At 41.4% G+C, this 65079-nt stretch overlaps 1 protein-coding gene and 1 pseudogene across 1 annotated transcript; one reads left to right on the forward strand and one right to left on the reverse strand.

Annotated features, from left to right (window-relative positions):
- Positions 1-18872: 18872 nt before the first annotated feature.
- LOC148773670 (cytochrome c oxidase subunit 7A2, mitochondrial pseudogene) lies at positions 18873-19257 on the forward strand (annotated as a pseudogene).
- A 14208-nt stretch (positions 19258-33465) lies between these two features.
- Positions 33466-59680, reverse strand: LOC148773671 (transport and Golgi organization protein 1 homolog). Its single transcript, XM_088833186.1, has 17 exons — positions 59615-59680; positions 56803-56934; positions 51933-51954; positions 50046-50134; positions 49707-49784; positions 49505-49615; positions 48749-48820; positions 48501-48599; positions 40556-40628; positions 40269-40407; positions 38837-38938; positions 38141-38201; positions 37999-38034; positions 37854-37921; positions 37637-37731; positions 36523-36593; positions 33466-33642 (listed from the first exon to the last, which is right to left on the reverse strand). Exons 1-17 carry the CDS (start codon positions 59678-59680, stop codon positions 33466-33468), a joined length of 1491 nt encoding a protein of 496 aa, XP_088689312.1.
- Positions 59681-65079: the final 5399 nt, after the last annotated feature.

Consider the following 65079-nt stretch of genomic DNA (forward strand, 5'->3'; position numbering starts at 1 on the left):
TTCTAGAGGTGCTGTTCTCTTCACCCAGGTTTGGTGAATCCACGGGGTGACACTTGTGACATTTATAGCCATAGGGGTCACCAGGATGACCATATGAAGGCCTGTCCAGACTGGCTAAAGTGATTCCTTTTTCCAGTCTTTAACCCATACCTCATCTCCTGATGGATAGGGATGAAGCCAATTGCCCAAAGGAATGGAAATCCTTCCTAAGGTGTCTCAAGTGATATGGTGGAAGACTTTTCCCAGGTTCTGGAGGTGTCGGGCCATCTCCAGGTCAGCTAGTTGTTGGGGTCTCCCTTGAGCTTCCCTATCACTTGGCGTGGTCTCCCATATAAGATCTCAAAGGGAGAATAGCCTGAGGACCTCAAGGTGCGCTGGGCTCAGAACAGAGCTAGGGGTAGCATGTTGACCCAAGGTAACTGGGTGGCAGAGCTCAGCTAACATAGTCTTGAGGGTCCAGTTCATGCACTCAACTCTCCCTGAGCTTTGTGGCCTGTAAGCGGTGAGGAGTTTTCATTTGCCTCTCTGTGTCTTGGACAAAGTGTGGATTATCTCAGACAGAAAGGCTGGCCCGTTGTCAGACCCTATGGAGAGGATAAGCCTGGCCTGTTGTTGGATCCTATGGAGAGGGGTAAGCCTGGCCTGTTGTTAGACCCCATGGAGAAGGGTAGCCCATATCTCAGGATTATGTCTCTTAGCAGGGCCTGGCCACCTCTTGTGCCCCTTCATGGTGTGTTGGTTGGCCTCAGCCCATCTTGAGTAGGTGAAGACACCAGAAGTAAACATTTATAGCCCCTGCAGGGCTTGACTTCAGTAGAGTCCACTTCTGATGTTGGCTGTGACGGTGCCCAGGAAAGATGAATGGCTCCTCTATTCTTTGTTTAAATCCAACCAGCCTGCTAAAAGAGTTCCTTGCTGTCTGGGCAGAGAAGGGGCCCCCAGGTTTGGCCAAAAACCATGCACCGATCATGGTGGACCTGAGGCCAGGGGCCACTCCTGTCAGATGGAGGCAATATCCAGTACCACGGAAAGCACCCCTGGGAATTTGCGACCACATCCAAGCCTATGCAATGCTGAAATTCTGATTGAGTGTCAGGTTCCCTGGATCACTCTGCTGCTACCAGTCAAGAAGCCTGGAGGGAGTGACTATCGCCCCATCCAGGACCTCCGAACCATCAATGCTGTAATCACTATCCATCCAGTGGTCCCGAATTGAACCCAAGGAGGGAGCTAATGGGCAGTTTGCAACCAGAAATCTATGTGTGGAAACTGGTCTGGGTGCCCGGTGGTCCCTGTCACCACTCAGTATACAGCTCTAACTATAGGAAGGTCTAGAGTACCCTTTGCAGGCCACCTCACCCCCAAGGTGGGCCATTCTGACTGACACAGGTTGCGGAGCTTTCTCAAGGTCACCTTAACCCCATCTTGACCCCGAGGTCATCTTAACCCGATGGGGTTAAGGAAAAACCTTTCTTAAAATTTTTATCGTACAGTATAAAACAGCTGGCTTAGTGGAGCTTCCCCGCATATTGAAAATGTAATCCACCTCTTTGACTAGGAAGGAAAGGGGGACACACAGGAAGGGCCTCATCTTAGGGAGATCTAGGTGGCATTGATGTCACCAGTCCTGGAAGGCCCAGTATTCCCAGATAGCACAATTATATGCCTCTTTCATAATGGCCCTAATCACTAAATGCCTCAGGGGGACAGGCCCGAAAGGAGGTGATGGGATTCACAGAGGAATAATTTCAGGTGGCTTCCAGAGGGGATCTGGGGTGACTGACCCTCTTGAGGGTGCTGAGCTGGCAGAGAGAGCAGTGTGTGTACTCCTTGCCTAAGTGAAGGGCCTGAAATCCTTGGGGAATCAGGGGATTATGAAGGAAAAGGTGACAGGGGGAGGCAGCCTTGTAATGAAAATCCAAAAGTATTCAGGAGCATGTCAGAGTGTGGCACTCCACATGGGCTTGGCTCAGGGGACCAAGAGAGAGGCAGGTACAGATCAGTTTGGCAAAAGTGACAAGTTTTTTGAGAAAAACCCAATTTCTCAATAAGTCAGCTCAAAGAGTCAACTGATGGAAGGGTAGAGCGAGCCTTAAAAATTTTAAGAAAGTAATTTGGCAGAGGATCCTAGGGCAAAACGGCCATTTGGACATACGCGAGTTCTAAATCAAATCAGTAACCAATTGTTCCCCTCCCTGTGTACCCCGCCCTGTGTTGGTAGCACGATGACAAACAAGGGTGGGTGCCCCCTCAAAAGGGGATACCATTCCGGTGCCCACCTGGCCACTTTCCCATGGGGAACTTAGATATCTCTTAGCCTTGGTGGTTCAGTATAAGCCCCTGACCAGGATCTGACTTGCAGGAAGGGACTGGGTCCTCCAGAGACAGACACCACCCTGAGCCATGTGATGTCACCATGGAACTTCAGGTTAGGGCAACTCAGACTCTGTAGCCATGATCACCCTGCAACGAGGACGAACCAGAGTGTTCACTCTCACAGACATTCAGATCAGAGTTTATCACAGTGCCTCCCCACTCTGGGAAGGTCCCTAACTGGTGGTCTTCTTACTGAAGACTGTAGGAGGTGAGCAAGTTCCTCTTCCATCCAGAGACAGGACTTGACTTGGTTCTGTGCCCCAGGACCTTACCTTATCCTGTGGCCATACCTGACTAGTTGGTCCGCCCCTCCAATGAGTTTGGTCGGGCTTCAGCTGTCTGGAAAGTCAGAACATCAGTCTGGAAGAGAACCCAGAAAACGGTCAGGTGGCGTGCCGCCTAGTTTGTCTCAGAGTTCCTCTGTTCTGGCCTGGCTGAGCCACCAGTCTGGCAGCTCAAGGGGCCAGTGTGGTTGGAATCTCCTGAGGCCTCCAGAAATACTGCAGGAGTTGGACGGTTGAGAACCCAACCACCACACTTGGAGGGTTGGAGAATTCAGGTTTATTGAGCTGGCGGTCCCAGATGAGCTAACGCTCTGAGGTTCTGGGGCTCTGAGCTCAGGGTGAGCTTTACTCTTATAGGGTCAGTATACACAAGTACAGCTGGTTGATTGGTTACCTGGTTATTATGGGCTATGAGCAGGTACAGAGCACAGGAATTGGTATGGCTTACATGCAGGGAATTTCCAACAGAAACTCATAGAATCAGGAATAGAACATTCTATGCTTATCGGAGTATGTTATGTGTACATATGGGCTTCCCTGGTGGTTAGAGGGTAAAGCGTCTGCCTGCAAAGCCGGTGAGCTGGGTTTGATCCTCGGGTCAAGATCCCCTGGAGACAGAAATGGCAACCCACTCTACTACTCTTGCCTGGAAAATCCCATGGACAGAGAAGCCTGGTAGACTATAGTCCACGGGATCACAAAGAGTTGGACATGACTGAGTGACTTCACTTTCTTTCTTTTTATGCTTACATACAGTTGATTGCTAGGTCATCTTGCTCCTAGCTCAGCGTAGCAAGCGTCTTACAGAAGCAGAACGAGCGTGAAGTCATTTCTGGCTGAGTGTAAGTTTTCAATTTTCCTCTTCAGTGTCACATCCCTGGAACCTGAGCAGACTTGGGTGCCAGGGCTGGAGTGTCTTGGATCTGAGGGGCTAGTGAGATGTGCCTGGCAATGAGCCCTCTACCAAACGACCTGGAGGCTCTCCAGCTCCAGGGGTTGGGTGAAGTCCTGCAGCCAACCCAAGCCTACTGCTCCCAAAGAATGCTGGAATTTTGGGATGGAAGAGCTTTGAGAAGTCCTCGGGGCTCCAAGGCTCTTGGTGGTGGGGATCCCAACTCCAACCTGGTTCCTTGGGGTCACCCCACCTGCGGATGCCAGCACCCTCTGCACAGTGGACTTTCAGGAATTAGCACGTGTCTGGGAAATAAAGGTTAAGGGACAAGAAATTAAGAGACACAATTCACTCTGGTTGTCTGTTACTTCTGCCACATTCTGCTCTAATTGACAATCCAGGAGCAAGGATTGCCCTTAGGCTCTGATTGCCTAAGTAACAAGAGTTGGGCAGGAAGAAATGCTGCTGCTTTGTCGCCATTTCCCATAATAACAACTTTAAAACTGGTGCTAGTGATCTCTGAATATTCACAAGGCATGCAGGACTGGAAAGCACACCTACCCTCAATAAAATCCTGGGGGTAAATCACCAAAAATAGAATTCAAAACTGGGTTGATGTTCAAGAAGCCAATTTCAACAGTAAACTATACTCACACTGTATTAGATCAAAAAGCACATGGAAACATACTCCACATGACCTATTATCAAATCAATGCAAATCAAAACAACACTGAGGAATCACCTCACCATGGTCATAATGGCTATCATAAAAGATCCACAAAGATTAAATGCTGCAGATCTTGGAAACAAAAGGGAATCTTCCTACACTCTTGGTGGGGGTGTAAATGGATTCAGTCATATGGAAAACAGCATGGAGGTTCCTTAAAAATCTCAACACACAGGCACCATATGATCCAGCAATCCCACTTGTGGGCTCAGATATGGAAAACATCATAATTTGAAATGACTTGTGCACCCCTATATTCAGACCAGCACTATTTACTAGAGCCGAGATAGAGAATCAACCAAGGCCAGAGACTGAAAAATGAAGATTAAGTGAGACAAATAGATGCTGGAATACTCCTCACTCATAAAACAGAATGAAATAATGCCACTGGCAGTAACAAAGATGGACCAAGATATTACCGTGTGCAGTGAAGTAAATCAGAGAGAGAGAGAAATATCATCAGTTATCACCTGCGGGTGGGATCTGTCAATTTATACCAATGAACTGCTGCACAAAGCAGAAACAGACATACAAACTTCGCAAGGCAACTTATGATTACCAAAAAAAAAGAAAGAAGGATAAATTAAGACTTTTGCACTATCACATACACACTAATATGTATCCATTAGCTAATCAGAAAGGACATACTGAGTTGCACAGAGAATGCCGCTGAACACATTTTTCAGAGCAAGACTAGATATACGTCTACACACATCTGAATCAAGCTCTCGGACACCTAAAAAGCACACTGGAAATTCGATCTTTTCCAGTCCTGTGTCCACTGCTGAGTTTCCCAATTTGCTGACATATTGAGTGCAGCACTTGCACAGCACCATCTTTTAGGATTTGAAACAGCTCAGTTGGAATTCCATCACCTCCACTAGCTTTGTTCGCAGTGATGCTTCCTAACACCCCCTTGACTTCACACTCCAGGATGTCTGGCTCTAGGAGAATGATCACACAATCATGGTTATCTGGGCCATTAAGATCTCCTTTCTATAGTTCTTCCATGAATTCTTGCCACCTCTTCTTAACATCATCTGCTTCTGTTAGGTCCATACTGTTACTGTCCTTTATTGTGCCCATATTTGCATGGAAAGTTCCCTTGGTATCAAATGGCCTGTGCAGCTGTAAATGACACCGGCCCTCAAGTAATGTCCTTCGGAATATCATCCCAAAAGATTTCAGAGTGGAATCCAATTTCAAGAGGTCAACAGTATTCACACTGTCTAAGGTCCAGAAGCACCTGGAAATATACTCTATATCACGCGCTCCTAAAACAACGGCAATCAAAACCACCATGAGGAATCACCTCATATGGCTCAGAAACACCCTCATCAAAAAGGTCTATTAAAAGGAAGTCCTGCAGAGGGTTCCGGAAAAAGGAATCCTCCTTCTCTCCTTGTTGGGATGTAAATGGGTACAAGAAGTATGGGAAGAGGCATGAGATTCCTTGGAAAAAAAAAACAAAAACTAAGCATAGGGTAACCATGTGATTGGCAAATTTCACTCTCCCACACCTGGGCTCAGATCCAGAGAAAATGTGAATTTGAGATGACACGTGCACCCCTGTTTTCAGGGCAGCGCCATTTACAAGATCCAAGACGTTCGAATGAAATCGAATGTGTCAGGACAGAAAAATGAGGTCTAAGTAGCACATCTCTTCACTGCAATCCTGCTATTATATAAAACAGAACAGAAGAGTGAAAGTGGCCACAGCATGGATGGACAGAGATTGGGATATTAAGGGAAGTGAGTCAGAGACAGAAACATAAATATCACAAGATGTCCCTAACTGGTGGAATCTAAAATTTCATACAAAGAAGCTACTTTACACAAAGAAACAGACTCAGAAACTTAAACAGCTTCTGATTCTCAGAAAGGAAATATTAGGGCACAGGGACCAATTAAGAGGTTGGAATAAACATCTACAGATGAATATGTTTCAAATAGATAAGCTACACAAACATACTGAAAACCGCAGGAAAAGTTAAGGAACACCTTGTAATCATCGTAAAGAAAAAAAATTCCCCCAAGACTAATGAAATTCTGGGTGGAACCCAATCAAGTTCTTGTACACCAGAAACACACACAACACAAAAGAATCCTACACCCATACACAATAACAGTGAAATTACAGCAGTAACCAGTCAGAATAGGGCTGAAGACACGCTGTCACCTTCTGTTTTTTTTGCCATAAAACCACTTGCAAAGCTATGCTGATGGGCACTCAATACTCACAAAGGCCAACGGGCAGTCAATAAAAAAAACCTCCCCTCAGGCAATGTCCTAGGGCTAATCAGCCAAAGCGATTTTAAACCTGGGCAGACACTAAAAAAACTGATTGCAAAAGGCTAGTTTCAATCATATCGTTATAAATAAGTCTCATGAAAAGCTGTCAACACCATTAAGTATTAGATAGATGGAAATCAAAACTACCACCAGGTATCACCTTGCACACATCAAAATGGTCATTGTCAAAACCTCCACAGACAGTAAGTTGTGGAGGGGGTGTGGACCAAATGGAACCCTCCTCCCTCGCAGTTGATGTTGTAAATGGTAAGGGCCATGATGGAGGGCAGTATGCAGGTTCCTTAAACAATGTAACTGAGAATGATTTGGGAAGATTTCCTAAACCATATACCAAAAGCAACACAAATAATTAAAAGTGTCAAGTGTAGGCAGGGATCCTAGGAAACCTTGGAGGAATATATCACAAAGGACTGGAGTATCTCAGGTGGCATTCTATGTAAAGAACCTGTCTGACGATGCAGGAGACGTTAGAGGCACGGGTTCGATTCCTGGGTGGGGAAAATGCACTGGAGGAGGCCATGGCAACCCACTTCAGTATTCCTCCTGGAATACTATGGACAGAGGAGCCTGGCAGGCTACAGTCCATAGGGTCTAGGATTGAACAGAACTGAATGACTAGCACGCATGCATGCATATTGGAAGAATATGCTTTGTCTTAAATCTCATGAAGTAACTTTCATGCACCTCTAAGAATAACAAAAATAAATCAGAAATAAGAAAACATGACCTAATTACCCTTAAACATATTTGCACAGAAAAGGCAACCCTAAAAGTAAAAGACAACCCTCAGAATAGGAAAAATATTGGCAAAGACACACTCAAGGAATTTGTCTTCAAAATACACAAACAGCATGGGAAGCACCATATCAGAAATACAAACAACCTCCCCTTGTTCAAAAAAATATGTGGCCAGAATAGAAAATGACATCTCTTTGAGGAACAAATACAGGTTGCATTAGACATGTGGAAAATACTCAACATCCTTATGAATGGATACAAATGAACTTCTTTAGCGAAGAGAAACAGCCTCAGAGAATGCGAAGAAAAACCTATGCTTACCAAAAAAAGAAAGGTGGGTTGGAAGGCAAAATGAACTGGATCAGACTAACATGTGCTCACTAATATAAAAAAAAATCCCCAAAGACCACTATAAACACAAGAAACCCTTCTCAATCTTCCATAGCAACCATCTGGAAAAAGACGCTGCAGAAGAACGTATGTTTCTATATGTAAGTGAACCAAGTTGCTGGAGATGAAATATAAGAAAAAAGGCAAAAAACCACCCAAAAAACAACCCACACATAACAGCCCCCAAGCTTGTGATTAACCTGTACATCCCAGTTCCCATTATAGAACAAAAAAGGAAAAAAATGCAGAATTTCTTTCCCTCAGGCCACTCTGATGTGAGGGGTATCATATCCCTGGAGCCTGAGAGGAGGGGGCCCCAAGGCTGGAGTGTGGAATGCTGAGGGAGCCTGCAGCATGTGGATGGCAGTGTGACCCCAGATGGACCTGGAGTGGCTCGTGCTGTCTCCTTGAGCCCACCAAAGTCTGGATATTGGCTGGTCTTCCTTGAGGAAATCCAAGCGAACTGCACCCAAATGCAGAACCTCTGGTCTGCAAGAGATTTCAAAACACCCTGGGCTCCATGTGTCCCTTGGACTGAGGATTTCAACTCAGCTATGGATTATCGCACCTTTGGCAGTGTGGTTTTGCAGGAGTTAGGATGAGTCCCGGGACTCAAGGCTAAGGGGGAAGAAGTAATGAGACACAAGCCTTGGGTGTTTCTCCTGGTTCATTGACTCTAATTGGCAGTACTCGCAAAAGGCTCTGCTTGCCCAAGGACCCAGAGTCAGGCATGAAGACATGCTGGTGCCTTGTGGTCACGTCCTGTAACAAATGCTTTAAGATTCCTGCTCAAGGGCTCTTACCGGTCAAAAGGCCTCAGTTCAGTGCAGTTCAGTGGCTCAGTTGTGCCCGACTCTTTGCAACACCATGGACTGCAGCACACCAGGCTTCCCTGAGGTAGTCCATCACCAACTCCCAGAGCTTGCTCAAATTCATGTCCACTGAGTTGGTGATGCCATCCAACCATCTCATCTTCTGTCATCCACTTTTCCTCCTTCCTTCAATCTTTCCCAGCATCAGAGTCTTTTCCAAAGAGTCAGTTCTCTGCATTGGGTGGCCAGAGTATTGGAGGTTCAGCTTCAGCATCAGTCATGAATATTCTTTGGAAGGAATATTCAGGACTGATGTCCTACAGGATGGAAGGTTGGATCACCTTGCTGTCCAAGGCAAGAGTCTTCGCCAATACTACATTCAAAAGCATCAGTTCTTTGGCACTCAGCTTTCTTTATGGTCCAACTCTTAAATCCATACACAACTCCTGAAAAACCTTCCTGAAAATCTTTGATTAGATGGATCTTTGTCGGCAGAGATCTCGGCTTTTTAATATGCTGTCTAGGTTGGTCATAGCTTTTCTTCCAAGGAGCAAGCATCTTTTAATTTCATGGCTGCAATCACCGTATGCAGTGATTTTGGAGCCCAAGAAAATAAAGTCTGTCACTGTTCCCATTGTTTCCCCATTTCTTTTCCAAGAAGTGATGGGACTGGATGCTATGATCTTCATTTTTTAATACTGAACCTTAAGCCAGCTTTTTCTCTCTCCTCCTTCACTTCAACAAGAGGTTTTTTAGTTCCTCTTCACTGTCTGTCATAAGGGTGATGTTATCTGCATATATGAGGTATTGATATAATTTCTCACGGCAGTCTTAATTCCAGATGTGCTTCATCCACCCTGGCATTTCGCATGATGTATTCTGCATATAAATTAAATAGCCAAGGTGAGAATACACCACCTTGACATACTTCTTTCCCAGTTTGCAACCAGTCTGCTGTTCCATGTCCGGTTCTAACTGTTGCTTCGTGATCTGTATCCACATTTTTCAGGAGGCAGGTAAGGTGGCCAGGTATGCCCAAATCTTTAAGAATTTTATCTAGTCTTTTTGTGATCCAAACAAAGGCTTTAGCGTAGTTCGTGAGGCAGAAGCAAAGGTTTTTCAGGAGTTTCTCTTGGTTTTTCTCTGATCCAAGGGATGATGACAATTTGATCTCTGGTTCCTCTGCCTTTTCTAAGTCCACCTTGAACATCTGGGAGTTCTCAGTTCATGTACTGTTGAAGCCTAACTTGGAGAAATTTGAACATTACTTTGCTAGCCCGTGATATCAATGCAATTATTTTGGTGTTTGAATATTCTCTGGCCTTGCCCTTCTTTGGGAGTGGAATGAAACCTGATATTTTCCAGTCCTGTGGCCCCTGCTGAGTTTTCCAAATTTGCTGGCATATTGAGTGCAGCACTTTCACAGCATCATCTTTTAGGATTTCCAATAGCTCAATTGGAATTCCATCAATTACACTAACGTTCGTAGTGGTGCTTCCTAACTCCCCCTTGACTTCTTACTCCAGGATGTCTGGCTCTAGGTGAATGATCACACCAGTGTGGTTATCTGGGTCATTAAGATCTTTGTATAGTTCTGTGAATTCTTGCCACCTCTTCTTAACATCTTCTGCTTCTGTTAGGTCCATACTGTTTCTGTCCTTTATTGTACCCATCTTTGCATGGAAAGTTCCCTTGGTATCAAATGGCCTGTGTAGCTGTAAATGACACCTGCTCTCAAGTAATGTCCCTAGGACAATCATCCTAAAAGATTTCAAAGTGGGGCTCAATTTCAAGAAGTCAGTAATACTCACACTGTTTAAGGTCCAGAAGCACCTGAAAGATACTCCACATCACAAACTCCTAAAACAATGGCAATCAAAACCACCATGAGGAATCACCTCACATGGCTCAGAAAGACCCGCATCAAAAAGGTCTATTAAAAGGAAGTCCTGCAGAGGGCTTCAGGAAAAAGGAATCCTCCTTCTCTCCTTGTTGGGATATAGACAGGTATAGGAAGTACGGGAAGAGGCATGAGTTTCCTTAAAAAGACAAAAAAAAAAAAAACAAACTAAGCATATTGGAACCATGTGTTTGGCGATCCCACTCTCCCACTCCTGGGCTCAGATCCAGAGAAAATGTGAATTGAAATGACACATGCACCCCTGTTTTCAGGGCAGTGGCATTTACAAGAGCCAATACATTGGAATGAAATCAAATGTGTCAGGACAGAGAAATGAGGTCTAAGTAGCATACCTCTCCACTGCAGTCCTGCTATTATATAAAACAGAACAGAAGAGTGAAAGTGGCCACAGCATGGATGGACAGAGATTGGGATACTAAGGGAAGCGAGTCAGAGACAGAAACACAAGTATCACAAGTGGAATCTAAAATTTCATACAAAGAAGCTACTTTACACAAAGAAACAGACTCAGAAACTTAAACAGCTTCTGATTCTCAGAAAGGAAATATTAGGGTACAGGGAGCAATTAAGAGGTTGGAATAAACATCTACAGATGAATACATTTCAAATAGATAAGCTACAGAAACATACTGAAAACCACAGGAAAGTTAACTACATCTCGTAATCACTGTAAAGGAAAAAACCACCCCAAAACTAATGAAAGTCTGGGTGGAACTGAATCAAGTTCTTGTACACCAGACAAAAACACAACACAAAAGAATCCTACACCCATACAAAATAACAGTGAAATTACAGCAGTAACCAGTCAGAGTGGGGCTGAAGACATGCTGTCACCTTCTGGATTTCTTTTGTAAAACCACTTGAAAGCTGTGCTGATATGCATTCAATACTCACAAAGGCCAAGGGGCATCAGTGAGAAAAACCTACCGCCAGGCAATGTCCTAGGGCTGGTCAGCCAAATGATTTTAAACCCGTGCAGACCTTAAAGAAGCTGATTTCAAAAGGCTAGTTAAAATTACATATTTTAAATAAGTCTCATGAAAAGTTGTCAACACCACTAAGTATTAGACAAATGGCAATCAAGACTCCCACCAGTTAGCACCTCACACGTGTCAGAATGGTCACAGTGAACACCCGCACAGACAGTAAGTTGTGGAAGGGGTGTGGACAAAAGGGAACCCTCCTCCACCGCAGCTGAGGATGTAAATGGTAAGAGCCATGATGGAGGGCAGTGCAGAGGTTCCTTAAAAAATGTAAATGAGAATGATTTGTGAAGATTTGCTAACACCATATACCAAAAGCAGTTACAAATAATTAAAAGCGTCAAGTGTAGGCAGGGATCCTAGGAAACCTTGGAGGAAGATATTACAAAGGATGAAAGTTTCCCAGGTCTCATTCTGTGTAAAGAACCTGTCTGCTGATGATTCAGGAGCTGTAAGAGGCATGGGTTTGATTCCTGGGTGGGGAAGATGCACTGGAGGAGGGCATGGCAACCCACTTCAGTATTTTTCCCTGGAATACTATAGACAGCGAAGCCTGGCAAGTTACAACCCATAGGGTCCCATAGGATCGAACAGAACTGAATGACTAGCACTCATGCATGCATATTGGAAGAACATGCTTTGTCTCAAATCGCATTAAGCAACTTTTTCATGCACCTCTAAGAATAATGAAAATAAATCAGAAACAAGAAAACGTGACCTTATTACCCTTAAAGGCATTTGCACAGAAAAGGACACCCTAAAAGAAAGACAAAGACAACCCTCAGAATAGGAAAAATATAAGCAGGTGAAGACTCCCACAAGGGATTTGTCTCCAAAACACACAAACAGCACATGCAGCTACATTTTGGAAATACAAACAACCTCTCTTGGATCAAAACAAAGCAAAACAAAAAACAATGGGCCAGAGTAGAAAACAAGATTTCTTTGAGGAACAAATATAGATTGCATTAGACACATGGAATATATTCAGCATCCCTATGAACAGGTACAAATGAACTTGTTTAGCAAAGAGAAACAGCCTCAGAGAATGAGAAGAAAAACTTATGTTTACCAAAAAAAGAAAGGTGGGTGGCAGGGTGAAATGAACTGGTTCAGACTAACATATGCTCACTAGTATAAAAACAAAACAAAACAAAAAAACAGCAAAGAAACCCAGTATGTAACACAAGAAACCCTACTCAATACTCCATAGCAACCCATCTGGAAAAAGAAGACAAGAAGAATGTATGTTTCTATCTATATGTAAATCTTGTTGCTGTAGATGAAAAACAAGAAAAAAGGCAAAAAATCAACCAGTCATCATCAAAAAAAAAAAAAAAAAAACAAAAGAACACAATAAACCCAAGCTCACACGCTTGTGACTAACATGTAAAGCCCAGTTCCAATTATAGGACAAACAAGGAAAAAATTACAGAATTTCCTTCCCTCAGGCCACTCTGACGTGAGCGGTATCACATCCCTGGAGCCTGAGAGGCAGGGGCTCCAAGGCTGGAGTGTGGAATGCTGAGGGAGCCTGCAGCATGTAGATGGCAGTGTGACCCCAGATGGACCTGGAGTGGCTCGTGCTGTCTCCTTGAGCCCACCTAAGTCTGGATGTTGGCTGGCCTTCCTCGAGGAAATCCAAGTGAACTGCACCCAAATGCAGTGGAACCTCTGGTCTGCAAGAGATTTCAAAACACCCTGGGCTCCATGTGTCCCTTGGACTGAGGATTTCAACATGGCACCTTTCTTAGTATGTCCTCAGCTATGGATTATCGCACCTTTGGCAGTGTGGTTTTGCAGGAGTTAGGATGAGTCCCGGGACTCAAGGCTAAGGGGGAAGAGACACAAGGCTAAGGGGGAATGAGACACAAGCCTTGGGTGTTTCTCCTAGGTCATTGACTCTAATTGGCAGTACTCACAAAAGGCTCTGCTTGCCTAAGGACCCAGAGTCAGGCATGAAGACGTGCTGGTGCCTTGTAGTCACGTCCTGTAACAACAACTTTAAGATTCCTGCTCAAGGGGCAAAAGGCTTCAGTTCAGATCAGTTCAGTTGCTCAGTCTGTGCAACCCCATGGACTGCAACACACAAGTTTCCCTGAGTTGGTCCACCACTAACTCCCAGGGGTTGCTCAAACTCATGTCCATGTAGTCAGTGATACCATCCAACCATCTCATCCTCAGTTGTCCTCTTCCTCTTTCCTTCCATCTTTCCCAGCATCAAGGTCTTTTACAAGGAGTTAGTTCTCTGCATCAGGTGACCGGAGTATTGGAGCTTTAGCTTCAGCATCAGTCCTTCCAATAAATATTCAGGATTGATTTCATTTACGATTGACTGGTTGGATCTCTTTACTGTCCAAGGGACTCTCAAGAGTCTTCTCCAGCACTACAGCTCAAAAGCATCGATTCTTTCATGCTCAGCTTTCTTTATGGTCCAAATCTCACATCCATATAAGACTAATGGAAATACAATAGCTTTGATGAGATGGACCTTTGTTGTCAGGGTAACATCTCTGCTTTTTAATATTCTGTCTAGGGTCGATCATAGCTTTTCTTCCAAGGAGCAATCTTTTTTTAATTTCATGGTTACAATCACCATCTGCAGTGATTTTGGAGCCCAGAAAAATAAAGTCAGCCACTGTTTCCACCGTTTTCCCATCTATGTGCCATGAAGTGATGGGACCGGATGCCATGATCTTCATTTTTTGAATGTTGAGCTTTAAGCCAGCTTTTCCACTCTCCTCTTTCACTTTCAGCAAGAGGCTCTTTAGTTTCTCTTCTCTTTCTGCAGTAAGGGAGGTGTCATCTGCATATTTGAGGTTATTGATATTTTTCCCAGCAATCTTGATTCCAACTTGTGCTTCATCCACCCTGGCATTTTGCATGATGTATTCTGCACATAAGTTAAATAAGCAAGGTGAGAATACACAGCCTTGACATACTCCCTTCCCAGTTTACAACCAGTCCATTGTTCCATGTCCAGTTTTAACTGTTGCTTCTTTATCTGCATACATTTTACTCAGGAGGCAGGTAAGATGGTCTGGTATTCCCATTTCTTTAACAGTTTTCCACAGTTTGTTGTGATTCACACAGTCAAAGGCTTTCGTGTAGCCAACGAAGCAGTAGATGTTATCTGAAATTCTCTTGCTTTTTTGATGATCCAGCAGATGTTGGCAATTTGATCTGTGGTTCCTCTGCATTTTCTAAATGCAACTTGAACATCTGAAAGTTCTTGGTTCACATATTATTGAAGTCTAGCTTGGAGAATTTTGAGCATTTCTTTGCTAGCATGTGAAATGAGAGCAATTTTGTGGCAGTTTGAGCATTCTTTGGGATTGAAATGAAACCTGACCTTTTCTAGCCCTGTGGCCACTCCTGGGTTTTCTAAATTTTCTGGAATACTGAGTGCAGCACTTTTGCAGCCTCATCTTTTAGGATTTGAAATAGCTCAGCTGGAATTCCATTACCTCCCCTAGCTTTTTTCATGGTGATGCTTCCTAAGGCCCACTTGACTTTGCACTCCAAAATATCTGGCTCTAGGTGAGTGATTGGAGAAGGAAATGGCAACCCACTCCAGTGTTCTTGCCTGGAGAATCCCAGGGATAAGGGAGCCTGGTGGGCTTCCGTCTATGGGGTCACACAGAGTCAGACATGACTGAAGTGACTTAGCAGCAGCAGTAGCAGCAGCAGCAGGTGAGTGATTACACCATCATGGTTTTCTGAGTCATTAAGATCTTTTTTGTATAATTCTTCTGAGTGGACATCATTAGATGATCAATACTGAAATCAGGTTGATTATATTCTTTTGCAGAAGAAGATGAAGAAACTCTATATATTCAGTAAAACAAGACTGGGAGCTTACTATGGCTCAGATCATGAACTCTTTATTGCAAAATTAGAAGAAATTAGGGAAAACCACTAGGCCATTCAGATATGACCTAAGTCAAATCCTTTATGATTTTACAGTGGAATTGGCAAATAGATTTAAGGGATTAGATCTGATAGAGTGCCTGAAGTACTATGTTGAAGGTTCTAAATATTGTACAGAAGGTGGCGACCAAAACCATCCCCAAGAAAAAGAAATGCAAGAAGGCAAAATGGTTGTCTGAGGAGGTCTTACAAATAGCTGAGAAAGAAGAAATGTGAAAGGCAAAGGAGAAAGGGAAAATTATACCCAACTGAACGCAGAGCTCCAAAGTATAGCAGAGAGAGATAAGAAAGCTTTCTTAAGTGAAACCTCTATTTCCTGAAAGAAATAGAGGAAAACAGTAGAATGGGAAAGACTAAAGATCTCTTTAAGAAAATTAGAGATACCAAGGGAACACTTCATGAAAAAATGGGCACATTAATGACAGAAACGGTATGGACCTAACAAGCAGAAGAGATTAAGAAGAGGTGCCAACAATACACAGAAAAACAAACAAACAAAAAAATCTTAATTACTCAGATAGCCTTGATAGTGTGGTCACTCACCTAGATCCAGACATTCTGGAAGTCAAGTGGGCCTTAGGAAGGATTAGAAGGAACAAAGCTTGGGGAGGTGATGGAATTCCACCTGGAATACTTAAAATCCTAAAAGATGATGCTGTGAAACTGCTGCCCTCACTCTTTCAGCAAATTTGGAAAACTCACCAGTGGCCACAGGACTGGAAAAGGTCAGTTTTCATTCCAATCCCAAAGAAGGGCAATACTAAAGAACATTCAAACTATCACACAAGTACTCTCATTTCATATGCTAGCAAGGTAATGCTCAGAATCCTTCAAGCTAGGCTTCAAGAGTATGTGAACTGAGAACTTCCAGATGTACAAGCTGGAATTAGTTGTACCACTTCCAGATGTACAAGGTAGAAGAACCAGAGATCTAATTGCCAACATCTGTTGGACATAGAAAAAGCAAGAGAATTCCAGAAAAACATCTACTTCTGCTTCATTGACTATGCTAAAGACTTTGACTGTGTGGATCACAACAAACTTTGGAAAATTCTTAAAGAGATGTGAATACCGGACCACATACCTGCCTCCTGAGAAACCTATATGCAGATCAAGAAACAAAAGTTAGAAACAGACACAGAAAAATGGACTGGTTCAAAATTGGGAAAGGAGTATGACAAGGCTGTATATTGTCACCTTGCTTATTTAATTTATATGTAGTGTACATGATGTGAAATGCCAGGCTGGATGAATCACAAGCTGGAATCAAGATTGCTGGGAGAAATATCAATAACCTCAGATATGTAAATGATACCACCCTAATGGCAGAAAATGAAGGGGAACTAAAGAGTCTCTTGATGAAGGTGAAAGAAGAGAGGGTAAAAGCTGGCTTAAAATGAAACATTCAAAAAACTAATATCATAGCATCTGGTCCCAACACTTAATGGGAAATAAATGAGGAAAAAAATGGAGAGTGACAGACTTTTTGTTTCTTGGGCTCCATAATCACTGCATATAGTGACTGCAGCCATGAAATGAATAAACACTTTCTTTGTCACATTTGCTCTTTGAAAGCTATGACAAACCTAGACAGCAAATTAAAAAGCAGAGACATAACTTTGCCAACAAAGATCCAAATAGTCAAAGTTGTGGTTTTTCCAGGAGTCATGTATGGATGTGAGAGTTGGACCATAAAGAAGGCTGAGTGCTGAAGAATTGTTGCTTTCAAACTGTGGAGCTAGAGAAGAATCTTGAGAGTCCCTAGGACTACAGGAGATCAAACCAGTCAATGCTAAAGGAAATCAACCCTAAATATTCATTGGAAGGAATAATGCTGAAGCTGAAGCTCTAATACTTTGGCCACCTGATGTGAAGAGCCACCTCATGGAAAAGACCCTCATGCTGGGAAAGACTGAGGGCTGGAGGAGAAGAAGGCAGCAGAGGATAAGATGGTTGGATGGCATACTGACTAAATGGACATGAGTTGGAGTAGACTCTGGGAGATAGGCAAGGACAAAGAAGCCTGGCATGCTGCAGTCCATGGGATTGCAGAGAGTCAGATATAACTATCGACTGAACAACAACAACACACCTAAGAATACAGCTAATTATGGATGAGTTACAGCCCTTATTGTGTAATAAAACTCAAAAGGAATTTAAAATGCTCCTAGGTAATTATGCTAGACATGTAACGACTGAGAATGTAACAAGAAAAATACTTCCTCACTTTTAAATTCAGTGACCTGATGGAATAGTCTCATGTCTAATATCAGTTCAGTTCAGTCGCTCAGTTGTGTCCGACTCTCTGCGACCCCATGAATCATAGCACGCCAGGGCTTCCTGTCCATCACCAACTCCCGGAGTTCACTCAAACTCATGTCCATTGAGTCGGTGATGCCATCCAGCCATCTCATTCTCTGTCATCCCTGTCTCCTCCCACCCCCAATCCCTTCCAGCATCAGACTCTTTTCCAGTGAGTCAACTCGTCGCATGAGGTGGCCAAAGTATTGCAGTTTCAGCTTCAGCATCAGTCCTTCCAATGAACACCCAGGATTGATCTCCTTTAGAATGGACTGGTTGGATCTCCTTGTAGTCCAAGGGACTCTCAAGAGTCTTCTCCAGCACCACAGTTCAAAAGCATCAATTCTTTGGTGATCAGCTTTCTTCACAGTCCAACTCTCACATCCATACATGACCACGGGAAAAACCATAGCCTTGACTAGACAGACCTTGGTTGGCAAAGTAATGTCTCTGCTTTTTAATATGCTATCTAGGTTGGTCATAACTTTCCTTCCAAGGAGTAAGTGTCTTTTAATTTCCTGGCTGCAATCAGCATCTGCAGTGATTTTGGAGCCAAAGAAAATAAAGTCTGACACTGTTTCCCCATCTATTTCCCATGAAGTGATGGGGCCAGATGCCATGATCTTCGTTTTCTGAATGTTGAGCTTCAAGCCAACCTTTTCACTCTCCTCTTTCACTTTCACCAAGAGGCCTTTGAGTTCCTCTTCACTTTCTGCCATGTCTAATATACATATAGCCAATAAATACATAGACACAAAATATCAAATGAAGAAATACACTATGAGGAAATAAAATCATTGTGGTGCAGTGAGATGTGATTATATATGTAACTTGTCATTACTGGATGACATTTTCAATATAGTGGTGTTAATAAAGATATACAAAAAACAATTCTGATATTATATAAAGCCACATGCTCAGTACAAGGCCTATCTCCTTTCTTACAGCAAATGAAATGAGCCTTGAAAGTATAGGTGGTGAATGTAAAACATAGAAAAACATTTGAATATATCTGAATTAGAAAGTACACAAAAAAGAAAAATAAATTGTAAATGTATGAAAGCAAGCATCAATATTCATATATTAAAAAAACACCATTGTAAAAGTTTTTTTAATTAAAAGAGAACACCATCGTGCTGTTGCTTCTAAATCTGATGCATGGGTTCCTGGTGGTCAGGTGGTTGGTAAGCAGTAACTGGGCCAAGATGCTACAGAATTTTCTTGCTCTCCATCAGATTACTAATAGGACCATAAATACTGCTTCAAGCAGGCAGTTTGAAAATAAGGTTCCAAAGAAACGAAAACTGTTTCAGGAAGATAATGGAATTCCAGTGCATCTGAAGAGCGGGATAGCTGATGCCCTCCTATATAGAGCCACCATGATTCTTATAGTTGGTGGAATGGCATATGCCATATATGAGCTGGCTGTGGCTTCATTTCCCAAGAAGCAGGAGTGACTTCAGTTAATCCTCCCAGCAATTAGTTGGTTCAATTCCATTCATCTCTCTGTGGACCAGTAATCTGATACGTAACTGATTTCTTTGGAGATCAGTGTTTACTGACTTGTACTAACTGCCACCAATAAAGCAGTCTTTACCATAAAAAAAAAAACCCAACAAAGACAACTGATGCGTGAACTATGCTTACTGCAATCTTAACTGATTCTAATGTGGTCTTAACCTTTTATTTAACTATAATAACTGCAGTGAGGTCCTTTGAATGAGTCTTTAGTAAACTGAATCACTCAAAATTACTTAAAATCATCATAGATCATGACAAATTGTAAAACACAGGAAGTCTTTCAGCTGAAAAGGAGACAAGCTAACAAGTAAATTTTTAAAACATTTTTAATGACTTTACTTTTATTAAAGACTGTAAAGTAAAATTTATACTGCTTTGGGTATAAATCCTGGAGAAGGGAATGGCTACCCACTCCAGTATTCTGGCTGGAGAATTCCATGGACTGTACAGTCCATGGGGTTGCAAAGAGTCGGACATGACTGAGAAACTTTCACTTGGGTGTAAATGAAATATTTAAGCTTAAAATAATGTAAGTTTTATTATACTTACTTGTCAAGTTCTCCAGAATTTTCAGCTACTTCAACGCTGTTGGAAAACAGCCATTAAAAATTAGTGAACGAATATATGCACTGGCGTGCATTTTCACTTGTTACCTGGGGTTCTTTTCCCAACATAATTTGGAAAGTGGATAACCAGTTTATTTTCTTTGAAGATCTCTATATTGATTATTCAGTGTATCTGTTACTGAGTCTAAGCTCACTCTGCTCACCACACGACAGGCCAGTGAATCTGAGAGACGAGGGGTTGACTATAATTGGGAAGCCAGCTGACCGAGAAGATGGCAGGCTAGCACTCCAAAATAGCCTTTTTATCTGGTCTGGATGCCGGGTTTTTTATAGATCAGAGATATGGCGGGAGGTGAGGAATCAAAAAGGCCATTAATCTTGCAAACATCTCCTAGAATGGCAAGCCTCAGGCAGGGGATGTATTAGTTTCTTCCTGCCATCTACAGGTGAACAGAGTTCTGAACAAGGGCACTTTAGTTTAGCAGTCAGACAGAGTGGCAGGGTTCTCTGAGGCAGGCGGTTCTGTATGATTATAATAGCAAAAGCAATGAAAAGCAAGTCAAAGAAACAATTTCCAAAATGTAGGAAGAATTGGCTTCTTCTGTGCAACAATTCCCCACTGTCAAAATCCCTTCCACAATCTTGTGGGAAAAGGGGGTGATGATATTTCTGCTTAGTCAGATGGATCTTTCAGGGAGTATCTGCCCTCACTGCCAGTGTTTCAAATGTTAAGATTTGTCTTTTATTTATTTTTTTTTGGAAAGTGTTTATTTTACACTGGTTGACTTAGAAAAACTGAAATTCAGATACATGAGACAGCACCTCAGATTATGAAATTTAGCCCATTTCTATGTATGAAGTCGGAGAAGGCAATGGCAAGCCACTCCAGTACTATTGCCTAGAAAATCCCATGGATGGAGGAGCCTGGTGGGCTGCAGTCCGTGGGGTCGCTAAGGGTCGGACACGACTGAGCGACTTCACTTTCACTTTTCACTTTCACACATTGGAGAAGGAAATGGCAACCCACTCCAGTGTTCTTGCCTGGAGAATCCCAGGGACGGGGGAGCCTGGTGGGCTTCCGTCTATGGGGTCACACAGAGTCGGACACGACTGAAGTGACTTAGCAGCAGCAGCAGCAGCATGTATGAAGTGAAATTGAAAGTCACTCAGTTGTGTCTGACTCTTTGCGACCCCATGGACTATACAGTACATGGAATTTTCCAGCCCAGAATACTGGAGTGGATAGCTGTTCCCTTCTGCAGGGGATCTTCCCAATCCAGGGATTGAACCTAGGTCTCCCACATTGCAGCTGAGCCACCAGGGAATACATACATTCTATGTATTCAGTTCAGTTCAGTCGCTCAGTCGTGTCCGACTCTTTGCAACCCCATGAACCACAGCACGCCAACCTCCCCGTCCATCACCAACTCCCGGAGTTCACTCAAACTCAGGTCTATCGAGTCGGTGATGCCATCCAGCCATCTCATTCTCTGTCGTCCCCGTCTCCTCCTACCCCTAATCCCTCCTAGCATCAGACTCTTTTCCAGTGAGTCAACTTGTCGCTTGAGGTGGCCAAAGTATTGCAGTTTCAGCTTTAGCATCAGTCCTTCCAATGAACACCCAGGATTGATCTCTTTTAGAATGGACTAGTTGGATCTCCTTGCAGTCCAAGGGACTCTCAAGAGTCTTCTCCAGCACCACAGTTCAAAAGCATCAATTCTTCGGCGATCAGCTTTCTTCACAGTCCAACTCTCACATCCATACACGACCACGGGAAATACCACAGCCTTGACTAGACGGACCTTGGTTGGCAAAGTAATGTCTCTGCTTTTTAATATGATATCTAGGCTGGTCATAACTTTCCTTCCAAGGAGTAAGCGTCTTTTAATTTCATGGCTGCAATCAGCATCCACAGTGATTTTGGAGCCCCCCAAAATAAAGTCTGACACTGTTTCCACTGTTTCCCCATCTATTTCCCATGAAGTGATGGGACCAGATGCCATGATGTTCGTTTTCTGAATGTTGAGCTTCAAGCTAACCTTTTCACTCTCCTCTTTCACTTTCATCAAGAGGCCTTTGAGTTCCTCTTCACTTTCTGCCATAAGGGTGGTGTCATCTGCATATCCCAAAGAAAGGGAATGCCAAAGAATGCTCAAACTACTGCACAATTGCACACATCTCACACGCTAGTAAAGTCATGCTCAAAATTTTCCAAGCCAGGCTTCAGCAATATGTGAATCGTGAAATTCCAGATATTCAAGCAGGTTTTAGAAAAGGCAGAGGCACCAGAGGTTAAACTGCCAACATCCGCTGGATCATGGAGAAAGCAAGAGAGTTCCAGAAAAACATCTATTTCTGCTTCATTCTATGTATAGGGAGATGCAAAAGTCAGGGCTCATTAAAATTATTTCCTTGGCTTGTAACCCATCTGGGGCCTGCAATCCTGCCCTCTCAGAGTTTCCTCGGGGTTCACCATAGGGAGTGGCTGGAATGGTTGTAGTCTAATGATTGATAAGTGGCATGTATTCACCGTCCTTGGGGTTCACTGGCTCACATTGAAGGGCTGCAATTGCTGCTTCCATTCTTTAAGTTTCCCCTCTTGGTCATGAATGAGCATTATCTGGGAAACATTTCATGATCAACTTTTGTCCCACATTACTCATGTTCAGTCACAATTTCTTGATATGCCATTCCAGGTGTTAAGTTTTATATCAGACCCCATCAATAATTAAAAATTCTCTATATTCTAACTATAATCCAGGAGACATTCTCCCTTGTTGCTTCTTCTCATACCTAGAATCATAGTATTTTATACTATAAAATACAAACATTTTATATTACAAATGTGATTTTCTCAAAATGTTTAGCCATAGAAGTTTTGTTGGAGGCCTGATTACACATTGGTTACTGCAAGAGACAACAATCTTATAAAGTAAACTGGATATAAATAATGTAGACAAAGACACAGTGCAGTAGGGAGACACAAACCACAATTTGAAAAAAAAGAACAAATTTAAATGATGATTAGATGATTAGTATAACTAGTTGTAATCCAGTTGCAATAATCGAGTGACCAAAGGAGCCATAGCTGATTTAATGAGCTATCTGCAGTTTCATTGCACTGGCCATGCATACTTATGCATAGCCTAATCTTTGAGATGAGTGTGTGTTACTGGCAGAATTGACCAGGTAGAGAGAAAAAAGATGTATGTTCCAAAAGGTATAATATACCAAACCATTGGAAGTCATAATTAATTAGAGAAGCTTTTCTTTCACCTGGAAAACATAAATTTAAACCAGCAATCCTTGAAATCCATAAAAATTATAGTCATATTTACCAGTTTACTAAGGTTTTATAAAATAATCTTTTTTATAACAGCTTTATGAAATCATCAGGTTTCCCATTAGAATACTTCAGGTTTTTACTCAGTTCAGTGCTATATTTTGAAAGTCAGAAACTTGTAGAGTCTTTTTTATAAATATTGAAGATGAGACATTTTGCAAAGGCATTAGAGTAAAACCATAACTGACTATATTAACAAAAGGCTTAAAAGAAGGCAAATTTTAATCTGATTACTGCTGTGACATGTAACATTTTCAGATAACTAAAATTATGACTGATAATATTTTACCAAGACATATTAGCTGTGAAGAGATACCCCACATCCAAGGTAAGAGAAACCCAAGTAAGGCAGTAGGTGTTGCAAGAGGGCATCAGAGGGCAGACACACTGACCATAATCACAGAAAACTAGGCAATCTGATCACATGGACCACAGCCTTGTCTAACTCAATGAAACTAAGCCATGCCATGTGGGGCCACCCAAGACAGATGGGTCATGGTGGAGAGGTCTGACAGAATGTGGTCCACTGGAGAAGGGAATGGCAAACCACTTCAGTATACTTGCCTTGAGAACCCCATGAACAGTATAAAAAGGCAACATGATAGGATACTGAAAGAGGAACTCCCCAGGTTGGTAAGTGCCCAACATGCTACTGGAGATCACTGGAGAAATAACTCCAGAAAGAATGAAGGGATGGAGCCAAAGCAAAACCAATACCCAGTTGTGGATGGGACTGGTGACAGAAGCAAGGTCCGATGCTGTAAACAGCAATATTTCACAGGAACCTGGAAAGTTAGGTCCATGAATCAAGGCAAATTGGAAGTGGTCAAACAGGAAATGGCAAGAGTGAAAGTTAACATTCTAGGAATCAGCGAACTATAATGGACTGGAATGGGTGAATTTAACTCGGATGACCATTATATCTACTACTGTGGGCAGGAATCCCTTAGAAGAAATGGAGTAGCCATCATGGTCAACAAAAGAGTCTGAAATGCAGTACTTGGATGCAATCTCAAAAACAACAGAATGATCGCTCTCATTTCCAAGGCAAACCATTCAATATCACGGTAATCCAAGCCTATGCCCCACCAGTAATGCTGAAGAAACTGAAATTGAATGGTTCTATGAAGACCCACAAGACCTTTTAGAACTAACACCCAAAAAAGATGTCCTTTTCATTATAAGGGACTGGAATGAAAAAGTAGAAAGTCAAGAAACACCTGGGGTAACAGGCAAATTTGACCTTGAAGTACAGAATGAAGCAGGGCAAAGGCTAATAGAGTGTTGCCAAGAGAACGCACTGTTCATAGCAAACACCCTCTTCCAACAACACAAGAGAAGACTCTACACATGGACATCACCAGATGGTCAACACCAAAATTAGACTGATTATATTCTTTGAGGCCAAAGATGGAGAAGCTCTATACAGTCAGCAAAAACAAGACTGGGAGCTGACTGTGGCTCAGATCATGAACTCCTTATTGCCAAATTCAGACTTAAATTGAAGAAAGTAGGGAAAAACCACTAGACCATTCAGATATGACCTAAATCAAATCCCTTATGATTATACAGTGGAAGTGTGAAATAGATTTAAGGGACTAGATCTGATAGACAGAGTGCCTGATGAACTATGGACGGAGGTTCGTGACATTGTACAGGAGGCAGGGACCAAGACCATCCCTGTGGAAAAGAAATGCAAAAAAGCAGAATGGCTGTCTGAGGAGGCCTTACAAATAGCTGTGAAAAGAAGAGAAGTGAAAAGCAAAGGATAAGCATCTGAATGCAGAGTTCCAAAGAATAGCAAGGAGAGATAAGAAAGCCTTCCTAAGTGATCAATACAAAGAAATAGAGGAAAACAACAGAATAGGAAAAACAAGAGATCTCTTCAAGAAAATCAGAGATATCAAGGGAATATTTCATGCAAAGATGGGCTCGATAAAGGACAGAAATGGTATGGATCTAAGCGAAGCAGAAGATATTAAGAAGAGGTAGCAAGAATACACAGAAGAAGTGTACAAAAAAGATCTTCATGACCCAGATAATCATGATGGTTTGATCACTCCCCTAGAGCCAGACATTCTGGAATGTGAAGTCGAGTGGGCCTTAGAGAGCATCACTATGAACAAAGCTAGTGGAGGTGATGGAATTTCAGTTGAGCTATTTCAAATTCTGAAAGATGATGCTGTGAAAGTGCTGCCCTCAATATGCCAGCAAATTTGGAAAACTCAGCAGTGGCCACCAGACTGGAAAAGGTCAGTTTTCATTCCAATCCCAAAGAAGGGCAATGCCAAAGAATGCTCCAACTACTGCACAATTGCACTCATCTCACACACATGTAAAGTAATGTTCAAAATTCTCCAAGCCAGACTTCAGCAATACATGAACCATGAACTTCCAGACATTCAAGCTGGTTTTAGAAAAGGCAGAAGAACCAGAGATCAAATTGCCAACATCCGCTGGATCATGGAGAAAGCAAGAGAGTTCCAGAAAAACATATATTTCTGCTTTAATGACTATGCCAAAGCCTTTGACTGTGTGGATCACAATAAACTGTGGAAAATTCTAAAAGAGATGGGAATACCAGACCACCTGACCTGCCTCTTGAGAAACCTATATACGGGTCAGGAAGCACCAGTTAGAACTGGACATGGAACAATAGACTGGTTCCACATAGGAAAAGGAGTACGTCAAGGCTGTATATTGTCACCCTGCTTATTTAACTTACATGCAGAGTACATCATGAGAAATGCTGGGCTGGAAGAAGCACAAGCTGGAATTAAGATTGCCATGAGAAATACGAATAACCTCAGATATGCAGATGACACCACACTTATGGCAGAAAGTGAAGAGGAACTCAAAAGCCTCTTGATGAAAGTGAAAGAGGAGCGTGTAAAAGTTGGCTTGAAGCTCAACATTCAGAAAACTAAGATCATGGCATCTGGTCCCATCACATCATGAGAAATAGATGGGGAACCAGTGGAAACAATGTCAGACTTTATTTTTTTGGGCTCCAAAAAAATTATTATACTTAATATTGTTAGGGGAAGCACACTGATTAAAACTGCCCACCCTGTCCAGGCACTATAGTAACCAAGAGCATGAGTTGTTTTATGACAGGAGGTCCTGGTAAGGAACAGGGAACTAATAAGCCACCCTCAACCTGGAGAGTTCAGGAAAGGTCAAAAAGTGACACCATGTGTCCAACCACCTCCTAGAATCCTTTTTGCTGGCCTCCATCTTGGCTGAACAAGGCGTGCACCACCAGGAAGGACTCTGAGTCAGAAAGATTGGCTAAACATGACCCAGAAACTAATCCCATCACCATAAAACCAGAGACTGTGAGCCACATGGCAAAGCAATTCTCCTGGGTTCCCTTACCCTATGTCTCTCTGCTCTGGTGCCCTTTCCCAATAAAATCTCTTGCTTTGTCAGCATATGAGTCTCCTTGGACAATTCATTTCCGAGTGTTAGACAAGAGCCCACTTTCGGGCCCTGGAAGGGGTCCCCCTTCCTGCAGCAATATTATATTTAATATGTTGATAACTCAAGGTGTTTACATTATTATGTCAACAATCTTAAACATGAATGAGTGAGTGAGTGAAGTTGCTCAGTCGTGTCTGACCCTTTGAGACCCCATGGACTGTAGCCTACCAGGGTCTTCTGTCCATGGGATTTTCCAGGCAAGGGTACTGGAGTGGGTTGCCATTTCCTTCTCCAGAGGGTCTTTCTGACCCAGGGATTGAACCTGGGTCTCCCGTATTGCAGGCAGACTCTTTACCATCTGAGCCACGAGGGAAGCCTTGAGTGTATGTGGATAGGACATAATTCCTTACCGAGATTTTGACTACAGTAAGAACCACTGTGATCTAGGCAGAGCAAAACTGGAGATTACAGTCATGGACAAGAAGTCATGGTTTGGGCAAGAAGATTTAGGCCCGGGAGATGGAAAAGAGGCAGAAAACTCTACATCTTCCAGGAATTAAGTACTCATTTCAGTGCAAGGGAAGTGAAAAGTGAAAGTCACTTGATCATGTTTGACTCCTTGCAACTCTGTGGACTATACAATCCACGGAATTCTCCAGGCCAGAATACTGGCATATGTAGCCTTTCCCTTCTCCAGGGGATCTTCCCAACCCAGGGATCGAACCCAGGTCTCCCTCATTGCAGGCAGATTCTTTACCAGCTGAGCCACAAGGGAAGCTCAAGAATACTGGAATGGGTAGCCTATCCCTTCTCCAGCGGGCCTTCAAGACCCAGGAATCGAACCAACCGGTGTCTCCTACATTGCAGGCGGATTCTTTACCAACTGATTTATCAGGGAAAAGGGGAAATCCCTATCATATGTGGTTGCATTGCTAAAGGCCACATCACCACATTTGTTCCTCAGGTCTCTTCTTGGGACTGGCAGAGCACTAAGCAGGCAAAGCTCAGGGAGGGAGAAGAGAGTCATGAGGCTACAGATTCTCCAAAATACCTGAGACATTTGCATCGTTCAAAATCCTGAACCAAGCAATCAAGAGGGTCCCAGTTCAGACCACACGCTCATGCAGAGCACTTTGAACAGATCCAGGGTAGCCTCTCCTCCCCAGGGAAAACCACAGAAGAAGCAATGCATATATGTGTTGTACAGATAAGGAAATGGAGATTTGTAGCTGCATATAAAAAAAAAGTTCATGATTTCCCAATTATTTTGATAGCTTCTTCTTTTTTTCCCCAATATTTTTCTGGATTTTTGTTTGGGATACTTTCTACTAACTGTATTAAAGGTTACAAATTAAACCTTCTAGGAGTCCAACCTACTAAAGTTCTCTTTTGAGTTCTTCAGCTCAAATATAATTTAGGATATCTGCTCTCAAATGTTCAATTGATTTTTAATAAATTGATGCACTGTGGATGCTGATTGCAGCCATGAAATTAAAAGACACTTACTCCTTGGAAGGAAAGTTATGACCAGCCTAGATAGCATATTAAAAAGCAGAAACATTACTTTGCCAACCAAGGTCTGTCAAGTCAAGGCTATGGTTTTTCCCCTGGTCATGTATGGATGTGAGAGTTGGACTGTGAAGAAAGCTGATCACCGAAGAATTGATGCTTTTGAACTGTGGTGCTGGAGAAGACTCTTGAGAGTCCCTTGGACTGCAAGGAAATCCAACCAGTCCATTCTAAAGGAGATCAATCCTGGGTGTTCATTGGAAGGACTGATGCTGAAGCTGAAACTGCAATACTTTGGCCACCTCATGCGACGAGTTGACTCACTGGAAAAGAGTCTGATGCTAGGAGGGATTGGGGGTAGGAGGAGACAGGGATGACAGAGAATGAGCTGGTTGGATGGCATCACCGACTCAATGGACATGAGTTTGAGTGAACTCCGGGAGTTGGTGATGGACAGGGAGGCCTGGCATGCTGTGGTTCATGGGGTCGCAAAGAGTCGGACATGACTGAGTGACTGAACTGAACTGAACTGATATGAAAATTATTTTTTATTTCTAATAATTTCATTTTAAAAGTCTTTACATAGTTTGTTTTGAATTCCTTTTAATCTAACTCCGTGCTAATCTATGTGAGTCTTCCTTTTAAAAAATTTTCTTTTATTGATCATAGTTCCTGCACTTTGCACAGGATTGTATTTTTGATTGTGCATCAAACATTCTGTTATGCTAGTCACTAAAGGAAAAAGATCAAAGATACACAGGGTGGTTTGTGGCTGGGCAATTGACATGCATGTATACGACTAACTGTACCTCGTCTCCATTTTATCACTCTACCGCATCTCCCTCTCTCAACTTGATGTTCTGTGTAGATGCTGAAGTGTCAGATCATAATCAACACCCACACCTGCACTGTTAGGTGTCTCTTAAGGTGACTATATTGACAGTGTCTGTGTGTATCTTGTGATCTGTGTATTTGATATATTGCTTGGTAATGTGTGCACAGGTTTTTAGCTTTTTTATGATCAGAAGTAGATGATCATTTCAGGATGGGTGTATGTGCTGAGGGACTGGTGATGCAGAAAAGCACTGTAAACTTACTCAGCTTGTTCTAGAGAGTCGCAGTACCTGCATCCCTGCAAAAATGACACTGCTGTTTTCACCACTTTCCCATTCGAAACAGCAATTCTTAGTGTTATGTCTTCTTTGTCATGGAATAAAGCAATGCAATGCTTTATATTTTATAAAGTTACTTATATTTTAAATATTAGTCATATGCATATTGGATTGAGGCATTTTACTTTTATTTATGATGATACATGACTTAACACTAGCAGGGAGTCAATTTCCTGAGACAATGGTGCCTTACCAAGTCTTCCTTGAAACTTCACAGGAATGTTTATGTTCCAAAGGGACATTAAACTATTAACCTAAATTTCACCAAGATGATGGTGGGGAACAGAAACACAGTTGGCCTTCTGTGAATACGCAGTTTGTGAGAGAACTAAACCTTCCTGTGGGAAGCCACTGAAAATCTGAATCACAAGTGAACACACTATAATCTTGTCTGTCCTGAGTGATGCATGACTTAATGTCTTTGGAAGGGAAATTTCCCAATATAGAGTCAACCATCTTCCTCAAAAACTCGGGGAGCAGATCACAGGAGGGGGATTGTAAAAGGTGGACTCCTTCTCCAAGGTGGACCTTGGCTCAAGGCAAAGTTATAGTACCCACCTCCCATGAGACCTTGGGAAATTCACATCCCCTCTGGGTCTCCTAATCCACAAAATGGGTTATTGAGAGTGTTATGTAAATGCAACACTGTACTTAAATAATTTGGTCAATTTGCACATTATACTGCTGATTGTGAATCCACAATACATTTTATCTGATACTACTCAGTAATTTATTGGTGGTCCCAGCTCCTTAGGGTTGGAAGGAATTCTGGTTGACAGTAAAGTGAAAGTGAAGTCGCTCAGTCGTGTCCAACTCTTTGTGACCCCATGAACTGTGTAGCCCACCAGGCTGCTCTGTCCATGGAATTTTCCAGGCAAGAATACTGGATTGGGTTGCCATTTCCTTCTCCAGGGGATCTTCCCAACCCAGGGATTGAACCTGTGTCTGCCGCATTGCGGGCAGACGCTTTACCATCTGAGTCACCAGGGAAGCCCAGTTGACAGTAAGAGACAAGTATCTTTGAAGCCTGATAACCTCAGAAGGGATTCAATTCCATCTTTGCTAGTTCCAGGCTATGGATAGTGGGGCCAGAACATTGCCTGAAGTCAGGTTTTGAACAACGAAAGCCCAGTTGGTGCGGTGGAAAATGCAGCATAGGTATATGAGGGGTCAGGGTCAGCTCCCCACAAGCTAGACTCTAGGCTTTATTGCCAAAGGGAAGCTCTACTCCTGGAAGCTATTCCTTTGGAACCAGCAATCCCAAACAGAATGGAAGGTACAAATCTTTCCAAGTGTGATGATCCCTAGGAAGCTCGACTTCAGGAAAGATGCAGCATCAGAACTCCAGGAGCTGTGACGCCTAGGAATCTTGCCTTTTCTGCCGCCTCCACTCTGGATCTTTTCACAGAGTGGCTTCCACTCTGGCCCATCATTCCCCACCACATACACTGGACCGGCCCACTCCTTCCTTTCTGCTTCCTCTTGTCTCTGCTTCTTCACAGTTGCCCCCGCTGTCACTTTCTGTCCCTCCCTGGGACTTGACTCTTACCTCTCTCGGTCACTCTGTTTCTCTCCCTGCTTATCCCTTCCTCTGTCTCTCTCCGCAGGCCCTCAGGCACGCTGCTCCAGTCCATCCCTATCGAGGCCCAGAGGGCACCAATTCTCCCAGGCCTCCTGCCTTCATTGGCAAGATTTAGCCCAGGCTCTGCTCATTGTGGGCGAGACTCTGTTTTAGAGACTGCTTACACTGATATTATCTGCTGCCCTGGAGCTCCCAGCTATTCCTGGGCAGCCCAGTCATACCTTGGACCTGTTGGTGGCTCAGCCTTGACCCCAGAGCTGCTGGAGGACTGGACGCCTTTGCCACCTGGAAGGAGGGGGGACCCTGCAGGTTCCAAGGGTTACTGGGGCAGGACGGGTTGGATTGGGGGACTTGAGGGGAGATAAGATATTTCTACCCAAAACCTTCTTTTTGACATTGATGGGGGTCTCAACCATCACTGCACATTTCTCAATAAAGAGATTGTGGGAGGATTAAGGGAGCTCATGGGACTTACTAAGGAAACTTTTGCCATTACCCACCCCACTCAGAGCCACCTGGACTTGTGTTATTGGGGACAGCTGGCAGGGTGGGGGAAGAAGAGTACAAAGCCTGGATTAGTGCAGGACCCCAGCACTGGACTCCTTCAGCTACTCCTGGCACCTCCTCCACTCCTCACAATAAGAAATGGCCACTTCGTGGGGACAGATCCCTCTCTGATGACCAGACACCCCTGTGACTGACAGGATCCGTGTACTCAGGGAGTATGTAGACTGAATAAACACAGCCATCCTTAGGTCTAGACAGAGGATGTGTCCAGCACCCGGGAAGGATCTATTGGGCCCCCTTGCACTCAACACTACCTCACAGGATGACCCTGCTTCTGCCCCATCACTGTAGGTCCTGCCTGCTTGTGACCTGGGTGTAAATGAATCACACCCTGTGTACACAATGGGTGTGACTATTGTTCCTCCAGGAAGCGGACACTGACACAGAGAACTGAGGAAAGTTTATTAGGGCTGACAATGGAGAGACGGTAGTGGAAGGGGCAGGGAAACATGCGGGCCAGAATGTAGATCTGACACCTTCTCTAAATATACTATAGTCTGCTTGTCATGGCTCAAGATCCTCTTCAAATTTAAACTGGTTCTCCTGTAAGGGAAAGGCATTCTGATTTATTTCAATGTAATCTGATTTTTCCCTGTACGCATTTGTCTTCTCTAATACATCTATGATCTCGGATGAAAACTTTACTGTGTGGCTGCATCTATGACTCTATATGTAATGAAAACAATTCGTCAGATCTCTGAATGTACACACTCTTCTATTTTCTTTTTTTAACTAGTAGGACATGAATTTTTACAGGGGAAAGAGTGTCTTTGCCTTGTCTTTTAAAGCACAGATTGCTAAGCTCTAGGCCTCAGGGCTTATATCCTTAGGTTAATTTAATGTATTTTCCAGAGAATCTTTGATGATTCTGTGTGCAGACATTTTCTTTTAAACTACAAGAGCAGTGAGTGACAAACATGTCTCAGCCGGTCTGCAAAATTCTATATGTACTTGACCTCATCTTTTTCACGATGACATCAGAAATCAATATTATCCCTGTTTTAATGATAAAAAGCTCACACTCTGTCTAGGTCCCACAGAGTATTAGGGACTGAACAACAGGTATACAAGCAAAGAATCATGTATAATATACTGTGAGGAAAAATGTGGGAGATGCAAAGCTGACAGCCAGGGGTGGGGACTAGGGGAGGCAGGGATGTGGTGACAGGGGTCCTGCAGGAGTGGCCCTGGATCAACCTTGAATTTCCTGGGAAGAGCCTGCCTTATGCTGAAGGCCAAGGCAGCTATTCAGCTCATCTAGATCCTGACTGCTTTTCAAATCATTGGACCAAAAAAAAAAAAAAAGCTTCAGCCACACAAAATATTCTGAAAGAACCAAGTTAAACATCCCTGTTTCCCTGATATCCAGAGCCTTCTTTCACCCATAAGCGGAACTTTCAGAAATCCAACGAAAACAATACTCTTTATGAGTCATTATTATCTAAAGCCTTTATGGCAACAATGGCATCTCAAGGGGATAATGCATTGCCAGCACTGTGTCATTTCAACACACAGCAGCCCTGTGTGGACATCTTACTGCCTTCAGAGTTCCTGCCCAAACTGTTTGCCCTGCTGGGAATGGCCTTCCAGTTCCATCTGAGTGACACCACCTCACTTTTGACTTTTTCTTCTGAAACATCCTATGTATTCCTGTGTGACTCGCAGATCCCTCTTTTGCACTCTGGGGCCTTGAACTGGTGCTTCTGTGATGATGATCACAAGTTCTGGTCACTTATGTATCATTTATCTCTGTTTCTCTCAGGGAATACTTTACTCCTTGAAATTAGGGATGTATCTTATCTCTCACAGAACCCAACAAGTGGTTTCTGTATGAGGTGAATCTGCAAAACTGGTATTTCTCTCATTCTTTAAAAAGCCTCTTTTCTTTTCTGCAAGGAACACCTGATGCCCAGCTCAGTTTGGGTGACCAGTCCATCAATACATGTGAAGGCCAGCCCATCATATGCATGTCCTGAGAAACTTGAGGAATAAATGTTACAATGACCTCAGTCAGGTTTGTCTTTGCATTACAAAGCCATCAGTATGCATATCTGCATTGCTTCTGAAAACTCAAAAGAAAAATGGATGAACATGCTTCACAAGTTAGCATACTCTTCAGATCATCTTACCATCTGAAAGATGTGGAGGCATTGGGTGAGGTCCCAGAGGGAGCCAGGGTGGAGGAGGTGGAAGAGGCCCACAGCCCTTGAGTGGTGATAAAGGGTAGCCCATGGGGTAGGGCATGCAGGGCGGTCCTGGGAAAGGAAATGGCCCTCTTGCATCCATATTGACCTGTAGAACAGAAGTTTAAAATATGTTGATATGACAGACAAAAGCCCCAATATTAACAAAAGCCAAGACCCAATGAAGCAGGGGCCAGCACCTGGTACCCTCCCCTATTCCAGGTTCCAAGAGAGCAGCCTAATGCCAGAGAACTCCACACATCTTTCTGGGTCCTGCCCACAGCAAGGGTTAAAAGGGTATAAAACACTATCAACACATGCTAATGCCTGTCTCTGTAAATGTATAAAGTCAAGGGTCCTGTCTCAGAGGATTAACAGAGGAAATACCAAAGTGATAAAGTAGCATATTCCTGACAGTAAGGCCCCCGTGTGCAGAAGAACTCTCCACCACTCCTTCACTACCACCAAAGAAACTTGTTCTTTGTACACTAAGAACAGAGAGAATGAAAGGAAACGAAAAGCCCATTCTCTGCACATGGAATCATAGCTACTCCTGGGTAAAAGCTCTGCCTGCAAGACCATGCCCACATCCTCTGTGCTTCCTTAATGACAAAGGAGACCTAGCCTCCTTGGAGGTGCTGCCCATGGGCACAAAGATGTCTGGGGAGATGGGGATTCCTGGAGCTGTGCGTCTGTTGTAAGGGGAGCTGTGCGTCTGTTGTAAGATTTCAGGGAATCCTAAACCTATAAACAGACAGGCCCAGTTCCATTTATCTTAATACACAGGAAATTCTGAACTTTAACTACCTTATGGGATGCAGATTAAATGCATACTATGGGAAAAAAGAGTTGATCACTCTAAATAACAGAACTAAGTCAAACGTGTTTTGATTTCAGGTATATAATTCCTGTGATGTAACATGAGAGAGGTATCAGCTATAACAGCTTAAAGGACACAACACAACCTGCTTACATGAACACAGTGTAAGGACTTGTTGGAAATCACCCCTGCAGGTTATTATTGACCTTCTACTCTTCACTACTATTTAGTGTACATGTTACACTAAAAATATAACATTTCTGAAAAATCGAGATTTTTAAACCTAGGTGTCACTAGAAGGATTCTGTTTAGCATATTTTCCTACAGAGATGGGATAGCAATGAATTAGGAAATTTATATTGCCCGAGCACATTCAATTTTCACAAAACACACAAAGGTACAAAATAACAATAGTAAAAATCACACTTCAGTAATCCAGTACCATTCCCAAATAAAGGAGATCAGGAGGGAGTCAACTGTGCCAGGAGACTTAAGCATGGAGCTATCTGTCATCCTCCCCACATTATTTCCAGGAACACACAGTGAAAGTCGGGCAGGCCTCAGCCTCTAAGCATGTGTGGTTAAGGTTGTTGTTGCCCAGTCACTCAGTTGTGTCTGACACTTTGCGACCCCATGGACTGCAGCATGCCACACTTCCCTGTCCTACGCTACCCCCCAGAGTTTGCTCAAACTCATGTCTATTGAGTCAATATTGCCATCCAACCATCTCATCCTCTGTTACCCCCTTCTCCTCCCACCCTCAGTCTTTCCCACCATCAGGGTCTTTTCCAATGAGTTGACTCTTCTCATCAGGTGGCCAAAGTACTGGAGCTTCATCTTCAGCCTCAGTCCTTCCAATGAATATTCAGGGTTGAGTTCCTTTGGATTGACAGGTTTGATCTCTTTGCTGTCCAAGGGACTCTCAAAGTCTTCTCCAGCACCACAGTTCAAAAGCATCAGTTCTTTGGCAATCAGCCTCCTTTATGTCCAACTTTCACATCCAGTACATGACTACTGGGAAAACAATAACTTTGACTATACGGACCTTTCTTGGCAAAGTAATGTCTCTGCTTTTCTTAATACACTGTCTAGATTTGTCTTAACTTTTCTTCCAAGGAGCAGGCATTTTAATTTCATGGCTGCAGTCACCATCTGCAGGGATTTTAGAGCCCAGTGGGCCATGCTCAGTAAATCTTTAATCCAATTTTCTGCTGATGGGTGGGGTTGTGCTTCCTCTCTCTAGTTTGGCCTTTCATCACCAGACTGGGTGAGTTTCATCCAGTTTTCACATTCACAACTGGGTGTTGTTTCTGCTTTGGCTCAGCCTCTTCATTCTTTCTGGAGCTTTTTCTCCACTCTTCTCCAGTAGCATATTCAGTAACTACCCACCTGGGGGGTTCATCTTCAGTGTCATATATTTTTGCCTTTTTATACTGTTCATGGGTTTCTCAAGGCAAGAGTGCTGAAGTGGTTTGCCATTCCCTTCTCCAGTGGACCATGTTCTCCACCATGACCCATCCGTCTTGGATGGCCCTCCACAGCATGGTTCACAGTTTCACTGAGTTATACAAGGCTGTGATCCATTTGATCATTTTGGTTAGTTTTCTGGGATTGTGGTTTTCATTCTGTTTGCCTTCTGATGGATGTGATAAGAGACTTGTGCAAGCTTCCTGATGGGAGGGACTGTCTGTGGGGAAAACTGAATCTTGCTCTGGTTGGCAGGGCCATGCTCAGTAAATCTTTAACTAATTTTCTGCTGATGGGTGGTGTTGTGTTCTCTCCTTCTATAGTTCTGAGGCGGCCCAGTCCTACGGTCTGTAGTCTCTAAGGATGGGCTATAGTCTCTGTGGTAAGCCTAATGGCAACCTCCTCTAGGAGGACTTTTGCCAACATGCCACGCTTCTCAGGAATGCTGCTGTCAGTGCTCTGGACCTAGCAACAGACCACTGTCAACCCATGCTTCTGCCGGTTCTGGGAGTGATACCAAATGTGACTACCTGAAAACAGAGAAGCCTGTAGATCCTTGGGGAGGAATTTGCTTTCCCAAGTAAAAATGACATGGTAGGTATAGCACAATCAATCACACAATCTAGAGATTAAGTCAAAAGGGTATTGTATAAAAAGAAGTTTCCAGGAATAGTTACAACCATAAATGACCACAGCATTTACCTGGCCCTTTTGCACATCCTTAGTAGGGAAAGAATTGTTGTTTCTCATGGGAGCCATGCCAGGTCCTGTATCTGATTAAAGGAGAAGTGATTGGAGGTTTATTCTAATTTGTACAGATTCTGAGAAAGAAAAACAATCCTACATGCCTTCTTCCACCATCTTACACTCTTTCCCACTCTCAGGTCCATTATCAGAGGCCAAGGGTTTCCCCCATGCCTCAAGTGATCCCCCGGAGGGGACCAAGACCCTGACCTTTGAGGAAGACCACAGGGCCAGAGTTCATGTATTTTCATAACTAATCAACCAACTGTGGACAGGTCTCAACTAGCTGGAAATCAACACTGAAGCAACCAATATACGTCAGAGGAAATCCCAATTTAACCAGATTAGAAACTGAAATGAGAATATCCGTGGATAGGTAGAATATCAACAAACTCTTAACATGAAGAGCAAGAGTTCATTTTTTTTGGCCACAGAGGGATTTTTCAATTTTCCTGTCCCTGTATGAATTGTCTTCTATATGTGACCAGGTATTATATAAATATTCATAAAGGGAAATAGACTAATTTTATAGTAATGAGAAAAGGAAAGCTGTGGAGATTCATCAGTGAAAGTGTCATGCCATGGATGATGTTAGAGGAGCAAAATTACATAGAAATTTAATTTTTGAGTGGAATACCTAACCCACTGTAAAATAATAAAACAAATAGAATAAAGGAACCTCCAAAAACAGTAAATAAATGCCCATTTTGCTAATGAAAATAATAAATTCTCTCCCATATTTTCAAGGTGGGGAAGCAAGCTTGGACCCACTTGCCCTCCCAGACTATCTCTTTAGTTAGAGGAACCAAGGTTGGGGCTAAGGGGATGGGGAGGGTCCTCAGTAAGTGGTGGGGCCTGAGCTCCATCAATCACAGGGCACAGGCCCAGAAAGTCATTCTGACTGAGGAATCTGAGGAAAACATCTCTGTCACTCCTTGAGACAATTTCTTGTCTTCAGTAAGCACTGGTTATTGTTCCCGGGCAACACGATCATCATTCACAGGAGAAAGAATGACATGGTGCAGTTTTGCAGCGGAAGTTAAGTTGTTGCACTTCACAATGTGCTCCCTACCTCTCCCTGGGGGTTTCTGTGTCTCAGGTCTTCCCAGCACCAGTTTCGGCATTCCGTTTTTCTCTTGCAGCCCCTGTTTTTCAAATATTGCCAATCTTGAATATAGAAAAAGAATGGACTTCAGTGAGAATTCCAACACCAGTCCTTGAATAGACACTAATGACTTAGCCCTAATACCTCAAAGACACCCTTAAAAACTGTATAGGAAATCCCATACTTGTGTCTCAAGTAGGCGGCTTCCATGCTCTGCTCTTCCATCTGTCTCTCCAAAATCCGATCCTTGATCTGTGGGAGGAAAAGCACACTCAAGTTCAGTTGTAGCAACTACAAAATGAAGGAGAGAAAGAAAGAAAAACACTTACATAGTTGTCCTGAGCCTTCTTCTCAAGAAGAGAAATCTGAAAAAGGCAATACATCAATAAACCCCCCAGGATTAGGAATTCTAAGGACCCCTCTTCAGCAGCCCAAGGTGCTCAGTAACTTGGGTGGAGGGAAGCAGGTCACCTGGTGTCTGAAGCGGAACTCCTCCTGCTGCAGTTCTTCTTGCATTTTTCCAATTTGTTGCCTGTGAGTTATAATACAATTGCTTTCATCACATAAAGCTTAACATTGAGCATCATTTTAATAATTGCCCAAGTTCCTGTTATCCTCATATCTATCTCCAAATACAATTTATTAATACATATAAAGCACTTTTCACATGATTATAAAGTGACAGGAAGAGCAAACCTACTGTTAACATCCTTCTCTTATTTATTATTTTAAATAATGCCTACAGGGTTCTGAGTTGATAAAATTCCCATACATTTTCAATAGTTCTCTAATTTAGTATGTGATGAGGGACTGATCATAAAGCTTTTATTCTCGTTTTACTTATATTCTTACCATCATTTCCAGGGTCGCAAAGACTAGGGCCATTAGTGATACTACTATATTAGTGGATGCAGTTCTTCCTAAAACAAGGTTCATTCTCGAGTAACTTCAACCAAGTTTCCATACAATCTGGCCAGCTTTGGGGATCAGTTTATTTTTAGTGACTTATATTGTTTGTTCTTTGTAATACTTACTTTCCCCCATACATTCTCTATGCATATATCTTCTGAACTTTTGGGCTAATTGGTCCCAAACATTGTACAAAAGTTAAAATTAAAAACTCAAAAGCAATTTCATGGACTACCAGTATTTAGTATGTAACCTTACTTGTAACTGTGTACTTCTCCTGACACCAATTTCAAATTTTCCTCTGCAGCTGACAGCTGTTTCTCCCTTTCCAGCCACTCACAGTGTTTCTTTTTCAGTTTCCTAAGATGGAAAAAGATATATACATTGTCCAGTAGCCAGAGTGAAATTCTGACTTCTTTATCTCCCAGAATCCTGAAGGTCTAGCTTCAAATGTTCCTCCCCACCTTCCCATCTGTGTGTAGACTGACAACAAAATCCAACGAATGAATTGAAGTCCCCCAGCTAGGATTAAAGAAAAACCAAACTTTGACTTGCTAACAAGTCTCTCTGCAATCTAAGTTTCTCTTTACAGTTTTTTACTCCTATTAATTCATCATAAAGTCATATAAAAAATGTACTTGGTGCCCTCCTAGGGTCAGTCTTGCATTTGAGATGGTAAAGACTCAATTTGTTTCAATGTGGAAAATGATACCTGACCAAGTAAACACATTTATGATGAAGCAGGGGATCATAATTAGTTTTATGCCTCCATGGGGAGCCCTGATTCTTCATGCTTCAGGCTGTATATTGATGCAGACAATCAGCCAAAGAGAGTCTTCCAGGATATGGCTTCATTAACACTCTCCAATAACTACCCAAAATTTCTATGGTTCAGGAGTGGAATCCCTACCTCTTTTTCTAAGAGAAAAAAAAAAAAGATCCATAAAAAAGATCCAAGAAAAAAAGCACATCTTAGTGCTGTATTAAAATGATGTGAACTGTCACACAGTCAGGGTGTTATCTCCAGGAGACAGATTTCAGATGGAAAACTAACAACTTCAGGGTATTAACCTACTTTCACAAGACTGAGTCATGGATATTGAGAACAGTAAAGGTCAATGGCTTAACCAAGGATGATATGCTGTGTTTTTTGTCAGATTATTTTGTTCATGGTTCCAGTTCAAAGGATTTCAATCTGATACTCTTCTATGGGATCATATGCAAAATTCAAAAATTCTAGAAACAAGGATAAAAGCACTAAGGAGACAAAGGTACCTGCATTTCTGTCTGGCCTCCCAGGCAATCTTTAAGCAAATGCTTTAGACTGGCTGTAATGTAGTGGTTGTATGGTAAGGTATTGAGTGCAGAATAAAATGTGACTTGACATAGGGTTGGGAGAACCAGACAATGTGCTGGGACTGAAACTTAAGTGGAACCAGAGGGGATCCAGGTATTAATCTAAATGATACTAGGACAATGCCTCTACTACCCAAACAAACTATAGGAAAGAATGTGTGATGATCACTTAGAACAGAAACAAAAATGTGGATTATGGAAATCAAGGTAAGATGAATGTGTTGGATGAATTTGGCAAAAATACCCTGGAACCTATTCTAAAAGAAATATGATTATCAACATCGGTTGACACATTCATTTATACAATGGTATTTGGAACATATGAACATCTTACTCTTCTGCAGCTGTTTTTCTTTGTTCATAGAATTCAATAAGGAAGACTTCATTTTTCTTCAGCATTGTTAATTCCACTTCCTTCTCTGCTTTCACAGACCTCAGTGCATCACAGATGTCTTTCAGGTTCTTTTTACCTTCTGTAAGGAAGGCATTTTCTTTGTGTGAGAAGTTGTTTGGGGTGGGGAAAAAAATGAGGAAGAACCCTGAAGGCAAGAAGAATTCTGTGCCTTCCCCCAGCAAACTTATTTCCACTATGTGGGGCCTTCTTCCCAACAAACAACATACCTACAAGTTGACAGTTTTTTTTCCTCAAAGCTGTCAGCTCTGAATCCTCATATTCAACATCGTCATCTTGTAACTTTAAACAGACATGAAAAAAAAAAATTCAAGAAGTAATGATCCACAACAATGTGAGTATACATAACACAGGAGGGTTGTGCACTTAAAAGGGTTAACATGGTTCATTTGATTTATGTGCATTATAGCACAATGAAAAATTGGTAAGGAAGGTATGGAAGTAAGATGGCAGAGGAGAAGGACCTTGATGTCACCTCCTCTCACATAAACATCAGAATTAAAACTAATTGCTGAACAACCATAGACAAAAATGACTGGAACCTACCCCCCAAAATAATCTACATCCAAAGACAAAGAAAAAGCCACAGCAAGATAGTATCAAGGCCGCAACTGCAAAATAATCAAGTCCCATACCCACTGGATGCCTGCCTGCACGCATGCTCAGTCATGTCCGACTCTATGCAACTCCATGGACTGTGGCCCACCAAGCTCCTCTGTCCATGGAATTTTCCAAGCAAGAAGACAGGAATGGTTGCCATTTCCTTCTCCAGGGGATCTTCCTGACCCAGGGATTGAACCTGCATCTCTTGTGTCTCCTGCATTGGCAGGCGGATTCTTTACCAGCTTGAGCCACTGGGGTGGGTGACCCTCAATCTGGACAATAATTATATCACAGATGTTCTCCCATGGCAGTGACAGTTCTGAGACCCATGTCAGTCTCCCCAGCCTGGGGATCTGTCACTGGGATGAGGAACCTCTGGAGCATTTGGCTTAGAATGTCAGTGAGGCTTGATCACAGAAATGCCACAGGACTAGGGGAAAGAGACATTCCATACTTGGAAGGAGAAGTCAAGGTCTCATGAGCAATGGGACCCAGGGAAGAAGCAATGACTTCATAGGAGCCTGGGCCAGACCTACCTGCTGGTCTTGGAGGGGGCTCCAGGAGGCAGAGGCAGCTGTGGCTCACTGTGGGGACAAGGACACTGGTGATGGAAGTACTGTGAAATACTCATTGACATCAGTTCCCCTGGAGGCTACCCTTTTGTCACCCAGACCTGGCCTCACTCAAGAGACTTCAGGCTCCAGTGTTGGGATGCCTCAGGCCAAACAACCAGTAGGATAGGAACACAGCCCCAGGCATCAACAGGCAGGCTGCCTAAAACCTTTCTGAGCCCAGAGCTATCTCTAAACACACTCCTTACCTTGGCACTGCATGCCAAAGGAACAAGACCCAGCTCCTCCCACCAGTGGATAGGCACAAAGCCTCCCACCATGAGGCCTGAGCAAGCCTCTAGACCAGCCTCACCCAACAGAAGGCAGATTCCTGCAAGAAGAAGCAAGAGGAAGTACAACCCTGCAACCTGTGGAAGAAAGACCACAAACACAAAACGTCAGATGACAAAATGAGACAGCAGAAGGATATGTTCCAGACAAAGGAATAAGCTAAAACCACGGATGAACAACTAGTGAAGTGGAGGTGGGCAGACCACCCAAAAATGAATTCAGAGCAATGATAGTAAACACGATCTAAGATCTCAGAAAAATAATGGAAACACAGACCTAGAAGATACAAGCGATGTTTACCAAAGAGCTAGAAGAAGCAAAGAACAGAAAACAGTGCTGCTGGAGGATACAATGACTGAAATGCAAAATGCAGTAGAAGGAATCAGCTGCAGAATAAACGATGCAGTAGAGTGGATAAGTGAGCAGAAGGAAGACAGAACGTTGGAAATGACTGCCATGAAACAGATTAAAAGGGCAAAAAAAGAAAAGAAATGAACACAGTCTAAGAGACCTCTGGGACAACATTAAATGCACCAACATTTGCATTACGGGGGAAAGAGGGAACAGGGAGAGAAAGAGCCTGAGAAAATACGTGAACAGATAATAGCTGAAAACTTTCCTAACATGGGAAAGCAAACAGTCACCCGCATTCAGGAAGTACAGAAAGCACCACAGAGGGTAAACTCAAGGAGGAATACACAGAGACACATATTAATCAAACTGACTAACCCTAACCCTAGCCCTAACCACCAAACCAGCTTTGACAAATGCTAAAGGAAATTCTCTAGGCAGGAAACACAAAGCCACAACCAGAAACATGAAAATTATGAATAGAAAGCTTACTGGTAAAGGCAGACATACAGGGGAATTCCCTGGTGGTCCAGTGGCAAAAGGTCTATGTTCTCAAAGCAGGGAGTCTAGGTGGATCCCTGGTCAGAGAACTAGATCCTGCATTCTACAACTAAAGGTCTTCATACCACAACTAAATGCCAAAACAAAAATTGAAGATCCTATGTGCTGCAACTAAGACCCAGGGTAGACAAATAAATACATAAAATAAATATTTTTTTTTAAAAGGCAAGTGTATTTAGATAGCATCACTGATGCAATGGACATGAATTTTAGCAAACTCCTGGAGATAGTTAAAGAGAAGGAAGCTGCAGACCATGGGGTTGCAAAAAGTTGGATAAACTTTAGAGACTAAACCACAACATAGTAAAGGTAGGAAGTCATCCACACACAAATACGATATCAAAACCAGCAATCGAGAGAAGAGAGTACAAACACAGGATGTTGGAAATGCATTTGAAATTTAGAGACAACCAACTGAAAATAATCTTGTGTATATACAGACTGCTATATCAAAACCTCATGGTAACTGTAAACCAAAAATCTTCAATAGCTATAAACACAAAAAAGGAAAAGGAATAATAATAATAATTTTAAAAAAACCACTAAAGATAGTCATCACATCAAAATAGAAGAGAACAAAGAGGAAGGGAAGAAAAAAGACCTACAAAAACAAATCAAAGCAATTAACTAAATGGCAATAAAAACATACCTATTAAAAATTACCTTAAAAGTAACTGGATTAAATGCTTGAGCCAAAGGACACAGACTAGCAGAAAGGATATAAAAACAAGACCTGTATATATGCTGTCTATGAGAGCCACTTCAGGTCTAGGGATACAGACAGACTGCAAGTGAGAAGGTGGAAAAAGTTATTCCATGTAAATGGAAATCAAAGAAAGCTGGAGTAGCAATACTCATATAAGACAAAATGGACTTTAAAATGAAGACCGTTACAACAAAAAAAATGAAGACCATTATAAGAGAAAAAGAAGGACACTACATAATGATCGAGGGACCAATGAAAGAGGAAGATATAACAACTGTAAATATATATGCAACCAGAATAGGAGCACCTGTCTATATAAGGCAAATGCTAACACCATAAAAGGAGACACTGGCAGTAGACATTGGCAGTGGGGGACTTTAACACTATACTTACATGAATGGACAGATCATCCAGACGGAAAATCAATAAAGAACCACAGACATTAAAGGGCATGCTAGACCAGCTGGACTTAGTACTTACATAACACTCCATCTGAAAGCAGTAGAATACGGATTTGTTTCAAGTGCACATGGACATTCTCTAGAATAGATCTCATGATGGGCCATAAAGTATGCCTTGGTAAATTTAAGAAAACTGAAATCAAATCAAACATCTTTTCTGACTGAAAAGTCATGAAATAAGAAATCAACTACAAGAAAAAAAATAAAAACAAGCACATGGGGGCCTAAGCATTATGCTACTGAACAACCAAAGGGTCACTGAAAAAAAATCAAAGATAAAATTAAAAAAATACCTAGAGACAAATGAAAATGAAAAGGTGATGATCCAAAATCCATGGGACACAGTAAAAGCAGTTCTAGGCAGAAAGTTTATGGCAATACAATCTTAACTCAGGAAACAAGGAAAACCTCAAATTAATAACCTAACCATATGCCTAAATCAACTAGAAAAAGAAGAACAAACAAAACCCAACATTAGTAGAAGGAAAGAAATCATAAAGATGAGAGCAAAAAATAAATTCAATAATGATGAAGAAAACAATAGAAAAGAGCAAAGAAACTAAGATCTGGTTCTTTGGGAAAAAAAATAAACAAAATTGATAAACCTTTGGCCAGACTCATCAGGAAAAAACAGGAGAGGGCTTGAATCAATCAGGTTAGAAATGAAAAAGAAAAGAAGTAGTTACAACTGACATCAAAGAAATAGAATTGTAAATGACTACTACAAGCAACTATATGTCAGTAAAACAGACAACCTAGAAGAAAGGAAAACATTCTTATAAGAAAGGTACAATCTCTGAAGAATGAACCAGGAAGAAACAGAAACTATGAAGACAAATCACAAGTATTGAAATTGAAACCATTACTAAAATACCGCCAACAAACCAAAGACCAGGACTAGATGGCTTCATAGGTGAGTTCTATCGAACATTAAACACATATCTTTCTGAAATTATTTCCCAAAGTTTCAGGTAAAGGAAAACTCATAAGTTCATTCTGTGAAGCCACCATCACCCTGATACCAAAAGCAGAAAAAGATACCATAAAAGAGAAAATTACAGGCCAACTATGAACATAGACACAGAAAAAAATCCTCAACAAAATATTAGCAAACTGAATCCAAAAATACATTAAAAAGATCATATTTATTTATCCCAGGAATGCAAGGAGTTTTCAATATCTGAAAATCAATTAGAGTGATTAGCAAAGTGAAGAATAAAAGCCATTATGATCACATCAATAGATAGAGAAAAGGCTTTTGACAAAATTCAACACACATTATTTAAAAAAAAAAACTCTCCAGAAAGTGGGAATAGAGGGAATCTACTTTAACATAAAATAGAACATATATGACAAACTCACAGCTAACATCATACTCAATGGTGAAAAGCTGAAAGCATTTCCTCTAAGACCAGGAACAACAAAGATGTCCACCCTGTCCACTTTAATTCAGCATAATTTTGGAAATCATAATCACAGCAATCAGAGAAGAAAAAGAAAATAAGTCCAAATTGGAAAGGAAGAAGTAAAACTGTCACTGTTTACAGATGACATGATACTATACATAGACAATCCTGACGATGCCACAAGGAAACTACTAGATTTCATCAATGAATTGGGTGAAGTTGTAGGATACAAAATATATACACAGAAATCTTTTGTATTGCATACAGCAAAAATGAAATAACAGAAAGAGAAAATAAAGAAATAATCTCATATAACATCACATCAAAAAGAATAAAAAACCTAAAAATAAACCTACCTAAGGAGACAAAACAATTGCATTCCAAAAACTGTAAGATGCTGATGAAAGAAATCAAAGATGACACAAACAAATGGAAAGATATACCATGTTTTCAGATTGGAAGAACCAATATTGTCAAAATGACCATACCACCCAAGAATCAATGCAATCCTTATCAGTGGTATATTTTTGAAGACCTGGGGAGAAACCAAAGAGGAACTAAACAGCCTCTTGATGAAAGTGAAAGAGGAAAGTGAAAAAGCTGGTTTAAAACTCAACATTCAAAAATCAAAGATCACGCATCCAGTACCATCATTTCCTGGCAAATAGATGGGGAAATAATTGAAACAGTAACAAAATTTGTTTTCTTGGTCTCCAGAATCACCGCAGATGGTGACTGCAGTCATGAAATTAAAAGACGCTTGCTCCTTGGAAGAAAAGCTACAATAAACGTAGACAGCATATCAAAAAGCAGAGACATTATTTTGCCAACAAAGGTCCATCTAGTCAAAGCTGTGATTTTTCCAGTAGTTGTGTATGGATGTGAGAGTTGGACGATAAAGAAAGCTTAGTGCCAAAGAATTGATGCTTTTGAACTGTGGTGTTGGAGAAGACTCTTGAGAGTCCCTTGAACTGCCAGGAAATCAAACCAGTCAATTCTAAAGGAAATCAGTCCTGAATATTCATTGGAAGGACTGATGTTGAAGCTGATGCTTCAATTCTCTGGCCACCTGTTGTGAAGAACTGACTCTTAGAAAAGACCCTGATGCTGGGAAAGATTGAAGGAAGGAGGAGAAGGGGACAGAGGATGAGATGGTTGGATGGCATCACCGACTCAATGGACATGAGTCTGAGCAAGCTCTGGGAGTTGACAGGGAGGCCTGGCATGCTGCAGTCCATGGAGTCACAAAGAATCTGACACGACTGAGCGACTGAACTGTACTGAACTGACAGGGTCTAGTGAAATTGTACAACTCACAAGGAGAAACAAACAGCATTGTGAAAGTTAAACCAGAGCTGCCTTTTTGCATACAAACTGATGATGTTATCAGTTTGCTGCCTAGGATTATAAGCTGGAGCCCCCAAACTGCAATTTGAAGTCTCACTCTTGGGGTGGAACACCTCCCAGGATCATTTCCCAGTGGTGACTTCAGATTGTGGGGCTTCCCAGATGGCGCTAGTGGTAAAGAACCTTCCTGCCAATAGTGAGTGAGTGAAAGTTGCTCAGTCATGTCTCTTTGTGACCCCATGGATATACACTCCATGGAATTCTCCTGGCCAGAATCCTGGAGTGGGTAGCCTTTCCCTTCTCCAGGGGACCTTCCCAACCCAGGGATCAAACCCAGGTCTCCCACACTGCAGGCAGATTCTTTACTAGCTGGGTCACATGGGGGGATGAAAAGATGTGGGTTCTATCCCTGGGTTGAGAATCCCTTGGACAGAGGAGCCTGGTGGGCTACAGTCCATGGAATCTCAAAGGGTCGGACATGACTGAAGCAGCTTAGCACGCACACTCACACTTCAAATTGACATTAACTAGGGACTTTCCAATGCCTGGATGTAGGTCAGTCCAATTTAGTGATGTATGTGCTATTACTTTTCTCTGTTGTTTCTATTCCCTTTTAATGACTGTATATTGAAATTAGGTAAACTAATCTTCTATAGAAAATCAAAACTTTATGTGTAATGAGTGGTTTATTTTGTTTGAATCCATTGAATTTAAAATGAAAGTAAAAATTTTTGCAAAACATGCCATTTGCAGCAACATGGATGGACCTAGAGATTATCATACTAAATGAGGTAAGTCAGACAGAGAAAGACAAATATATGATATCACTTATATGTGGAATCTAAACGAATGATACATATAAACTTATTTATAAGCCAGAAACAGATTCACAGACATAGAAAACAAACTATGGTTACCAAAGAAGAATGGTAGGGGGATTCATTAAGAATTCAAGATTAAATACATACACACTGCTGCTGCTGCTGCTAAGTCACTTCAGTTGTGTCCGACTCTGTGCGACCCCATAGACGGAAGCCCACCAGGCTCCCCCATCCCTGGGATTCTCCAGGCAAGAACACTGGAGTGGGTTGCCATTTCCTTCTCCAATGTGTGAAAGTGAAAAGTGAAAGTGAAGTTGCTTAGTCGTGTCCGACCCTTAGCGATCCCATGGACTGCAGCCTACAAAATCCTCCATCCATGGGATTTTCTAGGCAATAGTACTGGAGTGGCTTGCCATTGCCTTCTCCGAAATACACACTACTGTATTTCAAATAGATAATGAACAAGGGTCTACTGTATAGCACAGGGAAATCTACTCAATATTCTGTAATAACCTATATGGGAAAAAATCTGAAAAAAGGATACATGTATATGTATAACCAAATCATTTTGTTGTACATCTGAAACTAACACATTTTAAGTCAACTATATTTCAATATAGAATTTTTTAAAAAATCGAAAAAGAAGTAACGATTTGTCAGTTCTCTGAATTAAACAGTCCATTCTAAAGGAGATCAATCCTGGGTGTTCATTGGAAGGACTGATGCTGAAGCTAAAACTCCAGTACTTTGGCCACCTCATGCGACTAGCTGACTCACTGGAAAAGACTCTGATGCTGGGAGGGATTGGGGGTGGGAGGAGATGGGAATGACAGAGAATGAGATGGCTGGATGGCATCACCTACTCGATGGACATGAGTTTGAGTGAACTCCGGGAGTTGGTGATGGACAGGGAGGCCTGGCGTGCTGTGATTCATGGGGTCACAAAGAGTCGGACACGACTGAGCGACTGAACTGAATGGGAGTAAAACTTGTTACCTGATTCTTCTCAGTGTTGAGCTGAACGTTCTCTTCCACCAGTTCTTCAGGTTTCACTTTCACTTCATTGACACAAGCTTCATTAAAGGCACTTTCAAACTGAAGCAAAACATTCTCATCAATGACTTAATTCCCAAGAAAAACAATTCCAAGCAGATATCATTTTAATCTTCTAAGATGTGAAAATTTGTTCTTTGTAAAAGTTAATGTATACAATGGAAATCCTGCAGCAAATACAGGTAGTTTACCTCTGAAATTCCTGAGGTGTTTGCTAAAATAGCATCGTTCATGTTCTCTGCAGAATTTTCTTTTTCCAGTATCTGCACATAGGATAGAAACAAAAAATGTACTGAGATGCCAAGGGACACACTCAGTGATATGCTGAAAAGTGGTAATATCAAACAAGCATATCCCAGGGTGATCCCTAAGTTTCACGTGATAGTAGATCCAGGGTGGGCCCAGGAAAAATGTCAAGCCCATAAAGAAATGCAGAACAAAGAAGGCCATTAAGGCACAAGTATTTCATAGCTTCATAAAATATCTTGCTCACTGAATAACAACAGAGATGACTGGATGACAAGGGAGGAAAATTGTCCATATCAAACAGCTCATCAATGGGTGTTCTTGATGGAAAATAAAGAAAACTTTCCCAAATTCACACTGAAAATTCTTTGTTCAGTATAAAGAAGGGTAGGGCCCATACAACTTCACCTCTCATATGTTTTCCTTCACCTCTCATGTATTTCCTGGGATTGTCTATGTGAAGGCAGTGCCAAATAGTGAGAAAACTTAGAAAATAAAAAACTTCCTAGTCTCTGAAACTGGAAAGATCATGGAGATATGAGTATGTGATATTCCAGATCATTGTTCAGAAGAAGGTTCAGCTCCCAAATACCCACAATCTACGGTAGTGAATAGTAAAAGGAGATGGAGCCCTCAATTCACCCAATGCACAGAAAGCCTCAAAAGTCTAACTGTGATAAATTTAGCAGCCAAATTCTTACCAAGTTCGGTGTCTTGACATTCTGACCCCTCACAGATTGCAACCTATCACGAGAACTTTGAAGGAGGTCATTCAGATATTCGTTAGCCCTCTCAATTGTTTTGATGTTATCCTTTAACAAAACAAATTGAATCAGTAATAATTACTCATTACTTTTACTTCTGTTTTCAGAATGTAATCCCAGGTAGAGACGGGATTTTTACCTTAAATTTTAGTGCTTCATGAGAAAACATCTTATTTTGTCTCCTAGTTTCTTGAAGACGTTTCTTTGAGTCATTGATCTATGCAAATATGTGCAAAAGGAAATCAGCATTACAAATATTGATTACAGGGCCAGCCAAACCTATCTTTTCATTGTGAGTCCTTCCACAAATACAGAAAACAGTGCTTTACATCTATGAAGCTTGCTATGAACCTGGACTGTTTATGGAACATAAGAAATAGGACAGTAGGATGAAAGAAAACAGAGAAAAATAACTGAACTCTCAGAGGTGGAAGAAGTTGAAGGTAAAATCATGAAAAATAACAAAAGGAAATGATACCTTCTGTTCCATAGTGGATATATTTTCTGCAAGTTGTCTGTTTTCCTTCACAAAATTATTGATTTTCTCTGATATTTGCTGCAAATTAACTAAAGGGAGATAAAACAATTTCTAAGATTTAGTAGAAAAACTCAGTTAAAATGGAATTATCTCAGTGTAAGCAGCAGACATATATGATCTTTTTCTTTTCTCTTTATATAACTTTTCTCTTTACTATTATGTCTAAAACAAGCAAGTTTTAGCTAGCAGAATTTAAAACATAAGAAACATTATTTCAATGAGATTCCTATGTAAAATGCTTTCAAAGATGAATAAAAACATAAAATTGACTTCTAAATTCTCCCCCATCTATAAGTACCATTCTCAGAAAATTCAGTCACTTCAATGAGCTGTGTCATTACCAAAGATGAAGTAAGAACAGCAAACATCCTGTCAACTTAAAATTCTTGCCTCCAATTACTAAGGTGAATATATATGTTGCTGTAAGAAAAAGAAACTCCTTATTTCATCCAGCGTCAACCCACATCAAGGCCCTATTTGCAGTTCCACAGAAGGCAAGTTCAAAATCTTGACTGATAGGCTCTTGAAAGGCTTCCAGTGTCTTCCTGATGCCCTGTAGATTGCCTTTCTCTTTGAAATTGAACACACTTGCATAAAATGTGGGCTTCACAAACTTGGTGCTAGAGGACCAGGATAACTCATAGTCCCTAAAAAATAGCATTTTCGTCCCCAGGATGGAGAATATTACCATCACTTTTCAGGAAGACAGAATGCATAAAGCACCCAATTACAGGTATATACACATGTATGAAGCCCCTGGTGGCTCAGACGGTAAAGAATCTGCCTGCAATGCAGGAGAGCCAGGTTCCATCGCTGGGTTGGAAAGATCCCCTGGAGAAGGGAATGGCAAGCCACTCCAGTATTCTTGCCTGGAAAATCCTATGGACAGAGGAGCCTGGGGGGTTAGAGTCCATGGGGTTGCTAAGAGTTGGACACGACTGAGGGACTAACAATTTCACATGTATCAAGCTCAAGAACACAGCCTGCAATTCCAGACTCCCCCAAAAGACATTTAATGCCCTCATCTGACCACACAGTGCAAACTTATCTTGTTTGCCCAAGGTGAAAGCTCGGATGCTGAGATCACTTTTATTACTGCCACCATTGCTGTGGTTCATCACCATTGTGATGAACACCAATATTTGAGGGCCTACCAAGTGCCAGCAGCCACCCTCCTCTTAACAGATAAGTTTACATAATCATCACTATCTATAAAGCCCATACAGAATTCATTATCCCTATTTTGCATCATGTTCATTTCCACTCATTCTCCAGTGGCATGCATGTTTTCCTCCACTTCAGACTCAAAACCCATGGCTTGATCCTTTGTTGTGACATATAATGCCTGGCAATATCTGCATTCTTCCTTAAACCTGAAGCTTCTTCAGTATTGTTTTATCATCTTTACCTTTCACCAAGAACCAGGTCGTGACAGGTACTCATTCCAAACTTCAGTCTCATCATCCCTTGCTTCCTAAACATTTATATGCAAAACTAAATTCACCCTATTCTCCCCACTCCCCAGTCCTGTGATCTTTTCCTCATTTTTTTTTTTTTTTTATCTCAATGGATGGCAACTCCCTCTACAATAACATTAGACTTCAACCCAGGAGGAGGAAATTTTTCAAGAGAACCATCACAATATTATAAAGTAATTATCCTCTAATTAAAAAATAAATAAACAAAAATAAAAATTATACTTAAAAAAAGAAGTCAATTAGACAAATACAAAAAGTCACTGTATCTACTTCTAGCTGAATTAAAACTAACATCAAACACCAGTACTGAGACAATTATCACAAAGGAGTCTAAAGCTTAAACTCTTACCTTGATATACTGGGGGTTTTACCTAGAGAAGGAAGAAACAAAATTAAAATTGATATCAAAACATATTATTTTAACAATCTATAGCTCCAGTAATTTGGCCACTTGATGAGAACTGTCGACTCATTAGAAAAGACCCTGATGTTGGGAAAGGTTGAAATGCAGGAGGAGAAGGGGATGACAGAGGACAAGGTGGTTGGATGGCATCACTCACTCAATGGACGTGAGTTTGAGCAAGAATGGGGAAATGGTGAACGACAGGGAAGCCTGGTGTGCTGCAGTCCATGGGGTCGGAAAGAGTTGGGCATGACTGAGTGACTGAACAGCAACAACAAATAGTTCCTGATAAAACATCAAAATAATAATCCAAAAAAATATAATAATCATTTTGATACAGGATAATGATTCATATGATTAAAAATAAGAAAAGAATTTACTATTTAAGTCAGGCTACTTCCTACACAATTTCTGATAAGGAACACAATGATAAATAACTTATTTTTGACCCAAAGATCTTTTACATTCTATTAAATGAACACCTATTTATTTAATTTTGATAATGCGATGTATTTTCTTTTGATAATCAATCCATTTATTTTTAATAACACAATGTTATAAATGTACTAAAGTATTGTTATCTATTTTCTTAAATGCAATATGTACATTGCAGTTCAGAACGTGGGATTATTTTAAAAGCTTCCAAAAGGAAAAAGCAAAATCTTTGTGCTGAGATATGCCTCTTTACTCACTAGAAGCTTTTCTGAAATCTTTCAGGGAGTTGGCTGTTTGCTGAATTGATATACACTGAAACATATCATGGTTTGAATTTTCCAGACCAATGAAAACAGAGGGTAATCTCTGAGAAAGAACGTGGGAGATGGCTATAGAGGAAAAGCACAAGCAACAAAAGAAAGGACAATAGCATTTCAAGAAAGGAGAAATGTGCTTCCCAGATATGAGCTATAACCTGAAGAATTTTAGCTCAATAAAATCCAGGCAGAGCTTCATTTAAATATTATGCAAAGGTACATTTTCTTCACCTTAAAACATTTTTCCTCATTCAAAGCCATAAGCAATATTCAGATTGAGACTGAAAGCTTTCTGAGGCTAGCCCTAAGACTTGGAAAGCTATCAGAATATCATTAACTTTACACATTGCGCAGGAAAACAGTGAGCTTCACTGTCCTTTGTCACCTAATCCCCCAGCCAGGGGCATGTGAAAAGAAGGATGGGGTCACCAAATACTTGATATTTATGTTTTCATCATGAAGAGAACGGTTTATAGACTGTCATTTTTCCACTGAGAATATAGTTATTTGGCTCACTGAGTTCTTTAATAAAAAGATTAGAGTATTTTGCAAAGCATTTTCATTTCAAAGCTAATTTCTGTTAAAGTTTATACTCTAAAAGGAAATAAAGAGGAGAGTTGGACTCCTGGATTCTGGTCCAACTTGTAAGGAACTTGGAAATTGTCACTCATACACAAACAAGACAAAAGCAAAAAAACTGGAAAAAAAAACAAAATGCTTTAGAGATCGCTCAGAGAACTGAAGTCACAAGGCAAACTCTTGCTAGAGAATTAGGGAAACAGACTTGCAGATACAGAGCAATCATCACTTACTGGAGCAGAGGCCCAAGGTCAGAATTCTCTACAGAACAGAACATCATGGGAGAGAAATCTATACTCTAATGGATGAAGTCCTGGGGGCTCTGTGTGGACAAGCGCATGAAACTTAATAATGCCAGACTGCCCAGTGTTAGGGGATACCCTATCTTTCATCAGTTTTATCTTCGGGAATCCTAAAAGATGTGTAAATATTGGGGGAAAATCTCCACAAGCTGTTGACATGAGAGAGAGAAAACAGTCATTTAAAAATAAACTCTATTCTTTTCTATTTTTAAATAGACACAATATCAAACAAAAAAAGAAATTATAGGCTAATATTACTGAAGAACAAACATGCAAAAATCCTTGACAACAATCTCACAAACCAAATCCAACAATATATTAAACGGATCCTACACTGTGATATGGGACTGATTTCAGGGATGCAAGGATGGTTCAATATCCACAAATCAATCAATGTAAAACAACATATTCACAAATTGAAGAATAAAATACATATGATCACATCAATAGATGGAGAAAAATTCAGCAGATACTTTATATATATATATAAAACTACCTCAGCATAATAAAGTCCATCCATGACAAACCCACAGCTAACATCATATTCAATAGTGAAACACTGAAAGAATTTTCTCTAAGATCAGGAACAAGACAAGGACATCTACTCATCACTTTGATTCATCATCAGAGAAGAAAAAGAAAAAATCAATCCAAATTGGAAAGGAAGAAGTAAAACTGTCACTATTTGCAGATAACATGACACAGTACACAGAAAAATCCTAAAGATGCCACACAAAAACAACTTGAGCTCATTAATAAATTTTGTAAATTTGAAGCATGAAAAATTAATATACAAAAATCTGTTGGTTTTCTATATAATCAAATCAACTATTAAAAATGGAATTAAGGAAACAATCTCATTTACAGTTGCATTAAAAAAAAACTGTGTTCAGAAACCTTTGAGTTTAAAAAAACCTGTTCTCAGAAATATATGAGACTGATGAAAGAAATCAAAGACATAGAAAGTTACACTATGTTCATGGATTGGAAGAATTGATATTGTTAAAATGACCATACTACCCAAGGCAATCTATATAATCAATGTAATCCCGTATAAAAATACCAATGGCATTTCTCACAGAACACGGGAACCACCTGATTCCAAGGTCCAAAGCTGGAACTATTTGAACAACAAAATGAAAGAGGATTGCATTATTCTAGAAAAAGTAAAATATATTTCAAGAACTCCATATGGAAATATTTTCCTTAGAGGATGAAATCTGCATGATTACGCAGATGTTCAGTTCTCCAAGATGTGACATATAACTCCCCACTCCTTGTGATGTGCACACAGTAATTTCATCAGGGAGAATGTACACTGGCCAGAGGAGAAACATAGAAAACACTGACTAAAGATCTTTTTAATAATTTTAATAATACTTATAAATGGAGGAGTGTACCATTTAAAAATTGTAAATCACTATGCTGTACACCTGAAACTTACATAATATTGTACATTAACTGTACGTCAGTAAAGGAAGCCAAGCCCTCAAGAGAAACAATTTTACTAGAGCCTAACTGGGGTTTGGCCCAAAGACGAGGTGACATAGGCAAAGGGAAATGCCCAGTTCCAACACACTCTCTCTCTCCTTCCTGTCTCGTCTAAGGATAAACTCAGCCTACCCTCTAGCCTGGTAAATATAAATCTTACATTAAAGGCCTATATATAATACCTCAGTTCCACCACAACAGGGCCCAATATGAAGCTAACAACAAATCCTTACAAGGCATACCAAAAGAAGAAATCACACAGTTTGAACTCAAAGTGCAAATATTTGAATCACACTTAATATGGAAGAGAAAATCAAATCATTATCTCTGGGGATTTAAAACCACTGTGATTAACATGGTAATGGGTCCAATGGTAAAAAGTGGACAATATGCAAGAATAGATGAGGAAAAAGAATCCAAAGGAAAGTTGAGGAATTAAGAACACTTAACGGAAACGAGGAACACGCTTGATGGGTTTATTAACAAACTCAACAGAGCTGAGAAAGAATCAATGCACTTAAATGTCAGTAGAAAATTAAACAGATGCAAAGAAAATAATAATAAAGCCCAAATTATCCAAGACAGTGGGACATTTACAAAGGATCTAACCTAAACATAATAGCAATACCAAAGCAAAAATCATTTGAAGCAATAATGACCAAGAAATTCTAAAATAAGGATAATGATGATAATCACTGAGCCACAGATACAGGATGCTCACAGATTTCCAAGTGGGAATGAATACATACATATATATTTATATGTTGCTTATATATTTATATAACATATAAGAGAAAGAAAAACTTACATAGAAGCCAGGTGTGGAGGGCATTGGGGTAATAATAACACCTTACCCAGGGAGGACAAAGATAGAAATACATCAGACTTCTATTCAGGAACCATGGAATCAAGAAGAAAGTGGAATGAAATATATAAAAGTGTTAAAAGGAAAGGATCATCAACCTAGACTTCTGTAAACACTGAAATTAGCCTTCAAAGCACACCATGGAATAAAGAAAATTGTCAGAGATAATGAAGGGCATTACTTTAATGGTAAAGAGGTCAATTCTGCAAGAAGACATAACAATCCTTCATGTGTATGTATTAACAACGGTATCAAAAATTGACAGAATTTCTAGGATAAATAGACGAACTCATTATTACAGTCAGAAATCAAAACATTTTATTAGTCATTGACAGATCCAAAATATAAAAATTCAATAAGAATACACTTGAACTGAACAACATTATCAACCAGCTGGGTCTAATGACATCTACAGAAGACTTCAACCAGTGACAGCAGAATACACATTCTTCTCAAACTCATAAAACATTAGGACCATAATTCAGAGCCATAAAACACTTAACACATTTAAAGTAATGGCATAGAAAGGATATGTAGCAGACATTAGTAAATAGAAAGATAACTGGAAAATCACATGAAAAATGGAGATTAAACAAAATACTTCTAAAGAAAAGATGGGTCAAGGAGGACATCTCAACAGAAATCTGAAAATATGTCAATCTAAGTGAAAATAAATACAAAACATTAAAATTTGTGGGAGGCAGTGAAAGCATTGCTTGGAGTGAGGGAAATCTGTAGACCTGAAGGTAAATAAAATGTTTGTGACTATAAAAATTCCCATCATGGATATTAAAAGTATATCTATAAGGTACTTTAGTAATACTCACAGCAAGGATGGTCCTCCAGAAGAAAATGACAAATGCAGAAAATCCCAAGGAGGCAGTAATCATGGTAAGCTTCCAAAGAATTTCATAAGCATCAGGCCCAAGATGGAAATGGTCAGGCAGAATATGGACCAGCTGAAATAATATTTGAGATGATGAGGAAACTTGAAGACAATTACAGTATATCCATCACAAAGAATCAACTTTAGAAAACATAAACCAACCTCCAGGAGGCACCTACATCCCTCTTATATATCCTCATGGAGGAGAGAGGGGACAGAAGGATTCTAAAGGAGCAGGAGGAAACTTTTGGGAGTGTTGTGTTTACAATCTTAATGTAGTAATGGTTTCATTGCTGTACACATATGTCAAATATCAACAGACTATACTCATTAAAGAGGTGCTTGCTATCATAAGTAAATTATACCACACTTAAGCTGTAGAAAAAAAGTCTGATACACAAACTATTAGATATTTTATTTTGCTAATAAACACATTGCAAGTATTTTAAAAACAGTTAGCAGAAATTAACTTATGAATGTAGAAGACATCTTAAAATTGAAAAGTAAGTGAATGCAAACCGTCTGCTGTATCTTCATGAAGTACCTGGAAAAACTCCTACTGAACATTTCATAAAATAACTCCAAAATGTATAGAAGGATAGGAAAAATAACAATAAAAATGTATGTTAAAGATATAAATGAGAATAATAGAGAAATATTTATAAATATGGAAATAAGTGAGAAAGATGGGCAGCTTCTGTTATAAAAAAACTATTTTTTTCAACCAGAATTAATTAAAAATTTCCATTTAGCCCAAGTTTCTAAAAACACTGAGGTTTTTTTTCATGTGTACTTTGATTCTGAACCACAGTACATAATGTCAGACTTCTGAAGTACATAATGATTTGTACAATAGCATCATCTCATATATTATGATTAAAATGATAAGAATTGAATTTAGCTAAAAATACAATTCCAGTCAATAAAAAGTATTCACTTTCATTTTTCATAGCATTGCACCTAAACAATTAATGGCAACCATGAAAATTAAATTATAAAAAAATCAAAGTTTCTGAATAATAAAAACAAGATTTTCTTACAAAATCTAGCGATGTAAGTATTTTAGGAGGAAATAAGCTCAATGTGATTCATACTGATCAACATACCAAGTTTCAGTTTTGTACAAATAAAATCCCTCTACTCTAGAAAGTAGCTTCTGAAATCAATAGCATTTTCATCGTCAACCCTCAGAACTGAGGTCAGTAAAATGTGTGCTGTTGGGAATCATACACTGTCTTTGAGTAGACACTGTGAGAGAGAAAAGGGACTCTCAGCACAAAGGTTAAACACAGATCAAATCACAAAAAAGACAAACACCATCTGCTCAGGAACTGGGAAAACATCTTCAGGCGTGGGCACTCTTGTTCTGTATGGCAACTGTCTAAATGCTGACACCAGTAGCTGACTCCTACCTAGAATTGATCCAGTGGGGTCAATAAACTGAGGTTAGAGTCAGTGGCCATGAGCAACAGTGGAGGTGGGAAACGCAAGACAAATTGCTTTATCTGAGTGCCCAAAGATGAGATAGGGGAAAGAGAATTTAACTAATTTCTGAGAATACAGTCTCAATCCCTCTGAGGGGAAAAAAAAAAATTCCAACAAAGATTATATAGACATGTCTTCCTTCGTAGGCTCAAAAGAAACAGGTGGAGGTATTCATGTGGCATGACTCTATCTCAATGCAAAGGATGTCCCAGGCACTGGGCCCTTCCAGATCCCTCAGAATCTGGTGCATGCCAAAGAGAACAAATCCATTTATTTCTTTGGGGTGTTCTCAGTTTTTATCTTTCTTTCCTGGGTGTGGAAGAACATTTTTATGGGAGTGAAAACTTTCATAGTATGGTGAACCTGGCATTTCTTTATATTTGAACAATTCTAAGGACTTGAAGGACCTTTCTGTTTTGGGTAGATCAGCACTCTGTACACAGACACTTCATTAAAGAAAGGACAATGACTCATTCACCTCCAGGTTATGTCACTCCTAAGGATTTCCCTGTTATAAACATCCCAGCAGGATGCAGCCACGTTGACTGGGCTCCCAGGGCTCCCAAGCTCCCATCAATCTGGCTGGACAGAGTCCCTGAAGGCAATATTCAAAAGCACAATGGAAGGGATGCCTCAGAAGTTGATAAAAGTCAACAAACCAGTAAGAACAGAGCACAAATGGCATTGCACTTTTTAGCAGACTAGTACCAACCCAAAGCTTAAATACCACTGTTCTCAGGACTGCCAAACTTCACAAATAAGAAGGGTGTGCTTACAGGAAAACACACTCCATAGGGAAGGACCCTGAACTTGTGTAGCTTGAAGCAGGATCCTGACAAGCTTTCCAGGAGCCAGTCTAATTTCGAGCCTAGGACTCCTAATAAATAAGAGTTCCCTACTTAAAAAAAAATAACACTATTGAGACATAACTGATATATCATACAATTCATTCATTTTTGACATACGACTCAACAGCTTTTAGTACATTTCCACTTCCTTCTTTGACCAAATAAAGTTACTATTTCAGGTTTCATCCTGTCAGCCCTGCTGTGTTTGATACAGGCAGCAGCAACAGGGCCAGGACAGTGATGAGAACAGCTGCGGCAAGAGCTGGCTCAGGCTGGTCAAGAAACCCGCCCTGAGGACCTTGGTCTTCACGAAGGACTGAGTTCCCATTGAGGACGCCATGAAAAAATGCAGTTATTTAAGTTCAGTATGACAGAGCCCAATAAAAAGGAAGAAACCTCTGATGTTTGCTGTTCACTCACATGCTTGTTTGGGTAAGGTGAACACTCGAGTAGAAGGAGCCAGAAGAGCAGTCTCTTCACCTCCATACCCTGGTCCTCTCAGGGGCTCTGAAGTTGCCAGCCAAGAAGTAGGGTGGGAGGGGTGGGGAGGGGTGGAGAGTGGTTGGATTTGGAATTGGGGACGGGATTGGGGAGGGGGTGTGGCGGGAAGGGGGTGTGGCCTCCTGGGTGGAGTAGAAGGGACTCCAGAAAAAGTACCAGGGGGTCAACCAAGTCCTAAACGGGAGGAAGGAGAGTTCCGATAGGTCAGTAGGCCAACAGGTCAGGAAACAACAAAAAACAGCTAGAGTAGAATCGCAGGAGCAGTTGGAGGGGACGACGGAGCTCCGTCTTCCTCCAAGTCTTCTCCGATTTGAACGACGCTATAGCAACACGGATGCTTTATACTTTCTCTCAGCCAATCACTTGCCTTAGCCTCTGATTCGTCATAGTGACATCCTCGCGACCGCATTTTTAGAATGACGCCTCGAGCACCGTTTCACCCTGGTCCTCTGGAACCTTTTCGGACGTTATGATTTCTCGCCCTTTTGAATCCAGGTTTCCTGTCCCCCACTTCTGGGCTTCTTTTGAGAACTCCCAAGTTTTCCCATGGGCAGTGGCTAAAAACTGTATAAATCAATTAATGACGGAAATACAAGAATGATCAAATACACAAGCAGAGTGGGAGGTTTTCACACCCCTCCTTCAAAAAGTCATAAAATGTGCACACAGGACATCTGTAAGGTGTAGAAGATCTATTAAGATCTTCTATTAAGTAAATCGTTTTACTCATGATGGTTTCCCTGGTGGCTCAGTGGGAAAGAATCTGCCTGCAAATGCAGGAGACATAGGTTCCATCGCTGGGTTGGGAGGATCTCCTAGAGGAGGAAATGGCAACCCACTCCAGTATTCCCACTCCAGTATTCTTGCCTGGGAAATCCCATGCACAGAGGAGCCTGGTGGGCTACAGTCCATGGGGTTGGGAAAGAGTCAGATACGACTTAGTGACCAGACATTTTAATCATATGTGTACCCATATATCCATTAGTATCATATGACAACTGTAAAGGAAGCATTAGTTTTAGGCACAGATAGTATATTTATAAAAACTAACACTATTTTGGCCACAAAGCAAATTTCAATGTATTTCAGAGGAACAAAATCACACAGAGTATGCTTTTGGTAATGTAATTGTTCTAGAAGAGTCAAGGATGAAAGCTAACTAGTATTTCTGATGTTTGGAAATTGAGAAGTACCCTTACAAATAAATATGGGCAAAAAGCAATTCCAAAGGGAAAGATGCCACGGTTGAACTGAACTACACGGCCATGATAATATAGCAATAAAATCTTGTTTCCTTCTGGCCTGCGAATTCCACTTGTGTGACAAGATGGTACAGTCTCAAAATCATCCCTAACTAATTTAGACATTTTAATACCTGAAACAGGGTTAGATACATCCCCTGTTAGCATGGGCTTTAGGTTATGAACCAAAATGGGGGTAAAAAAATCCACCCTAAGTTCATTAATGTCTCTTTTGGGGGAATCTGAGGACAACACCCAAACAACTTGGCAATACCAGGAGTGCTGGGTGGCGAGAGCCAAGCAGGTGGGCAGGACCCAGGTGGTTAGACAAACCCTACTGGTGATCATCTATTCTGGGCCATGCCCTGAGGTAAACTTCCTAAAGATACTTTTCTGCATGATCTACACAGTGTTTCCCCAGCTCTTTCAGGCCCATGGCAGCTTTAAAATAGTTGCTTTAAATCTATAGCTTTTTATTATTATGGAAATTTATTGTAAACAGGAAGCATTCTATTAATGTTATACTGGGAAATCAATGCATTTTACCATAAATACAAAGAAACGATAAAAAAAAAGCAAAACAAAAAACAGAGATAACAAAACAACAGTGTTTAATTTTCTTTAGATACATTTGCCTGCCTACTAAGCTCCACAGTTGGGCTATTAGTTATAAAAAGGCAGACTAGTCACAGAAGTGGGGTGGGAATCAGACTAGGCCAGAAGTGAATGGGAGGCTTATAAGGGACTGGGGAGTCACCCTAGTTATAGCTCAAGCAAGGACGATAGTAAGAAGTGAACAGAGTTAAGGCGCCTGAAAATTGTGAGACCATTTGTGAAAGCATCCCCAAAGCCCGTTCAGCCTCTCATCGAGGAGAGCCCTCCTTGGCCCCTGGAGACAGGTCCAGGAGCCTAGGGCTCGAGACCCAGCTGTGCTGCTTACCTGCAGTAGGACCCTGGGTGGGTTTCCTTCCCTAAAATGGGAATGTCCGCTTCTGCATCCAAAAACTGTCATTAGGATAAAGGGGGACCATGTGCTGAGCACCTGTGCATCATGGTCTCCCCAGGGGCAGCTTGACAGCTTAGGAGGTGTGAAGCCTTTAAAGGTCTCTCCTGTTACCAGCCTGTGCTAAGCACTCCACTTTGTAGGTATCTTTTTATGGTCTATACCATCTGTATCCTCATTGCACAGATACAAAATCAGATTCAGAGTGGTCAGGGAGATGTGCTTTACCCAGGATGAGGAAAGGGTCAGAGGGGACTTAGGTCCAGGAGGGAATGTTGGGAGAGGAAGAAGCTGAGGCTGGAGTCTCCAGAGAAAGAAGGGGCCAGAAAGAAACTTTACCTGTAGTCAAACTTTGCTCAGGGTCAGCACTGCTCTGAAGATGAAGCAAACCAGGTGGCCATGTCATACCTGACTCTTCCACCTCGAGCTGATGGTCAGCCATTGCTGTGGTGATCATAATATTATTATACAAAAGTCTTGATGATGTCTTTACCGTTACTGTGTTTTTGTAGAAGAGCACAGCCTACTCTGACACATAGCAGAGGTTCTGGGGAGGCTCCCTTCTTTCCCTTTCTTGACCTTGGGATCTGCTAAACCCCACGCAACACCCCTACTTCAAGTGCACATTGTCCCTAGAGTATGTCCTGTCCCCAGAGCCACCATATGCTGGCCACTCTTTGGCATCTCAGGACGTAGGCACAGCCCTCTGAAAGACCTTGCAGTGGGACAGAAGCCTATCACAGGGTTTGAAGCCAGGAAAACACCTACTTCTGAGAGGGTAACAGGCAGGAAGGTTAGAGGTCCCCAAGTGTCAGACTTTTTTTTTATCTCTCTTAAGTGGCAGGAGGAAACAAACTACAAGTGTCAGACTTTTTTCCCTTCTCTATACAAATTTAAAAGGTTTCTATTCACTCATAATCAGAGAAATGCAAATCAAAACCACCATGAGATACCATTTCACACCAGTCAGAATGGCTGCTATCCAAAAGTCTACAAGCAATAAATGCTGGAGAGGGTGTGGAGAAAAAGGGAACCCTCTCACACTGTTGGTGGGAATGTAAACTAGTACAGCCTCTATGGAGAACAGTGTGGAGATTCCTTAAAAAACTGGAAATAGAACTGCCATACGACCCAGCAATCCCACTCCTGGGCATACACACCGAGGAAACCAGAATTGAAAGAGACACATGTACTCCAATGTTCATTGCAACACTGTTTATAATAGCTAGGACATGGAAGCAACCTAGATGTCCATCTGCAGACGAATGGATAAGAAAGCTGTGGTACATATACACAATGGAGTATTACTCAGCAGTTAAAGATAATACATTTGAATCAGTTCTAATGAGGTGGATGAAACTGGAGTCTATTATACAGAGTGAAGTAAGCCAGAAAGAAAAATACCAATACTGTATACTAACGCATATATATGGAATTTAGAAAGAGGGTAACGATAACCCTGTATGCGAGACATCAAAAGAGACACGGATGTATAGGACAGTCTTTTGGACTCTGTGGGAGAGGGCGAGGGTGGGATGATTTGGGAGAATGGCATTGAAACATGTATATTATCATATGTGAAATGAATCGCCAGTCCAGGTTCGATGCATGATACAGGATGCTCGGGGCTGGTGCCCTGGGATGACCCAGAGGGATGGGATGGGGAGGGAGGTGGGAGGGGGGTTCAAGATGGGGAACACATGTACACCCGGGGTGGATTCATGTCAATGTATGTCAAAACCAATACAATATTGTAAAGAAAAAAGAAATAAAAGAGATCAATAAAGATAAAAAAATAAAAATAATAATAAAAAAAAAATTCTGTGCTGCCATGATGACATCTGGCTCCACTTGAACTTAACATTTCTCAAACCTTAAGCTAACCAATGCGTTTTTCTTATGGAAATGTTTTTCTTAAGCTATATTAATGAACTATGGATTTGTTTGGAAATCTGCCTTTCTTCAAGATTCATGTCAATTGTTTTATGGCCCAGGATGACTCAGGTTGTGCCAATGCGATCTCAAGAGACATGCGGTGGGGAGGGGCCTGGTGCCACTTTCTCAGTTTTGAAGCAATTCGACATGAGTTTGAGTGAACTCCGGGAGTTGGTGATGGACAGGGAGGCCTGGCGTGCTGTGATTCATGGGGTCGCAGAGAGTCGGACACAACTGAGTGACTGAACTGAACTGAACTGATAGATAAATAACTTCTTGCTACAAACTAGCAAAGGGGCACTCTTTCTGCCCCCTTCTGAGGTCTATGTCAGAAGCTTTCTCTCTTTTACACTTTAATAAAACTTTATTACTCAAAAGCTCTGAGCGATCAAACCTCATCACTGACCCCGGATCCAATTCCTCACCTCTGGAGGCCAAGAATCCTGGCTTTGTTCATGGCTCATAGCCTCAACCTTTCCCTTCCATGACAGTTTGGATGGGGCAGGTCATGCTGATCTCCAGAGTGCAGTGACTGGAAGTGGGATCTTAGTTTCCTGACCAGGAATCAAACCCAGGCTGTGGCAGTGAAAGCACTGAATCCTAACCTCTAGATCACAAGGGCTATTGGGCTTGAAACAGGAGTTCGGCCCTTGTCTTCTTTGTAGAAATAATTAAGCAAAGAGACAGAAGGTAGTGAAGCAGGTACAGCTTATTAGAAGAAAAGTACATGTGGAAAGTTAGAGTCACGTTTTTGAGGTGGCTTAAAACATGGGGCAGTTTTCCAAATTCCCTCTAGCCAGTCATGTTGCTTTGTTGTGCTTTTTGCCCATATTTGGTCTGACTCAGGATTCTCCCCAGTGTGCCCACACATCTTTTAACCAAGATGGATTCCAGCATGAGTGTGACTGTGGTGCTATAAGTCTGCATGGATGGACCTGTATGTCTGAGTTTCTGAGTCTGTGAGCATATCAGTTGTGAATGTGAATTTTCCACTGCATAGCTATCATTGTCCTTCTGTTTTTCTGTGTATGCACTTGTGTGTCTGCATCTTTGTCACTAACTGAGTGTATATTGCTTGTGTAAATCTGTGTGTGTCTGTGACTCAGGCCTTACACATTAGATATGTGTGTATGTGTCTCAGGGCATATGTGTCCTTGGAGTTGCGTTTGTGTCTTATATGTATGGGAGTGTGTTGAACATGAAGT

The sequence above is a fragment of the Moschus berezovskii genome, chromosome 27 (genome assembly GCF_049115385.1).
Source record: "Moschus berezovskii isolate FMDL1 chromosome 27, NW_MosBer_1.0, whole genome shotgun sequence".
Taxonomy (NCBI): Eukaryota; Metazoa; Chordata; class Mammalia; order Artiodactyla; family Moschidae; genus Moschus; species Moschus berezovskii.

Bases quoted from the DNA above. Each gene is read 5' to 3' on its own strand.
- LOC148773671 (XM_088833186.1), bottom strand. From the start codon at position 59,680: ATGGAGGTGAAGAGACTGCTCTTCTGGCTCCTTCTACTCGAGTGTTCA. The intron at 38,939-40,268 runs GTAAGATGTTCA...TTTCCATCTTAG, and splicing joins AGAAAAACAGCTGCAGAAGA to GAAACTGAAAAAGAAACACT. The intron at 37,922-37,998 runs GTAAGTGTTTTT...TTCCTCCCACAG, and splicing joins AGAAGGCTCAGGACAACTAT to ATCAAGGATCGGATTTTGGA.